Source organism: Salmo salar, chromosome ssa02, assembly GCF_905237065.1.
Source record: "Salmo salar chromosome ssa02, Ssal_v3.1, whole genome shotgun sequence".
Lineage (NCBI taxonomy): Eukaryota > Metazoa > Chordata > Actinopteri > Salmoniformes > Salmonidae > Salmo > Salmo salar.
Window position 1 is genome coordinate 48,963,821 of NC_059443.1, and position 72,089 is coordinate 49,035,909.

The following is a 72,089-nucleotide window of genomic DNA, read 5'->3' on the forward strand; positions in this document are numbered from 1 at the left end:
GTGGTGAGGGTATGGGGGGGGTGACATCTGCCTATGGCTCTAATAAACCTCTCCTGCTTCTATACATTGTAACATCCAATTTGTTGATACATCAGGATTTCTATCCAGGACTAACCTTAATGAAGTAAATGTGTACTCCAATTCATGACAATTATGCACATTTTTCCTCTTTTTGTTTCACTGTGAAGATCGAAGAAGTGTTTCAGCAGATTGGAGGAGCGGGAATAGTATGTTTTTTTTTGTTTAAAAAAAAAACACGTTTTGATTATCTCCTGGTTTTCCAATGTTGTCTTCTCTCTTCCCTGGTTACTTTACAGCCCTAACTGTACTTGTCCTACTCACTGGTGCACTAACACTCTCCTTTTCCCTTTCGGATAGGGGTGCATGTGTGTGCGTGCTTGCAATCCAATTCCAGAATGGACTGGAATCCAGCCCAGTTGGGGTGTGCTGTGGGTTGGTGTGTGTGAGAAAGGTGTATGTGTATCTATCTTATTAACAAGCAAGATGGTTTGGTGTGAGGGCTCTGTCACTGCTTTTTGCTATGGATTTTATTGGGTGTCGATTCTGACTTTTGTTAACCCACCATAAGTGCCTTGTGTGCTATTAACCATACTGTTGACTTCCACCAGTGTATCTGCCATGGCTTATGATGCTTTGACTGTCACCTAACATATGAATCTTTTGACATGCATGCTTCCTTTTACACGTTTGAATATAACATAGTCGGAGAAGAGAAAGGGGTAACTATGACACACTGAGAGCAAATAATACAAGGTAAAAGGTGCATCAGTGTGAATGTTAACTTCCCTAGGCCCTCTTGCTGTGGTGTCTTTGTGAATCCTCGTGACATTAGCTGTGATGATAGCACCTCCAGAGTGGACCGTTTATTAGACCATAAGAAGCAAAGTTCTCAACAGGCTGGGTTCTCAGTCAAAAAATCACCCCTTCTCCTCAATAAAGGCAGAGGATAGGAGTGTTTTCAGATTGGAATCCAGCTAGAAAGTGGAATGTGGTCTTCTGTCCTGACAGAGAAATGTATACTGCTCCCATATCTGTACATGTTGTCATTGGACTAAGTGTATTGTTGGACTGTGGTAGATCTTCTGTTGTAGGATATAAGGGTGGGAGATTACAATATACACCCAGTGCTGCAGCTAAAACACAATCTATTTGTAGACTTTGGGCCCTATTCAAAATCGCTGACTGGCTTTCCGGAATATGTCAAAACAAATCCTACCCTTCAAGAAATTATGGAGTAATACTGTTGTTGTTGAGGCCAGGCACCACAGTAATAGTGTATTTTTTTCCCCCTTAATCACAATCACCTAGGCTGTAGAACCCCACATTGGAGCTGTCATAATACCCATAAAACCTAGCAGTCAAACAGGGGAAGGTTTCCAATAATTTTTTTCACCGTTCATTTTTCCATTATGGGATTTTAGAAACACTTAAAATAAGGGATGTGTTTCGTATAGGCTTACCCTGGTGTGACGTTTTGATAGCCATGTAAATCTCTCTCGGACAAGGTGACTTATCAATATATTCGGCTCTATTTACTCTGATTCGAAAATGCTAATTAGCATCAGTAGACATCATGCAAAACTACAAATCCCTGCAAGCTCCTGCACGTCATCTCTAGTTGACACCTTTGCTAAAAGGTATTGTGTCAATTTTTAAAACTTGCACAAGACAGTTCACAGAACCAATTTGTTCATTACTATATTTAGCTAACATTAGATGGTTAATCCAGAGATTACCTTTGCCTGGATTCGACAGTCTAGTCCAGATCATCATGGCATTTGTAGTTCTTTATGATAGCCACATTAGCAGCTAATTAGCATTTCATTTTGGGGGGTAATACAAATAAATATATTGATCAAAGTTACCTTGTCATCAAAACTTCACGCCAGGGTAAGCCTACACGAAACACAGCCCTTATCTTAAGTGTTTCTATATCCCCTATGAGAAAAATGATAGGAACCATTTCCCTGTTTGACTTCTAGGTTTTTGGGTATTATGACTCATACTGTGGTACTCTCTCTCTATATATATATATCTATATCTCTATATCTCTCTCTATATATATAAACATTTTTACATTTGCATATGCTGTAAATACATTTTTCTGGAAACTGTCATTGTCAACGTCATTAGCCCGTAGTGCCTGGCCTTGAGTTGCAGTTTTCTTTTTGTTTTACCATGTTTGAGTACATAACTCAAAACAGGCTTTCTTCTAGCGTAAAAAAAGAAGATAATTGAATAGGTTGAAATGAATAGGGCCCTTGGCGTTTAAAGCAAAAGACACTGCCTCTTGTCCTGTCCATTGCTCAGTGGCGCTCTAATCACAAAATGAGATTATACATATCAAAGATGGTACACTACATGACCAAAGTATGTGAACACCTGCTCGTCGAACATCTCATTCCAAAATCATGGGCGTTAATATGGAGTTGGCCCCCCCTTTGCAACTATAACAGCCTCCACTCTTCTGGGAAGGCTTTCCACTATATGTTGGCACATTGCTGCGGGGACTTGGTTCCATTCAGCCTCGAGCATTAGTGAGGTTGGACACTGATGTTGGGCAGTTAGGCCTGGCTTTCAGTCGGTGTTCCAATTCATCCCAAAGGTGTTCGATGGGGTTGAAGTCAGGGCTGTCTGCAGGCCTGTCAAGTTCTTCCACACCGATCTCGACAAACCATTTCTGTATGGACCTCGCTTGTGCACGGGGGCATTGTCATGCTGAAACAGGAAAGGGCCTTCCCCAAACTTTTGCCACAAAGTTGGAAGCACAGAATTGTCTGCAATGTCATTCTATGCTGTAGTGTTAAGACGTCCCTTCACTGGAACTAAGGGGCCTAGCCCGAACGATAAAAAAGCCTCAGACCATTATTCCTCCTTCACCAAACTTTACAGTTGGCACTATATGCATTCGGGCAGGTAGCGTTCTCCTGGCATCCGCCAAACCCAGATTTGTTTGTCCAATGGAGTGGAGCTTTACACCACTCCAGACAATGCTTGGCATTGCACATGGTGATCTTAGTGTGGCTACCCGGCTATGGAAACCCCTTTCATGAAGCTCCCGACAAACAGTTATTGTACTGATGTTGCTTCCAGATGCAGTTTGGAACTCGGTAGTGAGTGTTGCAATTGAGAACAGACGATTTTTAGTGCTTTAGCGATCTTTAGCGATCTTCAGCACTCGGCTGTCCCATTCTGTGAACTTGTGTTGCCTACCACTTCACAGCATGTAGCCTAGTGTAGAGCGTCGGGCCAGTAACCAAAAGGTTGCTAGATCGAATCCCCGAGCTGACAAGGTAAAAATCTTTCGTTCTTTCCCTGAACAAGGCAGTTAACCCACTGTTCCTGGCCATGATTGTAAATAAGAATTTGTTCTTAACTGACTTGCCTAGTTAAATAAGTAAAAATAATCCATGGCTGGGCCGTTGTTGCTCCTAGGCATTTCCACTTCACAATAACAACACTTATAGTTGCCCGGGAAGCTCTAGCAGGGCAGACATTTTATGAACTGAGTTGTTGGAAAGGTGTCATCCTATGACAGTGCCACGTTGAAAGTCACTGTGCTCTTCAGTAAGGCCATTATACTGCCAATGTTTGTCTGGAGAAACGTCACACCAGGGTAAGCCTATACGATACTGCTAAGCACTCTTATGTAATACCCCTGTACTTGCTGCTCCGGATTTTGAAAGACCGTTTAAACTTGAGGTAGATGCTAGTGCCAGAGGTGCTGGTGCTGTTCTACTGCAGCATGACAAGAGTGGAGTGGATCATCATGTTTGTTATTTTTCTCGAAAATGTAACAAATGTCAGGATAACTATGCAACCATCGAACAAGAAGCTCTAGCTTTGTTGTTAGCTCTGCAATACTTTGAAGTATATATTGGTTCCAGTGCCCTACCAGTGATGGAATATACTGACTATAACCCCTTAGTGTTTCTCCACCGTATGTACAAACAGAACCAGCGCCTTATGCGTTGGGCGCTTATTGTGCAGAATTATAATTTGGAGATCCGCCACAAAAAGGGTTCTGATAATGTATTGGCAGATGCTTTGTCTTGTGTTTAAAAATGTAGGATTTTTGTGTATGTCTCGTTAGGTTGCCTTTGCTCGTTGAACTTGTTGGTATTCGTTGTAAATACTTTGGTCACAATCCTTATAGGGTTGCTCTTTTAAGGGTGGGAGTGTTACAGATACAGGTATCCTGTGTGTATTTGTTTTCTCTCCTTCTGCCCTAGTCACAGGTTGGCAGTCGCCAGTCGCCAATCTGAAGACACACATGCTTTTTATCCTTTACCCAATCCCATCCCCTTTCCCTTGGTTTAAAAGAAACCCAATCAGTTGTCTCTGGAGCTATCTCTCTTTTGTTTTTGCGCCTACTTCTCACATTGTCCGTAATTATGTGAGTATGTATTGCTGTGGTGTATGGCTGTTTGTTTGTTGGTGGGAAAAGGGGATACCAAGCAAGTCGCCCTTGGGCATACATTAAACATATGAAAATATTTTCTAAATAACCTAGTTAGAACTGGGCGGACCACCCACTGTATTTTATTGGTTAGTTAGCTAGCTGTTGTTGAAACAGGCAAAACTAGCTTAAGTTTAAAAAAAAAAATCTTAGTTCTTTAGTTATTTCCTTGGGTCCAGCACAGCACATGTAAAGTGTTGGTTTCATGAGCTGAATTAAAATTACTTGGTCTTGTCATGTAGTGCTCCCTTGAAAAATATATTTTTGTTATCAATGGGACTCCCCTGCCTACATAAAGGTTAAATAAAATTAAAATTGAATACTGTAATCTAATAGTTTTATACGTTCCCCACAAACAAGAAATGCTCCTGCACAAATGTAAGAGTGTAAATGACCTTTGTTTAAACAACCCCTTGAATTTTTTTTTGGGGTGTGTCCCCTTTTGTAAGTATCAATGTGCAACTGGCAATTTGGAAGGGGTGGGTTGTTAAACCATGTTTTGAAATTCAAATTATAATGGTGTTTAACAATGCAAGTGTTAATGAATTTACTTGGTCACAGACCTGGGCAGAAAATAGTTGTAATTTGTAGTTTATTTTAAATACCAACTTTTCAAATACTCTAGGTTGTTGAATGTAGAGTTTTAAAAATTGAGTTTTCAAAGGCAATTATTTCCTTTGTTATTCATATACGGGTCACAGAAAAGCAAATTATGTTTGAAAGTATTTTGCATATCTTTCAAAAAACCAAATAATATTGGAAGTGCCTTCAGAATGTTTTCACATCCCGTTTTCCACATTTTGTATTATAAAGTGGGATTAAGATGGATTTAATTGTCATTTTTTTGGTCAACGATCTACACAAAATATTCAAGTCAAATTGGAAGTGGAAGAGAAATTCTAACATTTGTAAAAAAAAAATTAAAAAAATTTAAAAAGAAGAAAAAGAAACACTAATGTATCTTAATTAGGTAAGTATTCAACCCCCTGAGTCGATACATGTTACCTGTGAGTATTTCTGGGTACGTCTCAAAGAGCTTTCCACACCTGAATTGTGCAACATTTAACCATTATTCTTTTCAAAATTCTTCAAGCTCTGTCAAACTGGTTGTTGTTCATTGCTAGACAACCATTTTTTGGTCTTGCCATAGATTGTCAAGCAGTCAACTGTAACATTCGCAGTCTTCTTGGTAAGCAATTCCAGTGTAGTTTTGGCAGTGTCTGTTGGAAAGCAGACTGAACCAGGTTTTCCTCTAGAATTTTGTTTGTGCTTAACTCCATTCAGTAAAAACAATGTATCCTGGAAAAACTCCCCAGTCCATTACGATTACAAGCATACACATAAAATGATGCAGTCATCACTATTCTTGAAAATATAGACAGTGGTACTCAGTAATGTTGTATTGAATTTACCCAAAACATAACATATTCAGGACAGAGTTAATTGCTTTGCCAATTTTTTTTTTCAGTATTACTTTAGTGGCTTGTTGCAAACAGGATGGATGTTTTGCAATATTTGTATTCTGTACAACCTTTTCACTTAGTCAATTAGGTCAGTATTGTGGAGTAACTGCAATCACAGCCATTCAATTTAATCAATTTTAAATTCAGTCTGTAACACAAAAAAAGTGGTAAAAGTCGAGGGAACTGAATACTTTCTGAAGGCACTGTATGCAAGTCATTTGAAAACACCAACATGTTTATTTGATGGCTGCCAAATATTTGAAGAACCAAAAACTACAACAGCTAGTTGAATTAGTATACTAAATATATACTGAACAAAAATATAAACAACATGTAACGTGTTGGTTTCATGAGCTGAATTAAAACATCCAAGAAATGTTCCATAAGCACAAAATACTTATTTCTCTCACATTTTGTGAGTTTATTTCAATTGACTGATTCCCTTATATGAACTGCAACTCTGTAAAATCTTTGAAATTGTTGCATGTTCCATTTATTTTTGTTCAGTGTATGATCATTAGCACATGGTTTGGAGGGCTCTCAGACATTAATTTTAATATATACCCTAGAAACAAATACGTGAGGGACAGAGAATCATCTCAATATTAGAGTAGACCAAGTTTGCCGTTTCTATATGTCTAACACATGTATTTTCATAATGAGTGAGACATAAGGTAATATAATAACACTTGACATCATGTTCTTATACATGTGTAGTTACTGATTATTACAATAGCAACATTGGTGTTACATAGGACTTTGGATTTTTTCAAATAATTGCATAATAGTAATACCATAGTTATAAATACTCAACTCATTGCTATGCAATTATCAAAACGTTATTTAACAACATGCTAATAAAATGTTGCGCCAAAAGTAATTTGTTTTATTACACAGGCATAAGAGAATAGTTCAATGTTAACTAAATATGGTATTAAATGTCGAAAGGAAAAAAACGGAATTAACTACAGTTAAGGTAGGTTGAAAATCATGTTAGTTTGTATTCTGTGTTAACTGTCCCTTTAAAGATGGTATCGTGTGTGTTTGAAACGAGATGAAAAAATATATTATGGATGCTTAGAAAAAACAATTTCATGTTTGCAAATGGCTTTGAATGTCTCTGCAGTATTTTCAGGTATCATAAAATCAATTTCAGCTTTCGACCTTTTCAGTGGCCTGTTGATAGTCATATAGTAGTTGAGTGTCACAACTTGTTTATACTTCTCTGTACAAAATATCATTAGTTAATTGGTTTGACTTGATTTGTTTATCTGCACCTGGGTCAATGGACATTCACGAGAATGGACATTTACAGAATTTTCAGATATAAATGTATTGTATAGATCTAATATGATCTGCTGTCAGATACATTGGAATAGTATAAGAAATTGTGTGTGCGCTATTCATTATATTTCTATCTGCAACATGCAGTTCCAGATACAGCCATGCCATTTATTGTAGTCACCTCCAAACAAACTATTTGTTCCTCACAAAAGATTGTGAGGAACAAAATTAAACTAGTTATCCCAGGCCTGCTGATGACTACGTCTCATGCTGGGCTTTTTGTGGTTAAAATGTAAAAAATGTTACCCCCTACCCATTTCACCAAAAATAAGTTCAAAAAGTTTAAAAAGAAGGTTCTTGTCTCTGTGAAAATGGGGCTCAGCTTATACTCAAAGTGAACCCACTTCTCCTGCCCTCACCCCACCTAGGGACGAGGAGATCCGGGAGAAGTGTGGTGAGGATGCCGTGCACTACCTTTCTTTCCAGCGCCACATCATCGGCCAGCTTGTAGTTGTTGGGGTTCTGTCTGTGGGCATCGTCCTGCCGGTCAACTTTTCTGGAGACCTTTTGGGTGAGTGTGCCAGATTTCCATTAATTTCTATTAATGATATGTACCTCTTGTTTACCTTATAAATCCCTTATTAATGAGATCACCTTAAGCTAAAGACACACTACATTGTTTTTGTTGTCATATGAGACTTTGTATATAAATAATGTGACTTCAACAAAGAAATAAACAATGGAACAAGATGAAGGAAGGCGTATTCCATCAGATTTGCACATAGAAGTAGCATATCTGCTCTCCATTGTACAGTTAAAAGTTTACAAAATCTCCTATGACAACAAAAACACAAATGGACCAATGGGTCCTTGTTTTGGGTTTATGATATGCCAAAACGGCCCATTAAGGCATTTGCAGTGCCTTAAAAAATTATTCAAACCCTTTGACTTATTTCACATTTTGTTGTTACAGCCTGAATTCAGAATGGATCCCATCTACACACAATACACCATAAAGAAAAAGTGAAAACATACTTGTAGAATTTTTTTGCTAATGTATTGAAAATGAAATACAGAAGTATCCACACCCCTCAGTCAATATATGTTAGAATCACGTTGGCAGCCATTACAGCTGTGAGTCTTTCTGGGTATGTCTCTAAGAGCTTTGCACACTTGTATTGTACAATATTTGCACATTCTTTTTTAAAGTTCTTCAAGCACTGCCATAGATTTTTAAGCAATTTAAGTCAAAACTGTAACTACGCCACTCAGGAACATTCAACATCCTCTTGGTAAGCAATTCCATTATATATTTGGCCTTGTATTTTAGGATATTGGCCTACTGTAAGGTGAATTTGTCTTCCAGTGTCTGTTGGAAAGCACTATTACGTTTATTTTTATCCTAAACACTCCCTGCTCCTTGCTGATGAAAAGCATACCCATAACATGATGCAGCTACCACAATGCTTGAAAATATGAAGAGTGGTACTCGGTGATGTGTTGTGTCAAATTTGCCCCAAACATAACACTTTGTATTTAGGACATAAAGTTCTTATATCTTTTTTTACTTTTACCCCTTTTTCTCCCTAATTTCGTGATATCCAATTGGTTGTTAGTCTCGTCTCATCGCTGCAACTCCCCTATGGACTCAGGAGAGGCGAAGGTCGAGAACCATGCATCCTCCGAAACACGACCCTACAAAGCCGCCCTGCTTCTTGACCCACTGCTCGCTTAACATGAAAGCCAGCTGTACCAATGTGTCGTTGGAAACACTGTCCAACTGACAACCGGGGTCAGCTTGCAGGTGCCCGGACCGCCACAAGGAGTCGCTAGAGCCCGATGAGACAAGGAAATCCCGGCTGGCAAAACCAGGATGACGCTGGGCCAATTGTGCGCCGCCTCATGGGTCTCCCGGTCACGGGATCGAACCCGAGGCTGTTGTGACACCTCGGCACTGAGAAAGTTCATTTCTTTGCCACATTTTTTGCCGTTTTACTTTAGTGCCTTATTGCAAACAAGATGCATGTTTTGTAATATTTTTATTCTGTACAGGCTTCCTTCTTGTCATCACTACCGAGTTCCAAACTGCCTCTGGAAGCAACGTCAGTACAATAACTGTTTGCTGGGAGTTTCATGAAATGGGTTTCAATGGCCGAGCAGCCGCACACAAGCCTAAGATCACCATACACAATGCCAAGTGTCGGCTGGAGTGGCGTAAAGCTTGCAGCCATTAGACTCTGGAGCTGTGGAAACGCGTTCTCTGGAGTGATGAATCACACTTTACCATCTGGCAGTCCGATGGACTAATCTGGGTTTGGCGGATGCCAGTAGTACGCTACCTGTCCCAATTCCTAGTGGCAACTGTAAAGTTTGGTGGAGGAGGAATAATGGTCTGGGACGGTTTTTCATTGTTCAGTTTGGGGATGGCCCTTACCTGTTTCAGCATGACAATGCCCCTGTGCGCAAAGCAAGGTCTATACAGAAATGGTTTGTCGAAATCGGTGTGGAAGAACTAGACAGGCCTGCATAGAACCCTGACCTCAACCCCATCAAACACCTTTGGGATGAATTGGAATGCCGACTGCGAGCCAGGCCTAATCATCCAACATCAGTGGCTTAATGGAAGCAAGTACCCGCAGCAGTGTTCCAACATCTAGAGGAAAGCCTTCCCAGAAGAGTGTAGGCTGTTATAGCAGCAAAGAGGGGACCAACTCCATGTTAATGCCCATGATTTTGGAATGAGATATTCGACGAGCAGGTGTCCGCATATTTTTGGTCATGTAGTGTATCTCGGCTGTTAGGTTGTATTCTTTGGCAGACTACTTTATTTAGGTTGACTATCATAACTAAATTGATACAAGAAAGTCTTATTTAAATTGACAAACAGATAACTAACTACAGATAATATAAATACTTAAAGGAAATGTCTCAAGGAAATGTCTATATACATTGTTCTCTTTTTGTCAGCAGAAAATAATGCATACAGCTTTGGGCGGACCACTATAGCAAACCTGAATTCTGGGTTGGTACATTTTTATAACACGCTTTTGTTATTTTGTTGGTTATTTAAAAAATGGCATTATTTGAAAATAAAGAATGATGGGTAGTTACGGACAATCCCAGCAGGCAAAACTGGTTGCAATATTTTGTTACATCATGATCAGATGATTGTATACTGGTTGTAATGTTTTTAGACATATTTTAACCAACACATTTTTAAAACCTCTTCTGCGTTTTCTCAGGACTAACCTCTTGTGGCTCCACACTTCGTTTGCATTCATATACCTGCTTCTGACTGTGTACAGCATGAGACGACACACTTCCAAGATGCATTACAATGAGGACGACCTGGTAAAGTTTTTATTTATTGATTTATTTATCCAGCTTAGTCAAAGTCGGATGAATGCAATGTCCACTTAATCAGTGGGCTAGTATAGGAACATTTGAAATGTAATTGTTCTGATGTACAGTAAATGTCAACATCTGGTTAACAGATGTGTTATTTTCAGCAGTCATAAATCAAGGCATATGCTCTTTTCCAGGTGAAACGCACTTTATTTATCAATGGAATCTCCAAATATGCCGAAGAGGTCCACATAAAACAACACTTTGAGTAAGCCTTTTTCTGATTTAATTTATTGTCAGGCATCAGCAAGGCATTTGCTTGCACCTGCATGTGGCCCGTGTGGCTCAGTTGGTAGAGCATGGTGTTTGCAACGCCAGGGTTGTGGGTTCAATTCCCACGGGGGACCAGTACGGAAAAAGAAAAAAAAAATATATGAAATGTATTCACTACTGTAAGTCGCTCTGGATAAGAGTGTCTGCTAAATGATTAAAATGTAATCCGTGGTACGTTCTACAGTAGGGTCAGAATTTTTTGATATCATTGATAAAGATGAGCAATAATGACTGTGTAAAATAAAAGAGCGGTCTGGGTAGCCCTTTGATTAGCTGTTCAGGAGTCTTATGGCTAGGGAGTAGAAGCTGTTAAGAAGCCTTTTGGATCTCGACTTGGCGCTCCGGTACTGCTGGGGAAGGTGTCGTGGAAATTCACCGTTAAGGACTCAGTCAAAGTTAATGAACAGATTTATTGTCATGGTCAGAGAGGTTACAACAAACTTAATACTCAAAGTACAAGTCTGTCAGAAGCTCTGAAGGGATGCTCTTCCTTCAGCACTCTTTATGCTCGTGCACAGTCGGCGTCTCTGCTCTCAGGGTGCAATAGGCTGATCATGACCTTGCACATGCAGTTTCTAGGCGTGGGGCCAAAGTAACAATGTGTTCCCATCCTAACACAATAACAAGAAACAATATGCTATATGTAGTCACGCGTTTGCAGACACACAGAGGACACTAAACATTTCCACTACAAAGGATAATAAAACAATTTCTAGAGGTGTTGAAAGTTTCCAAGAGCACGATGGTCTCCATCATTGGGAAATTGAAAAAATATGTAACTACCCAGCTGGCTGTCCATAAGCATAAGGCAAAAGATTCTGTGGTCTGATGAGACCAAAACTGAACTCTTTGGCCTCTTTGGCACTATATCTGGAGGAAACCAGGCACAGCTCATCACCTGGCAGCATGCTTTGGGGATGCTTTTCAGTGGCAGGGACTGTGGGACTGGTAAGGATAGAGGGAACAATGAATGGAACCAAATACAGGCAAATCCTTGATGAGAACCTGCTTCACAGTGCAAGTGACCTTAAACCAGTGTAAAGATTTACTTTCCAACAGGACAATGACCCCAAGCATACAGCCAAAGCAATGCTGGAATGGCTTTAGAAGAAGAATGTGAAAGTCCTTCAGTGGCCCAGGAAAAGCCCAACCTGAATACTATTGAAAATCTGTGGAAATACTTTAAGATTACTGTTCAATGCTGCTCCCCATATAATTTAACAGTCCTTGAGAAAATCTGCAAAGAAGAATGGGAGAAAATCCCCAAATCCAGATGTGCAAAACTGATACAAGACGACTCAAAGCTGTAATTTTGGCCAAAGGTGTGAATACTTATGTAAATGAGATATTTCTGCATTTATTTTTCAATACATTTGCAAACATTTCTAAAAACATGTTTTCACTTTGTCGTTGGGTTATTGTGTGTAGATGGGTGATCATTTAAAAAAAAAATCCATTTTGAATTCAGGCTGTCCATTTTGAATACTTTCTGAAGGCACTGTATGTGGGAAGTGGGTGAAGATCAGTGGTGTAAAGTACTTAAGTAAAAATACTTTAAAGTACTACTTTTGGGGGTATATGTACTTAACTATTTATATTTTTTACTCCATTACATTCCTAAAGAAAATAATTTACTTTTCACTCCATACATTTTCCCGGACACCCAAAAGTACTTGTTACAATTTGAATGCTTAGCAAGACAGTTCATTGGTTCTCACTTCTAATATCCTTATTCATGTCACTGAGGGAGAGAGGGGAATGTAGAATGTTTACATTCTGTCAGAATATGTGATTATTAGACATCAGGGATCCTATGGAAAGGAGAAGGGCCACAGTCTGGTACAAGTCAACAGGACAGCTGTGAGTTGGGGAGGAGTGAGGAATTTGGGCTGAGGTCAGGTCAGATGAAGTGAGGAAGAACAGATCCCTAACGTTTTGTCTAGCAACAGAGCTGTATTGGCTGTTCAGATGTGTAAGGAGGACACTCAGCATAGGAGGAAGAGTTAAATTGCTTCTGTGAATGTCTTTGTCTGTTCAGCTGTCTGACCCATTGGATGAATAAACTTGGTTTGAGCTTTTCATAGTTGTCTGTCAGTTTTTACCCTGTTATTTAGAACCTAACACAGGAAAGTTGTATAATTCACACACTTATCAAGTGAACATCCCTGGTCATCGCCACGCCTTTGGTCTGCCAGATTCACTAAACACACATGCTTCATTTGTAAATGATGTCTGAGTGTTGGAGTGTTCCCCTGGCTATCTGTAAATTAAAAAAGCAAAGTCGTGCCATCTGGTTTGCTTAATATAAAAAATGTCACTGCATTTTAAGATCACTGACTTTATCAACTCATTATAGTATGGTAATTGTTCTGTTTTGTTTTCTCTCCATTGTCACACAGACAAGCACTGTTCTGGATGCTCGAATCTGCTATAACGTAGCCAAACTCATGTCCCTGAATGCTGAGAGGTGAGACCTTTACCTGCTGTTCACCAATTGTGTTCATTCTCACTTTCCTTTAGAATGCTTCATCACAATTTCAGCCCCTAACATATCCAACCCTCACTACATAAAATGGCATTGCTTGACAAAATTGTACAGATGTAGGATTATAGGGCGGCCCAGCCCCTGAAGTGACTACACTGTATGCAAAGATTGTATTTGTCTTGTCTTAAGAATTTAGCCTTCTCTGTGTTGCTCACCACATTCCCCATTCTATCACACCTCTGTAAAGCAGAGGTTCCATTGTCTTTATATCCTGCGGGTCTGATATGATTGGAAGTTAACTCAACAGTAATGCTATTGGTCAACAACTCAGATTTTGAATCCAAACAAGTCAGATTCTTATAAGAAGCTCTTAGATTCATTGTCTCTTTCTCTTTGTTCCTGACCTGTGTTGGTGAAATATACATTGTCTTTCTACCTCTCTCTCCCCCAAGAGCTATGGCACAAGCCATGACTTCTCTCTCGTTCCCGCCCTGATCATACCTAGAATAAGGCCTTGTAACTTAAGCTTGTGCCTTGTACAATTTTATCATTTATTTTACAATAATATTACAGCTTTTTGCCTTTGATAGACAACTCAGACCTTTCTTGATAGCCTATTACTGTAAGTCAACTATAGTTTCTTGCATTTTGCTAAATAATCTTTATGGAGTCAGATAAACATTTTAATAGGCTAATTACATAGTCTTATCACAGGTCACGTGAGGTATATTCTATAGCCTATATGATAAATATTACTTCCCTTTTAATTTGATCACTCTTTTGTTGCTGAGATTTTCCTGCGCTGCAATGCAGATGAGTGATTTAACATAATTTCACTGAAACCCGCACTAATTCACTGAAACCCGGATTATTTTCCTCCGACAATACAGGTGTAATTAAGATCCTACGTCTGTAGTTACTGTAGAAGAACTCCAGGTGGAATTTATTCCTGCCTTTTTTGAAGAAGGGAAAAAAAGGGCTCAAAAGCAAAGAAATTGTTGACCAGACATGGAGATATACATTTAATTCATTACTTCCTCACTCTCAACAAATGGGCCAAGGCAAGTGTAATAGTGTTTGAATTATATATGGAGATACAGGGTTGAGGAGTACCTACATGGGAAGTAACTAAACCTTAACTCTTACTTTAACCATTCAGAGTTAATGCTTGTGGTGTAAAAATACTTTAAAGTACTACTAAAGTTGTTTTTTGGTATATCTGTATTTTATTATTTATATTTTTGACAGCTTTTACTTCACTCCATTCCTAAAGAAAATAATGTACTTTTTACACCATACATTTTCCTTGACACCCAAAAGTACTCGCTACATTTTGAATGCTTAACAGGAGAGGAAAATAGTCAAATTTACGCACTTATCAAGAGAACATCCCTGCTCATCCATATTGCCTCTGATCTGGCAGACTCACTAAATACAAATGCTTCATTTGTAAATTATGTCTGAGTGTGCCCCTGGCCTATCCGTAAATAACAAAGAAAATCGCGCCGTCTGGTTTGCCTAATATAAGGAATTTGAAATGATTTATACTTTTACTTGTGATACTTAAGTATATTTAAAATTAAATACATATTTACTTTTACTCAAGTAGTATTTTACTGGGTGACTTTTACTTGAGTAAAAGTAAAGATACCTTAACAGAAAATGACTCAAGTATGACAATTGGGTACTTTTTCCATCACTGGTTAATGCCTAACCTTAAGAATTTGGAGTTAATGCCTAAACTTAGATTACTTTACTGAGTTTGGGTAATCCAAAAATACCATTTATGATTATAATTTTGGATAGGTAACTGTAACAGATTACATTTAGAAAGTAACTGTTACATGTTTACTTCTTGGATTACATTTAAATGCAGAAAGGATGATTGAGAAAAAATACATGAACTCCTTTCTGTTTTCTCAATGACATTTCAATTCAGCATTGGAAAAAGTTTAAGTTTGTTCCAGATGAGCGAGTCTGACCACAAGTCCGAGACCACTATGATGACACACCAAATGTGTTTGATGGATTATTTTTGTCTTCTAATGCCTCTTCAAGGAATAATCCACTCAAAAACTATATTTTTTTCATTAGTTTAGTGTTAATACAGTGATGTGGCAAGTTACACTTTGTTTCTTGAAAATCCTATATCTTGAACACCCATGATACAAGTCAGTATTCAACATTCATCCATCCATGTCTGAGGATGTCGGGAGATAACGTGGAAACCAGCAACTAGGGGCAACAGTGAGCTCTGTTACCATCAAGTAGGCTTTGGTTTTGCTAGGGTGTTATGAACGGAGATGGTGGATGGGCGTCTGCCTCTGGTTCCAAAGGTTGCATGTTTGAATCCACCGATAGAAAGTTGTTTTTTATATTTTTGTTCTAAGCCTATTACAAACCTTAACCATTCGGAGTTAATGCCTAAACTTAGATTACTTTATAGAGTTTGGGTAATCCAAAAGTTACTTTACTGATTATAATTTTGGATAGGTAAGTGTAACTCATTACACTTAGAAAATAACCTACCTAACCCTGTAGACAAACCACTTTAAACAAAGTTAGTCACAGTTATGGACACTGTTGCAAAGACATGTTATCTGTGTGACCTATAAGATATCGGAGGAGAGAGGCCTTACTTTTTAGGTCAGTGAGTTCTGATGACAGAAGTAGCCCTTGATGACTCAGCAGCGGCCATCTTGATCTCCTCCTACTCGCACACTGGTGCTAAACACTATTGATCTCCAGTGGCTGGAGAAATCCTTCATGCTACTGGAATTGATTGCCAAAGTTATGGGTCGGAATGCACTCACCCGAAGTCTTGAGCCTTTCTTTGTCTGTTGTACAGTACCAGTCAAAGGTTTGGACACACTTACTCATTCCAGGGTTTTTCTTTATTTATAATATTTTCTACATTGTAGAATAATAGTGAAGACATCAAAACTATGAAATAACACATATGGAATCTTGTAGTAACCAAAAAAGTGTTAAATCAAAATATATTTGAGTTTCTTCAAAGTCGCCACCCTTTGCACAGTCTTGGCATTCTCTCAACCAGCTTCATGAGGTAGTCACCTGGAATGCATTTCAATTAGCAGGTGTGCCTTGTTAAAAGTGAATTTGTGGAATTTCTTTCCATCTTAACTTCTCTAGGGCCAGTGGGACGATTTCGTCCCACCTACGTAACAGCCAGTGGAGTCCCGTGGCGCGTTATTCAAATACCTTAGAAATGCTATTACTTCAATTTCTCAAACATATGACTATTTTACACCATTTTAAAGACAAGACTCTCGTTAATCTACCACACTGTCCCATTTCAAAAAGGCTTTACAACGAAAGCAAAACATTAGATTATGTCAGCAGAGTACCCAGCCAGAAATAATCAGACACCCATTTTTCAAGCTAGCATAGAATGTCACATAAACCCAAATCACAGCTAAATGCAGCACTAACCTTTGATGATCTTCATCAGATGACAATCTTAGGACATTATGTTATACAATACATGCATGTTTTGTTCAATCAAATTCATATTTATATCAAAAACCAGCTTTTTACATTAGCATGTGACGTTCAGAACTAGCATACCCCCCGCAAACCTCCGGTGAATTTACTAAATTACTCACTATAAACGTTCACAAAAAGCATAACAATTATTTTAAGAATTATAGATACAGAACTCCTCTATGCACTCGCTATGTCCGATTTTAAAATAGCTTTTCGGTGAAAGCACATTTTGCAATATTCTAAGTAGATAGCCCGGCATCACAGCTATTTAGACACCCAGCAAGTTTAGCCCTCACCAAAGTCAGATTTACTATAAGAAAAATGTTATTACCTTTGCTGTTCTTCGTCAGAATGCACACCCAGGACTTCTACTTCAATAACAAATGTTGGTTTGGTTCAAAATAATCCATAGTTATTTCCAAATAGCGGCGTTTTGTTCGTGCGTTCAAGACAATATCCGAAAGGGTAAAGAAGGGTGACGCGCCCGACGCGTTTCGTGACAAAAAAAATCTAAATATTCCATTACCGTACTTCGAAGCATGTCAACCGCTGTTTAAAATCAATTTTTCTGCCATTTTTCTCGTAAAAAAGCGATAATATTCCGACCGGGAAATCGTGTTTTACTACAAAGAGAGAGAAAATAAAAACATGGTATCCCCCCGTGCACGCGCCACAGTCTGATGGTCCTCTGATCGACCACTTACCAAAGGCGCTAAAGTTTTTCAGCCAGCGGCTGGAATTACATCATTCAGCTTTTTCCCGGGTTCTGAGAGCCTATGGGAGCCGTAGGAAGTGTCACGTTACAGCAGAGATCCTAAGTTTTCAATAAACAGAGCCAAGAAGCCTAAGGAATGGTCAGAGAGGGCACTTCCTGTACAGGATCTTCTCAGGTTTTTGCCTGCCATATGAATTCTGTTATACTCACAGACACCATTCAAACAGTTTTAGAAACTTTAGGGTCTTTTCTATCCAAAGCCAATAATTATATGCATATTCTAGTTTCTGGGCAGTAGTAATAACCAGATTAAATCGGGTACGTTTTTTATCCGGCCGTGTAAATACTGCCCCCTACCCCCAACAGGTTAACAACAGCTGGTGCATGAAATCTAAGGAAGTCTCTAGATTTTGCTCGCCTGAAGTAGAGTATCTCATGATAAGCTGTAGACCACACTATTTGCCAAGAGTTTTTTTCGTGGCTGTTTATTTACCACCACAGACGGATGCTGGCACTAAGACCGCACTCAGTCAGCTGTATAAGGAAATAAGCAAACAGGAAACCGCTCACCCAGAGGCAGTGCTCCAAGTGGCCAGGGACTTTAATGCAGCATGTTAAATGCGCAACAAGAGGGAAAATAATTCTAGATCACCTTTACTCCACACACAGAGACGTGTACAAAGCTCTCCCTCCATTTGGCAAATCTGACCATAATTCTATCCTCCTGCTTACAAGCAAAAATTAAAGCAGGAAGCACCAGTGGGTCTATAAAAAAGTGGTCAGATGAAGCAGATGCTAAACTACAGGACTGTTTTGCAAGCACACACTGGAATATGTTCCTGGATTGTTCCGATGAAATTGAGGAGTACACCACATCAGTCATTGGCTTCATAAGTGCATCGATGACGTCATCCCCACAGTTACTGTACGTACATACCGCAACCAGAAGCCACGGATTACAGGCAACATTCGCGCTGAGCTAAAGGCTGGAGCTGCCGCTTTCAAGGAGCGGGACTAACCCGGAAGCTTACAAGAAATCCTGCTATGCCCTCCGACAAACCATCAAACAGGCAACGCGCCAATACAGGACTAAGATTGAATCGTACTACACCGGCTCTGACGCTCGTCGGATGTGGCAGGGCCTGCAAACTATTACAGACTACAAAGGGAAGCACAACCGCGACCTGCCCAGTGACACGAGCCTACCAGATGAGCTAAAACGCTTCTATGCTCACTTCGAGGCAAGCAACACTGAGGCATGCATGAGAGCATCAGCAGTTCCGGACGACTGTGTGATCACGCTCTCCGTACCCAATGTGAATAAGACCTTTTAAACAGGTCAACATTCACAAGGCCGCTGTGCCATACGGATTACCAGGATGTGTGCTCTGGGCATGTGCTGACCAACTGGCAGGTGTCTTCACTGACATTTTCAACATGTTCCTGATTGAGTCTGTAATACCAACATGTTTCAAGCAGACCACCATAGTCCCTGTGCCCAAGAACAGGTAACCTGCCTAAATGACTACAGACCTGTAGCACTCACGTCCGTAGCCATGAAGTGCTTTGAAAGACTGGTAATGGCTCACATTAACACCATTATCCCAGAATCCCTACACCCACTCGAATTTGCATACCGCTCAAACATATCCACAGATGATGCAATCTCTATTGCTATCCACACTGCCCTTTCCCACCTGGACAAAAGGAACACCTATATGAGGATGCTATTCATTGACTACAGCTCAGCGTTCAACACCGTAGTGCCCTCAAAGCTCATCACTAAGCAAAGAATCCTGAGACTAAGCACCTCCCTCTGTAACTGGATGCTGGACTTCCTGACGGGCCACCCTCAGGTGGTGAGGGTAGGTAGCAACACATCTGCCCGCTGATCCTCAACACCGGAGCCCCTCAGGGGTGTGTGCATGCTCAGTCTCCTCCTGTACTCCCTGTTCACCCACGACTGCATGGCCAGGCACGACTCCAACACCATCATTAAGTTTGCAGACGACACAACAGTGGTAGGCCTGATCACCAACAATGATGAGACAGCCTATACGGAGGAGGTCAGAGACCTGGCCGGATGGTGCCAGAATAACAACCTATCCTTCAACGTAATCAAGACAAAGGAGATGATTGTGGACGACAGGAAAAGGAGGACCGTGCACGCCCCCATTCTCATCGACGGGGCTGTAGTGGAGCAGGTTGAGAGCTTCAAGTTCCCTGTTGTCCACATCACCAACTAACTAGAATGGTACAAGCACACCAAGACAGTCCTGAAGAGGGCACAACAAAACCTATTCCCCCTCAGGAGACTGAAAAGATTTGGCATTAGTCCTCAGATCGTCAACAGGTTCTACAGCTACAACATCGAGAACATTCTGACTGGTTGCATCTCTGCCTGGTACAGCAAATGCTCGGCCCGCAGCAGCAAGGCACTACCGAGGGTAGTGCGTATGGCCCAGTACATCACTGGTGCAAAGCTTCCTGCCATCCAGGACCTCTACACCAGGCGGTGTCAGAGGAAGACCTTAAAAATTGTCAAAGCCTCCAGCCACCCTAGTCATAGACTGTTCTCTCTGCTACCTCATGGCAAGCGGTACCAGAGCGCCAAGTCTAGGACCAAAAGGCTTCTCAACAGCTTTTACCTCCAACCCATAAACCTCCTGAACAGATAATCAAATGGCTACCCGGACTATTTGCATTGTGTCCCGCCACCCCCAACCCGCCAACCCCCTCTTACGCTGCTGCTACTCTCTGTTTATCATATATGCATAGTCACTTTAACTGTACCAACATGTGCTTACTACCTCAATTAGCCCAACTAACCGGTGCCCCCGCACATTGACTCTGTACTGGTACCACCTGTATATAGCCTCGCTACTGTTATTTTCATTGTCATTTTACAGGGTTTTTAAAAATGTCTTTACCTGTCTATTGTTTACCTAATACCTATTTTTTACTTAAAAATTGCACTGTTGGTTAGGGCTTGTAAGTAAGCATTTCACTGTAAAGTCTACACATGTTGTATTTGGCTCGTGACATACTTTGATTTGATTTTAAGTTTTTGCTTGTAAGCCGGAATCGGGAGGATAGAGTTATGGTCAGATTTGCCAAATGGATGGTGAGGGAGAGCTTTGTTATGCGTCTCTGTGTGTGGAGTAAAGATGATCTACAGTTTTCTTTCGCCTCTAGTTGCACCGGTGAAATACTGGTAGAAATGAGGTAAGACTGATTTCAATTTTCCTGCATTAAAATCACTGGCCGCTAGAAGCCTTTGCACGTCTGGATAAAAAAAATGTACCCGATTTAATCTGGTTACTAATCCTACCCAGTAACTAGAATATGCATATACTTATTATATATGGATAGAAAACACTCTAAAGTTTCTAAAACTGTTTGAATGGTGTCTGTGAGTATAACAGAACTCATTTGGCAGGCAAAACCCTGAGACATTTTCTGACAGGAAGTGGATACCTGATGTGTTGTATTACCTTTAAACCTATCCCATTGAAAAACACAGGGGCTGAGGAATATTTTGGCACTTCCTATTGCTTCCACTAGATGTCACCAGCCTTTACAAAGTGTTTTGAGTCTTCTGGAGGGAGATCTGACCGAACAAGAGCCATGGAACGATGATGTCCCATTAGACACCTGGCGCGCGAGTTCATGTTGGGTACCCTCGTTCCAATACGTTATAAAAGAGTATGCATTCGTCCACCTTGAATATTATTCATGTTCTGGTTAAAAAGGCCCTAATGATTTATGCTATACAACGTTTGACATGTTTGAACGAACGTAAATATATTTTTTCCCCTCGTTCATGACGAGAAGTCCGGCTGGCTTAGATCATGTGCTAACAAGACGGAGATTTTTGGACATAAATGATGAGCTTTTTTGAACAAAACTACATTCGTTATGGACCTGTGATACCTGGAAGTGACATCTGATGAAGAGAATCAAAGGTAATGGATTATTTACATAGTATTTTCGATTTTAGATCTCCCCAACATGACGTCTAGTCTGTATCGCAACGCGTATTTTTCTGGGCGCAGTGCTCAGATTATTGCAAAGTGTGATTTCCCAGTAAGGTTATTTTTAAATCTGGCAAGTTGATTGCGTTCAAGAGATGTAAATCTATAATTCTTTAAATGACAATATAATATTTTACCAATGTTTTCTAATTTTAATTATTTAATTTGTGACGCTGACTTGACTGCCGGTTATTGGAGGGAAACGATTTCCTCAACATCAATGCCATAGTAAAACGCTGTTTTTGGATATAAATATGAACTTGATAGAACTAAAAATGCATGCATTGTCTAACATAATGTCCTAGGAGTGTCATCTGATGGAGATTGTAAAAGGTTAGTGCATCATTTTAGCTGGTTTTATGGTTTTGGTGACCCTGTCTTTGACTTGACAAAACATTACACACAACTCTTGTAAATGTACTGTCCTAACATACTCTAAATTTATGCTTTCGCCGTAAAACCTTTTTGAAATCGTAAAACGTGGTTAGATTAAGGAGATGTTTATCTTTCAAAGGGTGTAAAATAGTTGTATGTTTGAAAAATTTGAATTTTGACATTTATTTGGATTCAAATTTGCCGCTCTTGAAATGCACCTGCTGTTGATGGAGTGCACCACGGGTGGCACGCTAGCGTCCCACCTAGCCCATAGAGGATAAGTGATATGACATGCTAATTTATAAAATGATTTCGCTGTAATTAATATTACCTGATTAAGCTAATCATGTAAATGTAATTAACTAGAAAGTCGGGGCACCACGGAAGAACGTTTATAGAGCCGTTATCTTCCGAATAAACTCTTAAAATACTTTGTAATATTTTACATCGATAGCAGTCAATATTAACCCTTGTCTTATTTTCAGTCTCATAATGAAAGTTGTAAATTCTTGGCTATCTTCACGAACACTGGCTAACAAGTTGAATCAGCAATAAAAAATTGGGTTTAATTATTTATTTACTAAATACCTAAACTAATAACACAGAATTACATATACACAGAATACAAATGATGTCATACAGAAAACGTCCCGGTAGATGGAACAGATATGACGGCTGGTTACACAAACGAACGGGAGTTGGGCTTGAATGAAAGAGCGGGAAGACTTAGGAATAAAGAAACAGCAGCTATGCTATCGTAAATACATTATCTTATGCATTCTAAATTACCGCCCATTTGGAAAAGGAAAATGCAATAAATATTTACTCTGAGCTGCGCTTCGGTAGATTGGTCATAGATGCTGGCCAACAGATCTTCCTGTTTTCGGAAGAATGTCAATGGTGGTCAATTGGATACGTGGTGGTATCTTCGTCTGGTTGTTAGACTGGATCCGTCGTCCGTCCTTTCCTAGCCCACGTCTACAGCGGCCGCTGCTAACTCAACGGCTAGGAAGTATCACTTCTGTAGTGAATAAGCTCAAAGTTCATACCATTCACCACCAAAGCTCACGCCGAGGTTGGCTTAGTTCTGTACTTGACATGTGTGTCCTTCTAACGTAGAGGCTGCAGACCTCCCGTACTGGAACAACCTGGTTATCTTTCCGTCAAAGGCTTATATAGTGGAGAGGGGGAAGGATGCGTTTCATCGTTTATAACCCCTCCTCTTCACAGGGGTGGGCCACTGATCAAGCAGGGCACTTTCCTTATGAAAACCCAATTCTCTCATTTGGAAGCTAAAATTACATTTAATCTCCTAACAAACAATTTCAATATCAAATATTTCAATTGCATAACAATTGCATGTTACTCTGATAACTAGAGGGTGTATACTTTCTCAGGTACAGTTTATGTCGTCCTGTCATCAGTCATAATGTCTCAGATGACAACCGAACCTGACATACATACTCATTACATTCCCAAGCATATTTCCAACTGGTTTTATTACCAAAATATGGTTCCTTTTCCCCATTTGTTTGATGTTCCCAGACTCTCTATATTTAACACAGGCTATTCAAGTCCTTCAGTAGGGTCAGAGAGGGGAAGGGAGAAAGGTATTTATGGGGGGGGTCATAAACCTTACCCACAGGCCAACGTCATGACACAGCCAACCTAGCTAAGAAATACATTTGACGATAGAATTCTCCCCCTACCCTCCTAGGCAATTCTATTGTCCTGCTAATAGCCCTGCTAATAGCCATAATGGCGCTGTACAACATGACCATATGTGTTTGAAAGAGTATTTTCCAGTAAGCAACAATTTGTTTGCCTTCATTAGCCAACTTTGTTCCAATATTTCTGTCATTCAGTGATATTTATTCCCATAGTAATTCGTTGTGGATCCATAAGGAAATAAACATCTGCATTTTGAAAGTGTTTTTATCATTATTTTATTAACGAAAGCATACCAAGTACAACCCCAAATCCGTAAACACGGGCACCCTCATAGATGTCATCCTACCCAACCTGCCCTCCAAATATCAAATCAAATCAAATTTATTTTTATAGCCCTTCTTACATCAGCTGATATCACAAAGTGCTGTAAAGAAACCCAGCCTAAAACCCCAAACAGCAAGCAATGCAGGTGTAGAAGCACGGTGGTTAGGAAAAACTCCCTAGAAAGGCCAAAACCTAGGAAGAAACCTAGAGAGGAACCAGGCTATGAGGGGTGGCCAGTCCTCTTCTGGCTGTGCCGGGTGGAGATTATAACGGCACATGGCCTAGATGTTCAAATGATCATAAATGACCAGCATTGTCAAATAATAATAATCATAGTAGTTGTCGAGGGTGCAACAAGTCAGTAACACAAGAGTAAGTGTCAGTTGGCTTTTTCATAGCCGATCTTTGAGAGTATCTCTACCGCTCCTGCTGTCTCTAGAGAGTTGAAAACAGCAGGTCTGGGACAGGTAGCACGTCCGGTGAATAGGTCAGGGTTCCAGCAGGTCTGGGACAGGTAGCACGTCTGGTGAACAGGTCAGGGTTCCATAGCTGCAGGCAGAACAGTTGGAACTGGAGCAGCAGCACGGCCAGGTGAACTGGGGACAGCAAGGAGTCATCAAGCCAGGTAGTCCTGAGGCATGGTCCTAGGGCTCAGGTCGTCCAAGAGAAAGAAAGAAAGAGAAAGAGAGAATTAGAAAGAGCATATTTAAATTCACACAGGACACCGGAAAAGACAAGAGAAATACTCCAGATGTGACAGACTGACCCTAGCCCCCCGACACATAAACTACTGCAGCATAAATACTGGAGGCTGAGACAGGAGGGGTCAGGAGACACTGTGGCCCCATCCGATGAAAACCCCGGACAGGGCCAAACAGGTAGGATATAACCCCACCCACTTTGCCAAAGCACAGCCTCCACACCACTGGGGGGATATCTCCAACCACCAACATACCATCCCGGGACAAGGCTGAGTATAGCCCACAAAGATCTCCGCCACGGCACAGCCCAAGGGGGGAGCCAACCCAGACAGGAAGACCACATCAGTGACTCAACCCACTCAAGTGACGCACCCCTCCCAGGGACGGCATGGAAGAACACCAGTAAGCCAATGACTCAGCCCCCGTAATAGGGGTAGAGGCAGAGAATCCCAGTGGAAAGAGGGGAAACCGGCCAGGCAGAGACAGCAAGGGCGGTTCGTTGCTCCAGCCTTTCCGTTCACCTTCACACCCCTGGGCCAGACTACACTTAATCATAGGACCTACTGAAGAGATATGTCTTCAGTAAAGACTTAAACGTTGAGACTGAGTCTGCGTCTCTCACATGGGTAGGCAGACTATTCCATAAAAATTTAGCTCTATAGGAGAACGCCCTGCCTCCAGCTGTTTGCTTAGAAATTCTAGGAACAATTTGGAGGCCCGCGTCTTGTGACCATAGCGTACGTGTAGGTATGTACGGCAGGACCAAATCGGAAAGATGGGTAGGAGCAAGCCCATGTAATGCTTTGTAGGTTAGCAGTAAAACCTTGAAATCAGCCCTTACCTTAACAGGAAGCCAGTGTAGGGAGGCTAGCACTGGAGTAATATGATCAAATGTTTTGGTTCTAGTCAGGATTCTAGCAGCCGTATTTAGCACTAACTGAAGTTTATTTAGTGCTTTATCCAGGTAGCCGGAAAGTAGAGCATTGCAGTAGTCCAACCTAGAAGTAACAAAGGCATGGATTAATTTTTCTGCGTCATTTTTGGACAGAAAGTTTCTGATTTTTGCAATGTTACGTAGATGGAAAAAAGCTGTCCTTGAAACAGTCTTGATATGTTCTTCAAAAGAGAGATCAGGGTCCAGAGTAACGCCGAGGTCCTTCACAGTTTTATTTGAGACGACTGTACAACCATCCAGATTAATTGTCAGATTCAACAGAAGATCTCTTTGTTTCTTGGGACCTAGAACAAGCATCTCTGTTTTGTCCGAGTTTAAGAGTAGAACGTTTGCAGCCATCCACTTCCTTATGTCTGAGACACAGGCTTCTAGCGAGGGCAATTTTGGGGCTTCACCATGTTTCATTGAAATGTAGAGCTGTGTGTCATCCGCATAGCAGTGAAATTTAACATGTTTTCGAATGACATCCCCAAGAGGTAAAATATATAGTGAAAACAATAGTGGTCCTAAAACGGAACCTTGAGGGACACCGAAATTTACAGTTGATTTGTCAGAGGACAAACCATTCACAGAGACAAACTGATATCTTTCCGACAGATAAGACCTAAACCAGGCCAGAACTTGTCCATGTAGACCAATTTGGGTTTCCAATCTCTCCAAAAGAATGTGGTGATCGACGGTATCAAAAGCAGCACTAAGATCTAGGAGCACGAGGACAGACGCAGAACCTCGTTCTGACGTCATTAAAAGGTCATTTACCACCTTCACAAGTGCAGTCTCAGTGCTATGATGGGGTATAAAACCAGACTGAAGCGTTTCGTGTACATTGTTTGTCTTCAGGAAGGCATTGAGTTGCTGCGCAACAGCTTTTTCTAACATTTTTGAGAGGAATGGAAGATTCGATATAGGCTGATTCGTTTTTTATAATTTCTGGGTCAAGATTTGGCTTTTTCAAGAGAGGCTTTATTACTGCCACTTTTAGTGAGTTTGGTACACATCCGGTGGATAGAGAGCCGTTTATTATGTTAAACATAGGAGGGCCAAGCACAGAAAGCAGCTCTTTCAGTAGTTTAGTTGGAATAGGGTCCAGTATGCAGCTTGAAGGTTTAGAGGCCATGATTATTTTCATCATTGTGTCAAGAGATATAGTACTAAAACACTTTAGTGTCTCCCTTGATCCTAGGTCCTGGCAGGGTTGTGCAGACTCAGGACAACGGAGCTTTGGAGGAATACGCAGATTTAAAGAGGAGTCCGTAATTTGCTTTCTAATGATCATGATCTTTTCCTCAAAGAAGTTCATGAATTCATCACTGCTGAAGTGAGAGCCATCCTCTCCTGGGGAATGCTGCTTTTTAGTTAACTTTGCGACAGTATCAAAAAGAAATTTCGGATTGTTCTTATTTTCCTCAATTAAGTTGGAAAAATAGGATGATCGAGCAGCAGTGAGGGCTCTTCGATACTGCACGGTACTGTCTTTCCAAGCTAGTCGGAAGACTTCCAGTTTGGTGTGGGGCCATTTCCATTCCAATTTTCTGGAAGCTTGCTTCAGAGCTCGTGTATTTTCTGTATACCAGGGAGCTAGTTTCTTATAACAAATGTTTTTAGTTTTTAGGGGTGCAACTGCATCTAGGGTATTGCGCAAGGTTAAATTGAGTTCCTCGGTTAGGTGGTTAACTGATTTTTGTCCTCTGACGTCCTTGGGTAGGCAGAGGGAGTCTGGAAGGGCATCAAGGAATCGTTGGGTTGTCTGAGAATTTATAGCACGACTTTTAATGCTTCTTGGTTGGGATCTGAGCAGATTATTTGTTGCGATTGCGAACGTAATAAAATGGTGGTCCGATAGTCCAGGATTATGAGGAAAAACATTAAGATCCACAACATTTATTCCATGGGACAAAACTAGGTCCAGAGTATGACTGTGGCAGTGAGTAGGTCCAGAGACATGTTGGACAAAACCCACTGAGTCGATGATGGCTCCGAAAGCCTTTTGGAGTGGGTCTGTGGACTTTTCCATGTGAATATTAAAGTCACCAAAAATTAGAATATTATCTGCGATGACTACAAGGTCCGATAAGAATTCAGGGAACTCGGTGAGGAACGCTGCATATGGCCCAGGAGGCCTGTAAACAGTAGCTATAAAAAGTGATTAAGTAGGCTGCATAGATTTCATGACTAGAAGCTCAAAAGACGAAAACGTCGTTGTTGTTTTTTTTGGGGTAAATTAAAATTTGCTATCATAAATGTTAGCAACACCTCTGCCTTTGCGGGATGCGCGGGGGATATGGTCACTAGTGTAACCAGCGGGTGAGGCCTCATTTAACACAGTAAATTCATCAGGCTTAAGCCATGTTTCAGTCAGGCCAATCACATCAAGATTATGATCAGTGATTAGTTCATTGACTATAACTGCCTTTGAAGTGAGGGATCTAACATTAAGTAGTCCTATTTTGAGATGTGAGGTATCACAATCTCTTTCAATAATGGCAGGAATGGCCATTACACCTCTGCTGTCTTCAGCCAGGATCTCAGCGATCACTGCCTCATTGCCTGCGTCCGTAATGGGTCTGCTGTCAAACGACCACCCCTCATCACTGTCAAACGCTCCCTAAAACACTTCAGCGAGCAGGCCTTTCTAATCGACCTGACCCGGGTATCCTGGAAGGATATTGACCTCATTCCGTCAGTAGAGGATGCCTGCTAATTCTTTAAAAGTGCTTTCTTCACCATCTTAAATAAGCATGCCCCATTCAAAAAAACTTAGAACTGGAACAGATATAGCCCTTCATTCACTCCAGACCTGACTGCCCTTGACCAGCACAAAAACATCCCCCGCGATATGCAACTTTTCAGGGACGCTAAGAACCAATATACACAGGCAGTTAGTTAGGGAAGCAAAGGCTAGCTTTTTCAAACAGAAATTTGCATCCTGTAGCACAAACTCCCAAAAGATCTGGGACACTGTAAAGTCCATGGAGGATAAGACCACCTCCTCCCAGCTGCCCACTGCACTGAGGCAAGGAAACATGCACGATAAATCCACGATAATTGAGAATTTCAATAAGCATTTTTCTACGGCTGGCCATGCTTTCCACCTGGCTACCCCTACCCCGGTCAACAGCCCTGCACCCCCCACAGCAATTTGCCCAAGCCTCCCCCATTTCTCCTTCACCCAAATCCAGATAGCTGATGTTCTGAAAGAGCTCCAAAATCTGGACCCCTACAAATCAGCTGGGCTAGACAATCTGGACCCTCTCTTTCTAAAATTATCCGCCACAATTGTTGCAACACCTATTACTAGCCTGTTCAACCTCCTTCGTATCGTCTGAGATTCCCGAAGATTGGAAAGCTGCCGCGGTCATCCCCCTCTTTAAAGGGGGAGACACTCTAGACCCAAACTGCTGCAGACCTATATCTTTCCTACCCTGCCTTTCTAAAGTCTTCGAAAGCCAAGTTAACAAACAGATCACCGACCATTTCGAATCCCACCGTACCATCTCCGCTATGCAATCTGGTTTCCGAGCTGGTCATGTGTGCACCTCAGCCACGCTCAAGGTCCTAAACGATATCATAACCACCATCGATAAGAAACAATACTGTGCAGCTATATTCATCGACCTGGCCAAGGCTTTCGACTCTGTCAATCACCACATTCTTCACGGCAGACTCAACAGCCTTGGTTTCTCAAATGACTGCCTCGCCTGGTTCACCAACTACTTCTCAGATAGAGTTCAGTGTGTCAAATCAGAGGGCCTGTTGTCCGGAACTCTGGCAGTCTGTATGGGGGTGCCACAGGGTTCAATTCTCGGGCTGACTCTTTTCTCTGTTTATATCAATGATGTCGCTCTTGCTGCTGGTGATTCTCTGATCCACCTCTACGCAGATGACACCCAATGGTGGAACAAGCTCCCTCACGACGCCAGGACAGCGGAGTCAATCACCACCTTCCGGAGACACCTGAAACCCCACCTCTTTAACCTGTTATGGCTAGGGGGCAGTATTTTCACGGCTGGATAAAAAACGTGCCCGATTTAATCTGGTTACCACTCCTACCCAGTAACTAGAATATGCATATACTTATTACATATGGATAGAAAACACCCTAAAGTTTCTAAAACTGTTTGAATGGTGTCTGTGAGTATAACAGAACTCATTTGGCAGGCAAAAACCTGACAAGGTATCAGGCAGGAAGTGGCCTGTCTGACAAGGTGTCGTTCTTCTTGTCTCTGTTTATTGAAGAGTGAGGATCTTAGCTGTCCCGTGACACTTCCTACGGCTGCCATAGGGTCTCAGAAGGCGGTAAAAAGCTGAATCGTGGCTTTGCAGGCTCTGGCTGAAACAAAGTAGCGTGTTTGGGTAGTGGCTGGTTACAGTACTGTGAGACTCAGGCGCGTGCCCGCGTCGACCGAATGCTTTGTTTTCTTTCCTCTGTTTAGCTAAAAGGAGATTCCCGGTCGGAATATTATCGCTTTTTACGAGAAAAATGGCATAAAAATGGATTTTAAACAGCGGTTGACATGCTTCGAAGTACGGTAATGGAATATTTTGATTTTTTTTGTCACGAATTGCGCCACGCGCGCGACCCTGATTTACCATTTCAGATAGTGTCTGGGACGCACGAACAAAACGCCGCTATTCGGATATAACGATGGATTATTTTGGACCAAACCAACATTTGTTATTGAAGTAGCAGTCCTGGGAGTGCATTCTGACGAAGACAACAAAAGGTAATCAAACTTTTATAATAGTAAACCTGATATTGGTGAGTGCTAAACTTGCCGGGTGTCTAAATAGCTAGCCCGTGATGCCTGGGCTATGTACTTAGAATATTGCAAAATGTGCTTTCACCAAAAAGCTATTTTAAAATCGGACATATCGAGTGCATAGAGGAGTTCTGTATCTATAATTCTTTAAATAATTGTTAGTTTGCGGGGGGTATGCTAGTTCTGAACGTCACATGCTAATGTAAAAAGCTGGTTTTTGATATAAATATGAACTTGATTGAACAAAACATGCATGTATTGTATAACATAATGTCCTAGGGTTGTCATCTGATGAAGATCATAAAAGGTTTGTGCTGCATTTAGCTGTCTTCTGGGTTTTTGTGACATTATATGCTAGCTTGAAAAATGGGTGTCTGATTATTTCTGGCTTGGTACTCTGCTGACATAATCTAATGTTTTGCTTTCATTGTAAAGCCTTTTTGAAATCGGACAGTGTGGTTAGATAAAGGAGAGTCTTATCTTTAAAATGCTGTGAAATAGTCATATGTTTGAAAAATTGAAGTTTTTGTATTTTTGAGGAGTTTGTATTTCGCGCCACGCCCATCATTGGATGTTGGAGCAGGTGTTCCGCTAGCGGAACGTCTAGATGTAAGAGGTTAAGTTTATGTTCTGAGAGATCTTAAATTCCAACAGCTCTTTGTGCAGATGTGATGTTGACAATGGGGAAGAACCAAAATATATGGGAGGGGTTTCTTTCAGTTGACATATCATTTCCATTCAGTTTTTTCTTGATTTGGGGTTTTCTAAAGATCACACAGACTTCAATTAGTATAATTTTAGAGATGAGGACAACTACTCTGATGATTATCGATGGCTTTCTGGCGCCAGCGGCTGCCGGGGCATCATCCAAGTGGGTACTACAAATTAGTAGTGAAGAGGAGTAGCTACCTACAGAGTCCAGGAGAGGCTGAGGACGTCAGGGACAGCGAGGTGTGCGGACCTGTCTCTGACTCTGATATGACCACCAAGCTCCCTGGCTGTGACTGTGACAAAGATCCTCCCTCTACCGCTCAGACCATTCTACCTCCCTTCTTGCCTCAATTCCCAGATGTTTTAATTTTGTTCAATTTGTTTTATCTCATCTTATTAATTAAAATGTGTTTTTTGTGTGTTGCTGAAATTCAGCTTTTAACTGCCATAGTACACATTAAACTAAATGAAATTAACCATTATCATCATATAAGCTCCTTCAGTGATATTGGCCTTTTTCTCAATTTTTTTTTCATGGGCAGGTCGGGGGAGAACCGGACCACCATGCACAAGTGCTACACCTTCCTCATCTTCATGGTCCTCTTGCTGCCTTCACTGGGTCTTAGCAGGTACCTGTTAAACTATCTGTTTTAAGGCGCAAAACATTTCATGCAGGTCATTGGTTATTTCAACTAATGTAAAATACCCCTTCATTTTTTTTTATAATATCCCTTAAAGACATGCTCTGGAACTTTGACATCTGCAAAGTATTTTTTAAACCTACCGCTTTGGGCTGGATGTGTCAATGAGTCGTTCATGCATAATCTATGAGCAGAATTACTGTCTTCCCTTAGTTAACCACGAAATCCTTAGTTTGAAAGCGACTGTTTTTCAGGAAGCTTTGTTGTGCCATTTTCCATACCTTTTCACCCATGTGGGCACCTTAGCAATTTGAGTTTTGCCAATGAGCTTCAGCCCTTAGCCATTTGAGTGAGAGCAAGCAAGATGCTCACACAGCAGAGCTAAAGAGAGCGCATTGACATGGTACACATATCTGCACATGTGACGTAGTATGCAATTTTCAGGGGCCGCTTTTGCCTCATGAACGCTACTTTCAGAACTATTGGCTAAAAAGTCTACAAAAGTCCCGGAGAATCTCATTAATAACCCCAATACCTAAGCTGTTGCTATATTTCTTATGCCATCATAGAATACTTTGAAATATACCTGTACAAGTACAGTGGTTCGTCCTTTAAAAGTTGCAACATTCTGCAGCACAGTTTGCATGGTGCCGCAGAATTCTATGACACGTTATTTAAGTGTCAACCACTATTAACATTAATGCTAGTTAGTGCTGGTTTGAACACCAGAGGGCATCTTTTAGGAGCATTTGATAGCCTTCAATAGTGGCTGTCCTAGAGAATTTAAAACTGTTTTTTTCTAAGAACATAGAAAATGGGACTGATTTTAAGTCATTTTGCTTAATTAATTTGATTAACCTGTTAGGGACAGACGTTCTGCTAGCGGAACGCCTCACCAATATCCCATGGTAGAGTGTGGCGCAAAATACAAAGACCTTAAAAATGCTATAACTTCAATTTCTCAAACATATGACTATTTTACACCATTTTAAAGACAAGACTCTTGTTAACCTGTTTGGGATAGGGGGCAGTATTTTCACGGCCGGATAAAAAAACGTACCCGATTTAACCTGTTGGGGCTAGGGGGCAGTATTTTCACGGCTGGATAAAAAACGTACCCGATTTAATCTGGTTACTAATCCTACCCAGTAACTAGAATATGCATATACTTATTATATATGGATAGAAAACACCCTAAAGTTTCTAAAACTGTTTGAATGGTGTCTGTGAGTAGAACAGAACTCAAATGGCAGGTCAAAACCTGAGAGATTCCTTTACAAGAAGTGGCCTGTCTGACCATTTCTGGAACTTCTTTGCCATCTCTATCTTTTACAAAGGATCTCTGCTCTAACGTGACACTTCCTACGTCGTCCATGGGCGCTCAGAGCCCGGGAAAAAACAGAATGTCGTCATCCCAGCCCCAGGCTGAAACACATTATCGCCTTTCTCAAGTGGCCGATCAAGGGACTGTGGGCTTAGGCGCGTGACCTGGCCGCCCCCGTCTTTGTGATTTTTTTTCCTCTGTTTGCCGAAAAGGAGATTCCCGGTCGGAATATTATGGCTTTTCTACGAGAAAAATGGCATAAAAAAATTATTTTAAACCGCGGTTGACATGCTTTGAAGTACGGTAAAGGAATATTTAGAATTTTTTTGTCACGAATTGCGCCATGCGCACGACCGTTATTTACCATTTCGGATAGTTTCTGGAACGCACGGACAAAACGACGCTATTCGGATATAACGATGGATTATTTGGGACCAAACCAACATTTGTTATTGAAGTAGAAGTCCTGGGAGTGCATTCTGACGAAGAACAGGAAAGGTAAGACCATTTTTCTTATAGTAAATCTGATTATGGTGAATGCTAAACTTGCTGGGTGTCTAAATAGCTAGCCCTGTGATGCCGGGCTATGTACTTAGAATATTGCAAAATGTGCTTCATCCGAAAAGCTATTTTAAAATCGGACATATCGAGTGCATGCATGTATTGTATAACATAATGTCCTAGGGTTGTCATCTGATGAAGATCATCAAAGGTTAGTGCTGCATTTAGCTGTCTTCTGGGTTTTTGTGACATTATATGCTAGCTTGAAAAATGGGTGTCTGATTATTTCTGGCTGGGTAGTCTGCTGACATAATCTAATGTTTTGCTTTCGTTGTAAAGCCTTTTTGAAATCGGACAGTGTGGTTAGATTAACGAGAGTCTTGTCTTTAAATAGCTGTAAAATAGTCATATATTTGAGAAATTGAAGTAATAGCATTTCAAACGTTTTGAAAATCGCGCCACAGGATTCAACTGGCTGTTACGTAGGTGGGACGAATTCGTCCCACCTAGCCCAGAGAGGTTAATCTGGTTACTACTCCTGCCCAGAAACTAGAATATGCATATAATTAGTAGATGTGGATAGAAAACGCTCTAAAGTTTCTGAAACTGTTTGAATGGTGTCTGTGAGTATAACAGAACTCATATGGTAGGCCAAAACCTGAGAAGATTCTGTACAGGAAGTGCCCTGTCTGACAATTTGTTCTCCTTCTAGGGCATCTCTATCAAAAATACAGCATCTCTGCTGTAACGTGACATTTTCTAAGGCTTCCATTGGCTCTAGGAAGGCGCCAGAAAATGGAATGAGAGCACTCCAGTCTCTGGGCGAAAAAAAGCAGGGGGTTTTGTGAGTGGTCCTTCTGAGAACAATGACACTGAGGCGCGCGTGCACGAGACGACTCCATTTTTTTCTTTCATTGTTTGAATGAACACAACGTCGCCCGGTTGGAATATTATCGCTATTTTACGAGAAAAATAGCATAAAAAATGTATTTTAAATAGCGTTTGACATGCTTCGAAGTACGGTACAGGAATATTTTGAATTTTTTTGTCACGATACGCGCCGGCGCGTCACCCTTCGGATAGTGACTTGAACGCACGAACAAAACGGAGCTATTTGGATATAACTATGGATTATTTCGAACCAAAACAACATTTGTTGTTGAAGTAGAAGTCCTGGGAGTGCATTCTGACGAAGAACAGCAAAGGTAATCACATTTTTCTTATAGTAAATCTGAGTTTGGTGACTACCACACTTGGTGGGTGTCAAATTAGCTAGCCGTGATGGCCGGGCTATCTGTCTGAATATTGCAACATGTGCTTTCACCGAAAAGCTATTTTAAAATCTGACACCGCGATTGCATAAAGGAGTTCTGTATTTATAATTCTTAAAATAATTTATGTTTTTTGTGAACATTTATTTGTGAATGCTATCTAATCACACTGGTATTGAAGCCCGTTTAAGGTGTGTCTTCCTCCCTGACAACGGAGCCTTCTTTGTCAACTATGTCATCGCCTCAGCGTTTATCGGTAACGCCATGGACCTGCTGCGGATTCCAGGCTTGCTCATGTATATGATCCGACTGTCCCTGGCCCGCAACGTAAAGAGGGTGAGAGTCATTAAGGAATATATTGCTGGTGCTGTGCTCAAAGTTCAATTTACTTTTCAATGCTGAATGTTTTCGTGTCTACAGCATCAAGCGTTTGAATTCCAGTTTGGAGCGGCCTACACCTGGATGATGTCCGTCTTCACTGTAGTTATGACATTCAGCATCACCTGTCCAATCATCGTCCCCTTTGGTGAGTCAGCCCACCTCTCCCCAGAGAGGAAAGGGGTAAGAGGGGGAGAAAGTGAGAGATGGAGTATGGGGAGAGAGAGGACTACTCTCCCCTCTCTAGGGTCACCTACTGGCAGTTCTTTGTATGAGTCAGAATGAATCACCAAGGAAATTAGGGAAACTAAACTCTGCATTACGCCAAGAACAGGCTTACCCACTCCTGGTGTGTACATACAGTATTTATGTCACTACTGTGCATCTCTATGTTAAAGCACTTTATAGGTACAATATGCAATGTGTGTTTACTAAGACATACAGTGCAGAAAGTATTCATACCCCTTAACTTATTCCACATTTTGTTGTTACAGCCTGAATTCAAAATTGTTTACATTTCTCACCCATCTACACATAATACACCATAATGACAAAGTGAAAACATGTTTTCAAAAATGTTAGCAAATGTATGGAAAATGAAATGGATGATAAAATAAAGTATTCCCACCCGAGTCAATACTTTGTAGAAGCACCTTTGCCAGCGATTACAGCTGTGAGTCTTTCTGGGTGGCTCTAAGAGCTTTCAACACCTGGATTGCCCATTTTATTATTTTAAAAATTCTTCAAGCTCTGTCAAATTGGTTGTTGATCATTGCTAGACAACCATTTTCAGGTCTTGCCATAGATTTTCAAGCAGATTTAAGTCACTGTAACTCGGCCACTCAGGAACATTCAGTGTCTTTTTGGTAAACAACTCCAGTGTAGATTTGGCCTTGTGTTTTAGGTTATTGTCCTGCTGAACGTTAATTCATCTCCTACTGTCTGGTGGAAAGCAGACTGAATCATCTTTTCCTCTTGGATTTTGCCTGTACTTAGCTCCATTCCGTTTCTTGTTTATCCAGAAAAACTCCCCAGTCCTTAATGATTACAAGCATAAGCAATGTGTTGTATTGGATTTGCCCCGAACATGACACTGTATTCAGGACAAAAAGTTAATTGCTTTGCAACATTTTTTGCAGTATTACTTTAGTATCTTGTTGAAAATAAGATCCATGTTTTGGAATATTTGTATTATGTACAGGCTCCTTCTTTACACTCTGTCAATTAGGTTAGTATTGTGGAGTAACTACACTGTTGTTGATCCTTCCTCTATTTTCTCCTATCACAGCAATTAAACTCAGTAACTCTTTTAAAGTTACCGTTAGCCTCATGGTGAAATCTCGGAGCGGTTTCCTTCCTCTCCAGCAACTGAGTTTGTAAGGATACAACATCCAAAGTGTAATTAATAACTTTACAATGCTCAAAGGTATATTCAAAGTCTGCTTTTTGGGGGGTTTTACCCAGCTACCAATAGGTGCCCTTCTTCTTTGCGAGGCATTGGAAAACCTCCATGATCTTTGTGGTTGAATCTGTGTATGAAATTCACTGCTTGACTGAGGGACCTTACAGATAATTGTATGTGTGGGGTACAGAGATCAGATGGTCATAAAAAGTCAGGTTAAGCACTATTATTGCACAGAGTGTGTCCATGCAATTTATTATGTGACTTGTTAAGCAAATATTTATTCCATAACTTATTTAAGCTTGCCATAACAAAAGGCTTGAATACTTATTGACTCGAGACTTTTCAGATTTTCATTTGTTATTCATTTGTAAAAAAAAATGTCAAACATCCACTTTGATATTATGGGGTATTGTGTGTAGGCCAGTGACACAAAATCTAAGTATTTTATAAATGTTATATTCTGTCTGTAACACAACAAATTAATGTGACCCCACTGTGAAAAGGGGAGATTCCCACGACCCCCACAAGTGTCATGGGTCTGAAGGTAACCGGATTTTTGGTATGACCAGTGACATAGCATCTCAATTTAATGAATTTTATGTTCAGGCTGTAACACAACAAAATGTGGAAAAAGTCAAGGGGTATGAATCGTTTCTGAAGGCACTGTACTTGGATAGACAGGCCAACACCAGCGAAGATGAGAGTGTCCATAGTGAAAAGAATTGTATTTTGTGTTTTGTATATTCAAACATTCAGCATTTGACAATGTATTGTTGGTTTGGATGTGGAGGCCTTAAGTCTGCTTCTCCTCTGATAACCTCTCTGGGCTAGGCGGGACGAATTCGTCCCACCTACGTAACAGCCACTTTAAGCCTGTGGCGCGATTTTCAAAACCTTCAAAATCCTATTACTTCAATTTCTCAAACATATGACTATTTTACAGCTATTTAAAGACAAGACTCTCGTTAATCTAACCACACTATCCGATTTCAAAAAGGCTTTACAACGAAAGCAAAACATTAGATTATGTCAGCAGAGTACCAAGCCAGAAATAATCAGACACCCATTTTTCAAGCCAGCATATAATGTCACCAAAACCCAGAAGACAGCTAAATGCAGCACTCACCTTTGATGATCTTCATCAGATGACAACCCTAGGACATTATGTTATACAATACATGCATGTTTTGTTCAATCAAGTTCATATTTATATCAAAAACCAGCTTTTTACATTAGCATGTGACGTTCAGAACTAGCATACCAGCAAACTTCCGGGGAATTCGCTAACATTTTACTAAATTACTCACGATAAACGTTCACAAAAAGCATAACAATTATTTTAAGAATTATAGATACAGACCTCCTCTATGCACTCGATATGTCCGATTTTAAAATAGCTTTTTGGTGAAAGCACATTTTGCAATATTCTAAGTACATAGCCCAGGCATCACGGGCTAGCTATTTAGACACCCGGCAAGTTTAGCACTCACCATAATCATATTTACTATTATAAAAGTTTGATTACCTTTTGTTGTCTTCGTCAGAATGCACTCCCAGGACTGCTACTTCAATAACAAATGTTGGTTTGGTCCAAAATAATCCATCGTTATATCCGAATAGCGGCGTTTTGTTCGTGCGTCCCAGACACTATCCGAAATGGTAAAGAAGGGTCGTGCGCATGGCGCAATTCGTGACAAAGAAATTCTAAATATTCCATTACCGTACTTCGAAGCATGTCAACCGCTGTTTAAAATCAATTTTTACGCCATTTTTCTCGTAGAAAAGCGATAATATTCCGACAGGGAATCTCCTTTTCGGCAAACAGAGGAAAAAATCACAAAGGCGGGGACGGTCGGGTCATGCGCATAAGCCCAGAGTCCCTTGATCGGCCACTTGAGAAAGGCGATAATGTGTTTCAGCCTGGGGCTGGAATGACGACATTCTGTTTTTTCCCGGGCTCTGAGAGCCTATGGAAGACGTGGGAAGTGTCACGTTAGAGCAGAGATCCTTAGTAAAAGATAGAGATGGAAAAGAAGTTCAAGAAATGGTCAGACAGGCCACTTCCTGTAAAGGAATCTCTCAGGTTTTGACCTGCCATTTGAGTTCTGTTATACTCACAGACACCATTCAAACAGTTTTAGAAACTTTAGGGTGTTTTCTATCCATATGTAATAAGTATATGCATATTCTAGTTACTGGGTAGGAGTGGTAACCAGATTAAATCGGGTATGTTTTTTATCCAGCCGTGTCAATACTGCCCCCTAGCCCTAACAGGATAAAATGCCTCCTCCTACTGTCTGCTTGGTAGTATTGAATGACTCCTTGTCAGGTCATGAGTTGCAGAGGAGCAACAGGAAGGGAGAGTTTGCTAGAATAGTGCCAGCAAGGCACCCATTCACATTGCCTGTTCAGAAGATAACCATCTCGCAGTGTTGCCCTGCAAGGTCACTGCTACTTTATGAGAAATGTGGTGTTGTCTGATTTAGTCCCAGAGGGTGATACAATACTACTGTTGTTTCCACATATTGAATTTGGACCGTGATTGTGCTGTATTACTCCTGCTTTGGCAGCATTTGATGTCCTCCAGGAAGATAATTTGTTTTGATATTGTATTTGACGCTTCCAGAATTTGACATCTAATTTTGAAATCTGTTCACTCATGGTCATCTATCTTGTATCATTGATCCATACCGAAGCCTAATATATTGACATGTATTTCAAATACATAAATCTAATATACACTGAATGTACAAAACTTTAGGAACAGCTTAAATTCGCCAGGGCTTGGACTCTACAAGTTGACTCCAATGCTTCCCACAGCTGTATCAAGTTGGCTGGATATCCTTTGGGTGGGGGACCATTCTTGAAAGACATAGGAAACCATTGAGTGTGAAAAGCCGGTATGCCTGGCACCTACTACCATACCCCGTTCAAAGGCACTTAAATATTTTGTCTTGCCCATTCACCCTCTGAATGGCACACACACACAATCCTTGTCTCGATTTTTAAGCCTTGAGAAAACTGTTTTCCCTGTCTCCTCCCCTTCATCTACACTGATTGAAGTTGACCTCAATAAGGGATGATAGCCTTCACCTGCATTCACCTGGTTAGTCCATGTCATGGAAAGTGCAGGTGTTTCTAATGTTTTTGTACACTCAGAAATATGTTTACATATTCGATTTTGGCTGTTTTTTTACATTTAAATATTTTTTACATACAGTACCAGTCAAATGTTTGGACACCTATTCATTCAAGGGTTTTTCTTTATTTTTACTACATTCTAGAATAATAGTGAAGACAAACTATGAAATAACACATGGAATCAAGTAGTAACCAAAAAAGTGTTAAACAAATCAAAATATATTTGAGATTCTTCAAAGTAGCCACCCTTTGCCTTGATGACAGCTTTGCACACTCTTTGAAATCTCTCAACCAGTTTCATGAGGTAGTCACCTGGAATGCATTTCAATTAAAGGTGTGCTTTATTAAAAGTTAATTTGTGTAATTTCTTTCCTCTTAATGAGCCAATCAGTTGTGTTGTGACAAGGTAGAAGTGGTATACAGAAGATAGCCCTATTGGTAAAAGGCCAAGTCCATATTATGGCAAGAACAGCTCAAATAAGCAAAGACAAACGACAGTCCATTAATTTAAGACATGAAGGTCAGTCAATCTGGAAAATGTCAAGAACTTTGAACGTTTCTTCAAGTGCAGTTGCAAAAAACATCAAGCACTATGATGAAACTGGCTCTCATGAGGACCCCCACAGGAAAGGAAGACCCAGAGTTACAGCTCTGCTGTAGAGGATAAGTTCGTTAGTTACTAGCCTCAGATTGCAGCCCAAATAAATGCTTCACAGAGTTCAAGTAACAGACACATCTCAACATCAACTGTTCAGAGGAGACTGCGTGAATCAGGCCTTCATGGTCGAATTGCTGCAAAGAAACCACTATTAAAGGACACCAATAAGAAGAGACTTACTTGGGCCAAGAAACATGAGCAATGGACATTAGACTGGTGGAAATCTGTCCTTTGGTCTGATGAGTCCAAATTTGATTTTTGGTTCCAACCACCGTGTCTTTGTGAGACGCAGAGTAGGTGAACAGATCTCTGCATGTGTGGTTCCTACTGTGAAGCATGGTGGAGCTTTGGCTGGTGACACTGTCAGTGATTTATTTAGAATTCAAGGCACACTTAACCAGCATGGCTACCACAGCATTCTACAGCAATACGTCATCCCATCTGGTTTGCGCTTAGTGGGACTATCATTTGTTTTTCAACAGGACAATGACCCAAAACACACCTCCAGGCTGTGCAAGGGCTATTTGACCAAGAAGGAGAGTGATTGAGTGCTACATCAGATGACCTGGCCTCCACAATCCCCTGACCTCAACCCAATTGAGATGGTTTGGGATGAGTTGGACTCCAGAGTGAAGGAAGATTTTCTACATTGTGGAATCATGTAGTAACCAAAAGTGTGAAACAAATCAAAATATATTTTAGATTCTTCAAAGTAGTCACCCTTTTAGGGTTATGAGAATTAGGTTAAGAGAATTAAGGTTAGGAAGAGGGTTAGTGTAACACTTAGCTACAATGTACCCAGACCAAATCAGGTAACCTGACCAAATCACATTGTGACAAATGTTAATGAACATAAAATTGTATATTCCCGTACCTCCCGTATATTCCCGTACCTTCCCGTCCATTTTCAGACTCACAAGGTGACAATTATCCTGTGGATAATTCAGAGACAGTCAGTGAAACAATTCTGCACAAGATGAAGAATAAAGGTTTACTGTTCAGGAACTAAATGATACAGAAGAATAGCTTACATTGGCTGGGGTCTGTCCAAGGCAGTTGAGGCTCCAGACCAGAAAGAACCACTGCTGGGAAAAATGATTATTTTTAGCTAGAAATAATCTAACTAGCTAGCCATTTCTTGATATATTGCTGTCAGATTTTTCTTTATATTTTTTATTTCACCTTTATTTAACCAGGTAGGCCAGTTGAGAACAAGTTCTCATTTACAACTGCGACCTGGCCAAGATAAAGCAAAGCAGTGCGACACAAAGAACAGAGTTACACATGGGATAAACAAACGTACAGTCAATAACACAATAGAAAAATCTATATACAGTGTGTGACAATGTAATAAGATTAGGGAGGTAAATAAATAGGCCCTAGTGGCAAAATAATTACAATTTCACATTAACACTCCTAGATGTGCAGAAGATGAATGTGCAAGTAGAGATACTGGGGTGCAAAGGAGTAAAAAAATAAATAACTGTGGGGATGAGGTAGTTGGTTGGGCTATTTACAGCTGGGCTTTGTACAGGTGCAATGATCTGTAAGCTGCTCTGACAGCTGATGCTTAAAGTTAGTGAGGGAGAAATGAGTCTCCAGCTTCAGTGATTTTTGCAATTTGTTCCAGTCATTGGCAGCAGAGAACTGGAAGGAAAGGCGGCCAAAGTAGGAGTTGGCTTTGGGGATGGCCAGTGAAATATACCTGCTGGAGCGCGTGCTACGGATGGGTGCTGCTATGGTGACAAGTGAGCTGAGATAATGCGCAGCTTTACCTAGCAAAGACTTATAGATGACCTGGAGCCAGTGGGTTTGGCGACAAATATGAAGCGAGGGCCAGCCAACGAGAGCATACAGGTCGCAGTGGTGGATAGTAATAGGGGCTTTGGTGACAAAACGGATGGCACTGTGATAGAATGCATCCAATTTGCTGAGTAGTTTTGGAGGCTATTTTCTAAATGACATCGAAGTCAAGGATCGGTAGGATAGTTAGTTTTATGAGGGTAAGTTTGGCAGCATGAGTGAAGGATGCTTTGTTCCAAATTAAGAAGCCGATTTATAGATTTCATTTTTGATTGGAGATGCTTAATGTGGGTCTGGAAGGAGAGTTTACAGTCTAACCAGACACCTAGGTATTTGTAGTTGTGCACATATTCTAAGTCCGAACTGTCCAGAGTAGTGATGCTAGACGGGCAGGTGTGGGCAGCGGTCGGTTGAAGAGCATTCATTTAGTTTTACTTGTATTTAAGAGCAGTTGGAGGCCACAGAAGGAGAGTTGTATGGCATTGATGCTCGTCTGGAGGTTAGTTAACACAGTGTCCAAAGAGGGGCCAGAAATATACAGAATGGTGTCATCTGTGTAGAGGTGGATCAGAGAATCACCAGCAGCAAGAGCAACATCATTGATGTATACAGAGAAAAGAGTCAGCCCGAGAATTGAACCCTGTGGCACACCCATAGAGACTGACAGAGGTCCGGACAACAGGCCCTCCGATTTGACACACAGACCTCTATCAGAGAAGTAGTTGTAAACCAGGCGAGGCAATAATTTGAGAAACCAAGGCTGTCGAGTCTGCCAATAAGAATGTGATGATTGACAGAGTCGAAAGCCTTAGCCAGGTTGATGAATACGGCTGCACAGTAATGTCTCTTATCGATGGCAGTTATGATGTCGTTTAGGACCTTGAGCGTGGCTGAGGTGCACCCATGACCAGCTCTGAAACCAGATTGCATAGCGGAGAAGGTACGGTGGGATTCGAAATGGTCGGTGATCTGTTTGTTAATTTGGCTTTCGAAGACCTTAGAAAGGCAGGGTAGGATAGATATAGGTCTGTAACAGTTTGGGTCTAGAGTGTCTCCCCCTTTAAAGAGGGGAATGACCTCAGCAGCTTTCCAATCTTTAGGAATCTCAGACGATACGAAAGAGAGGTTGAACAGGCTAGTAATAGGGGTTGCAACAATTGCGGTGGATAATTTTAGAAAGAGGGTCCAGATTGTTTAGCCAAGCTGATTTGTAGGGGTCCAGATTTTGGAGCTCTTTCAGAACATCAGCTATTTGGATTTGGGTGAAGGAGAAATGGGGGAGGCTTGGGCAAGTTGCTGTGGGGGGTGCAGAGCTGTTGACCGGGGTCGGGGTAGCCTGGTGGAAAGCATGGCCAGCCGTAGAAAAATGCTTATTGAAATTCTCAATTATCGGTGGTGACAGTGTTTACCAACCTCAGTGCAGTGGGCAGCTGGGAGGATGTGCTCTTATTCTTCATGGACTCTACTGTGTCCCAGAACTTTCTGGTGTTTGTGCTACAGGATGCTATTTTCTGTTTGAAAAAGCTAGCCTTTGCTTTCCGAACTGCCTGTGTATATTGGTTCCTAACTTCCCTGAAAAGTTGCATATCGCGGGGGCTATTCGATGCTAATGCAGTACGCCACAGGATGTTTTTGTGCTGGTCAAGGGCAGTCATGTCTGGAGTGAACCAAGGGCTATATCTGTTCTTAGTTCTACATTTTTTTTAATGGGCATGCTTATTTAAGATGATGAGGAAAGCACTTTTAAAGAATAACCTGGCATCCTCTACTGCCTGAATTAGGTGAATATCCTTCCAGTATACCTGGGCCAGGTCGATTAGAAAGGCCTGCTGGCTGAAGTGTTTTAGGGAGCGTTTGACAGTGATGAGTGGTGGTCATTTGACCACGTACCCATTACGGACGCAGGCAATGATGCAGTCATCGCTGAGATCCTGGTTGAAGACAGCAGAGGTGTATTTGGAGGGCAGGTTGGTCAGGATGATATCTATGAGGGTGACCGTGTTTACGGATTTAGGGTTGTACCTGGTAGGTTCCTTGATCATTTGTGTGAGATTAAAGGGCATCTAGCTTAAATTGTAGGACGGCCGGGGTGTTAAGCATATCCCAGTTTAGGTCACCTAATAGTATGAACTCTGAAGATAAATGGGAGCAATTAATTCACATATGGTGTCCAGGGCACAGCTGAGGGGGGTCTATAACAAGTGGCAACAGTGAGAGACTTATTTCTGGAAAGGTGGATTTTAAAAAGGAGAAGCTCGAACTGGATAACCCAGCACTCACTACAAAGCTAGCTATCAAGGAACACATTGCTTGACAAGCCACATTTAACATTAACTAACTACATTTGGCAATGAAATTGTAACACATAAATGACATTAACTCAGAGCTTTACTATCCAACTAATTATTCACTTGGTTAGTCACACTGCATGTTGTGTTGTCTAGCTTGGTGAAAACTCTTGTATGCAGGCAGTTTAAGAAAATATGTTCTTCCTCTGTAACCCGCCAGGTGAAAAACATATTTTAAATCAATGTTATGATTATACTATATAATCAAATAAAATGCCATTATCCACGAGAAAGATTTTTGGTGCTGACAGCTGCTCTTCTCCTTCATCTGAAGATTTTTTTTTAATTGCAATGGCTGCGCTGTCAGTTGCTGGGGACGGGGATCGGGAATGTTTCAAATTGTGATTGGCAGCTCAGGATAAATAGGTTCTAGATTCATGTCTCTTTTCAAAATAAAATAGCTAATTTACAATGTTTCATAAGTGACAGGTAGCCTCAATAGCTGCATAATTTATTTTCAACTTTTGCATGCAAACACTTTGGGACCCTAATGTCAAGGTACCAGAGGTACCGCATGATACATGTGGCTAGGGTTGCACATTTTGGGGAATATTCAGAGGTGGAAACTAACGGGAATATATGGGAATTAACGGAAATATATGCAAATTAATATTAATACCATTTAAATGTAGATGTTTTTTGCATTGGATATATTTACCATATATGGAGACAGAAACATCAACTTTTTACCTTATTATAAGTAGACGTAATTGCAAATGTTTAAATCCTTCCAATAGAAATAAAACAAATGTTTTGTTATGAATTTAACTTTAATTAAATGAGTTGACTCTTCACATGAGATGATTTCACTGAACAACAAAAGAAAGGGAATAGTGAATGATCCCCGATGATCCGTCGTATCTCCCAGAAATGTTTTCAACATACATCTGTAAAATGATAGTCTAGAAACTCAAGCTTTGGTTGTCTTTTTCTCAGGCTTCCATGTCTTCTCCCTGGGCCTCCTCAATGTCCACATCTTGAACATCAGACTCTGAGGCCTCATCTTCACTGTCACTTTCCAATATTGTTGAGGATGGCTAGTTGTCAAACTCAAAAATCCTCACATTTTCCTGGATGGCCACCAATTGTTCAACCCTTCTATTGGTCAGCCTGTTGAGTGCTTTGGTGTGTGTGTGTTCCCAAACAAGGACCAGTTGCGCTCTGAGGCGGCGAGATTTGGAGGATGATGGAGGCAACAGGGGGTCCACAAAGTCTCTTCCACCAGGTGGCTGATGAGATATGTTGGCACAACTGCCATCTTGTGTCTCTATCCCAAAGCCCTTACTTGGAAGTGTACTTCACCAGACTGCCAAGAACCTTGCCCTCATCCAGGCCAAGGTGGTGAGACATGGTAGTGATGACACCATAGGCCTTATTGATCTCTGCACCAGACAGGATGCTCTTGCCAGCATTCTTGGGGTCCAACAAGTACACTGCGTCATGTATGGGCTTCAGGCAGAAGTCATCACGCTTTTTGATGGATTTCAGAACTGCAGTTTCCTCTGCTTGGAGCAACAGTGAAGTGGGCAGGATGCAAGCAGTCTGAACATCAGACAGGATGGCATTGTCTCCCTCAATCCGTGCAATGGCTACTGCTATAGGTTTCAGGAGCTTCAGGCTGCTTACCACTCTCTCCCAAAATGCATCATCCAGGAGGATCCTCTTGATGGGGCTGTCCATATCATCAGACTGTGGCCATTTCTTGGAGAGACTTCTTCCCCTCCAGGAGACTGTCAAACATGATGACAACACCCCAACGGGTGGTGCTCTTATTCTTCTCACTTTGCTTGGTGAGGTAGATTGCTGCTATAGCTTGATGACCCTTCACATACCTAACCATTTACTTGGGTCTGTAGAGTGTATCCATTGTTTTCAGTGCCATGATGTCCTTGAGGAGCAGATTCAATGCATGAGCAGCACAGCCAATGGGTGTGATGTGAGGGTCACCAGTAGCCTTCATGTTCTCAGCATTGTCTGTCACCAGTGCAAATACCTTTTGTGGTCCAAGGTCATTGACTGCCTTCAGCTCATCTGCAATATAGAGACCGGTGTGTCTGTTGTCCCTTGTGTCTGTGCTCTTGTAGAATACTGGTTGAAGGTTGGAGATGATGTAGTTAATTATTCCTTGCCCACGAACATTCGACCACCCATCAGAGATGATTGTAATACATTCTGCTTTCTCTATGATTTTCTTGACCTTCACTAGAACTCTGAACTCTGCATCCAGCAAATGAGTAGATAAAGCATATCTGGTTGGAGGGGTGTATGCTGGGCGAAGAACATTCAGAAATCTCTTCCAATACACATTGCCTGTGAGCATCAGAGGTGAACCAGTTGCATACTGAGCTTGAGCAAGACATTCATTTGCATTTCTCTGACTACATTCCTCTATTGAGTCAAAATAACTTCTGATTCCAGGAGGACCATGAGCTGTTGCTGTCGATAAGGTGTCTGTGATTCATCATTTTCACCTCAAATAGAAGTAGAGGGATTTTTGTCAGAGGTTGCTTGTTTTGAGCGCTGAGGGAACTTTATTCATTTGGCCAGATAATTTAGCATCTTTGTTATATTCTTCACATTTGTTGCATTCTTCACATTTGGCACAGTATATGCAAATGTAAACAGCTTTTCCTTCTACATTAGCTGTAGTGAAATGTCTCCACACATCAGATAGTGCCTGTGGCATTATCCTGTAAAGATTAGAAGAAAAAAAATGTTTAAAAAAAAAATACACAATTCCATGTACAGATAAATTGTTAAACAGTTAGATTAAACAACTCCTCTGTAAGATACAAGTTTTAAAATGAAACATGTATGGAAACAGGTGAATTAACACTCCTCAGTTAACAGGCTCAAGCAAGCCAAAACCCACGTGGTAGCAAAAACTAACGAGCAGAAATTGTTAACAATTTAGAAATGATTTAAACACACTTTGCTGTAGGCTACTATTTACTAGTTAACAAAAAAGAATGTATGTCATGAAAAATGTATTCACCCCACCCAGTATTGTAATCAAAACGTACCAGAAAGCATGTGGTCCTTGGCTCAGACAGTGTAGTAGTGTGGTCTCAATAGCATCTCATTAGTGTGCAAGATCTTAAGAATCAGCTGTACATGTGATGGAAGAGTGCACTGCACATTTGATGGAAGAATGCACTGTGCATGCAGAGGGTTGCAATTCCATTGAATTGGGGATAGTTTAACCAAAATATGCCACAAGTATGCCACCTAGAATTGCCTTATATGTATCCCATAAAATTCCGGAAGTTTCCGACCCTTTGCAACCCTACATGTGGCACAAAAATATACACTGATCAAAAAAATAAAGGGAACACTTAAACAACACATCCTAGATCTGAATGAATGAAATAATCTTATTAAATACTTTTTTCTTTACATAGTTGAATGTGCTGACAACAAAATCACACAAAAATAATCAATGGAAATCCAATTTATCAACCCATGGAGGTCTGGATTTGGAGTCACACTTAAAATTAAAGTGGAAAACCACACTACAGGCTGATCCAACTTTGATGTAATGTCCTTAAAACAAGTCAAAATGAGGGTCAGTAGTGTGTGTGGCCTCCACTTGCCTGTATGACCTCCCTACAACGCCTGGGCATGCTCCTGATGAGGTGGCGGATGGTCTCTTGAGGGATCTCCTCCCAGACCTGGACTAAAGCATCCGCCAACTCCTGGACAGTCTCTGGTGCAACGTTGCGTTGGTGGATGGAGCGAGACATGATGTCCCAGATGTGCTCAATTGGATTCAGGTCTGGGGAACGGGCGGGCCAGTCCATAGCATCAATGCCTTCCTCTTGCAGGAACTGCTGACACACTCCAGCCACATGAGGTCTAGCATTGTCTTGCATTAGGAGGAACCCAGGGCCAACCGCACCAGCATATGGTCTCACAAGGGGTCTGAGGATCTCATCTCGGTACCTAATGGCAGTCAGGCTACCTCTGGCGAGCACATGGAGGGCTGTGCGGCCCCCCAAAGAAATGCCACCCCACACCATGACTGACCCACCGCCAAACCGGTCATGCTGGAGGATGTTGCAGGCAGCAGAACGTTCTCCACGGCGTCTCCAGACTCTGTCACGTCTGTCACATGTGCTCAGTGTGAACCTGCTTTCATCTGTGAAGAGCACAGGGCGCCAGTGGCGAATTTGCCAATCTTGGTGTTCTTTGGCAAATGCCAAACGTCCTGCACGGTGTTGGGCTGTAAGCACAACCCCCACCTGTGGACGTCGGGCCCTCATACCACCCTCATGGAGTCTGTTTCTGACCGTTTGAGCAGACACATGCACATTTGTGGCCTGTTGGAGGTCATTTTGCAGGGCTCTGGCAGTGCTCCTCCTTGCACAAAGGCAGAGGTAGCGGTCCTGCTGCTGGGTTGTTGCCCTCCTACGGCCTCCTCCACGTCTCCTGATGTACTGGCCTGTCTCCTGGTAGCGCCTCCATGCTCTGGACACTACGCTGACAGACACAGCAAACCTTCTTGCCACAGCTCGCATTGATGTGCCATCCTGGATGAGCTGCACTACCTGAGCCACTTGTGTGGGTTGTAGACTCCGTCTCATGCTACCACTAGAGTGAAAGCACCGCCAGCATTCAAAAGTGACCAAAACATCAGCCAGGAAGCATAGGAACTGAGAAGTGGTCTGTGGTCTCCACCTGCAGAACCACTCCTTTATTGGGGGTGTCTTGCTTATTGCCTATAATTTCCACCTGTTGTCTATTCCATTTGCACAACAGCATGTGAAATTTATTGTCAATCAGTGTTGCTTCCTAGGTGGACAGTTTGATTTCATAGAAGTGTGATTGACTTGGAGTTACATTGAGTTGTTTAAGTGTTCCCTTTATTTTTTGGAGCAGTATATTTCATTGACATATAGTTAAAAATATATTTACATACACTATATCTATAAAAGTATTTGGACACCACTTCAAATGATTGGATTTGGCTATTTCAGCCACACCCGTTGCCAACAGGTGTATAAAATCGAGCATACAGCCATGCAATCTCCATAGACAAACATTGTCAGTGGAATGGCCTTACTGAAGAGCTTGGTGACTTTCAACGTGACACTGCCATGGGATGCCACCTTTCCAACAAAACAGTTAGTCAAATTCCTGCCCTGCTAGAGCTGCCCTGGTCAACTGTAAATGCTGTTATTGTGAAGTGGAAACGTCTAGGAGCAACAACGGCTGAGCCGTGAAGTGGTAGGCCACACAAGCTCACAGAACGGGTCTGCTGAGTGCTGAAGAGTGTAGGGCGTAAAAATTGTCTGTCCTCGGTTGCAACACTTACTACCGAGTTCGAAACTGACTCTGGAAGCAACGTCAGCACAAGAACTGTTCGTCGGAAGCTTCATGAAATGGGTTTCCATGTCGGAGCAGCCACACAAGATCACCATGCGTAATGCCAAGCGACAGCAGGAGTGGTGTAAAGCTCGCCGCCATTGCACTCTGGAGCAGTGGAAACACATTCTCTGCAGTGATGAATTGCGCTTCACCATCTGGCAGTCCGACCAACGAATCTGGGTTAGGCACATGCCAGAAGAATGCTACCTGCCCCAATGCATAGTGCCAACTGTAAAGTTTAGTGGAGGAGGAATAATGGTCTGGGCTGTTTTTCATGGTCCGGGCTAGGCCCCTTAATTCCAGTGAAGGGACATTTTAACACTACAGCATTCAATGACATTCTAGACGATTCTGTGCTTCCAACTTTGGCAACAGATTGGGGAAGGCCCTTTCCTGTTTCAGCATGACAATGTCCTGTACACAAAGCGAGGTTCATACGAAAAGGGTTTGTTGAGATCAGTTTGGAAGAACATGACTGGCCTGCACAGAACCCTGACCTCAACCCCATCGAACACCTTTGGGATGAATTGGAACGCCGACTGCAAGCCAGGCCTAATCGCCCAACATCAGTGCCCAACCTCACGAATGCTCTTGTGGGTGAATGGAAGCAAGTCCCTGCAGCAATGTTCCAACATCTAGTGGAAAGCCTTCCCAGAAGAGTGGAGGCTGTTATAGCAGCAAAGGGGGGACCAACTCCATATTAATGCCCGTGATTTTTGAGTGAGATGTTCAATGAGCAGCTCTCCACATACTTTTTTTTGGTGGCACAAAAATGTTAGCAAATATATTTACATGCATATTCTATGATGTGCTATATGTTATGTGTCATAAATATTTTCTGGACATACAGTACCAGTCAAAAGTGTGGACACACCTACTTATTCAAGGGTTTTTCTTTATTTTTACTATTTTCTACATTGTAGAATAATAGTGGAGACTTCAAAAATATGAAATGGTACATATTTTATATTTGAAATTCTTCAAAGTAGCCACCCTTTGCCTTGATGACACCTTTGCATTTTCGGTTACTGGCCCAACACTCTAACCACTAGGCTACCTGCCGCAGCAAGATAGCACACTGAGATTGGCCCAACGTTATCGCAATGCACAATATGCGTAATTTTGTCCAGTGTTCCAACAATGTGTGTTTGTTTGCTCCCTTGACAAACAAACTGACTGGCCCAAATCTGTGATTCAAAAAACAACAAAGTGGTCACCCTGCCATTTTGGAAAATGAAAAAAAGATGAGGCTGGAGAAATGTAACCACTCTCAAATTCATAGACCACCCTATCGGTGCAAGGACTGTGAGATCAAAATGATAGCTTTAATATTTTTTGAAGCTATACAGTACTTCAACATTGCAGCCGACTTTGAAAGCAAATCGAGAATGACAGATCTACAAATCACCTTGCGTCATAAGTAACTACTCAATATTATTTGTAGATCAGTCAGTCACAATGATAAATTACCCATGATGCATCATTGTTTTGATGCTCCCGAACACGGCCATTGTCAAGTGTTTTCGGATCATGTCATCGGAAATACTTTTTATTTTTGAGTACAAAACATAGAAACGCACCATTTTCATGTGGTTCTCTGTGGCTCAGTTGGTAAAGCATGGCGTTTGCAACGCCAGGAAAATGGGTTTCTTTCCCAAGAGCACCCAAACGTAAAATGTATGCACACATGACTAAGTCGCTTTGGATAATAGCGTCTGCTAAATGGAATATATACTGCTCAAAAAAAAGGGAACACTTAAACAACACAATGTAACTCCAAGTCAATCACACTTCTGTGAAATCAAACTGTCCACTTAGGAAGCAACACTGATTGACAATAAATTTCACATGCTGTTGTGCAAATGGAATAGACAACAGGTGGAAATTATAGGCAATAAGCAAGACACCCCCAATAAAGGAGTGGTTCTGCAGGTGGAGACCACAGACCACTTCTCAGTTCCTATGCTTCCTGGCTGACGTTTTGGTCACTTTTGAATGCTGGCGGTGCTTTCACTCTAGTGGCAGCATGAGACGGAGTCTACAACCCACACAAGTGGCTCCGGTAGTGCAGCTCATCCAGGATGGCACATCAATGCGAGCTGTGGCAAGAAGGTTTGCTGTGTCTGTCAGCGTAGTGTCCAGAGCATGGAGGCGCTACCAGGAGACAGGCCAGTACATCAGGAGACGTGGAGGAGGGCAACAACCCAGCAGCAGGACCGCTACAGCAGCAGGACCGCAGGACGTTTGGCATTGGCCAGAGAACACCAAGATTGGCAAATTCACCACTGGCGCCCTGTGCTCTTCACAGATGAAAGCAGGTTCACACTGAGCACGTGACAGACGTGGAGAACGTTCTGCTGCCTGCAACATCCTCCAGCATGACCGGTTTGGCGGTGGGTCAGTCATGGTGTGGGGTGGCATTTCTTTGGGGGGCCGCACAGCCCTCCATGTGCTCGCCAGAGGTAGCCTGACTGCCATTAGGTACCGAGATGAGATCCTCAGACCCCTTGTGAGACCATATGCTGGTGCGGTTGGCCCTGGGTTCCTCCTAATGCAAGACAATGCTAGACCTCATGTGGCTGGAGTGTGTCAGCAGTTCCTGCAAGAGGAAGGCATTGATGCTATGGACTGGCCCGCCCGTTCCCCAGACCTGAATCCAATTGAGCACATCTGGGACATCATGTCTCGCTCCATCCACCAACGCAACGTTGCACCACAGACTGTCCAGGAGTTGGCGGATGCTTTAGTCCAGGTCTGGGAGGAGATCCCTCAGGAGACCAACCGCCACCTCATCAGGAGCATGCCCAGGCGTTGTAGGGAGGTCATACAGGCACATGGAGGCCACACACACTACTGAGCCTCATTTTGACTTGTTTTAAGGACATTACATCAAAGTTGGATCAGCCTGTAGTGTGGTTTTCCACTTTAATTTTGAGTGTGACTCCAAATCCAGACCTTCATGGGTTGATAAATTGGATTTCCATTGATTATTTTTGTGTGATTTTGTTGTCAGCACATTCAACTATGTAAAGAAAAAAGTATTTAATAAGATTATTTCTTTCATTCAGATCTAGGATGTGTTGTTTAAGTGTTCCCTTTATTTTTTTGAGCAGTGTATTTACATATTATATACTTGGTGGATCGAGCCCTGAATGCTGATTGGCTGACAGCCGTGGTGTATTAGACCGTGTACCATAAAACATTTATTTTTACTGCTCTAATTACGTTGGTAACCAGTTAATAATAGCAATAAGGCACCTCAGGGGTTTGTGATATATAGCCAATATTCCACAGCTAAGGTCTGTGTCCAGGCACTCTGCGTTGTACATAAGAACAGCCCTTATTGGCCATATATCACTCCTTCTCGGCCTTATTGCTTAATTATTATATATGCTGATGTTGGAGTGGTGCTGAAGATGATGAATATGAAATGTTCATTTTAATTTTAAATTATATAAAAATTGCTGAATTTGGTTATATTTCCAGCTCTACCTGCTATCACTCTGTTTGCCAGCGCTAAATTGATAGTGTTATAGTGGAAATTCAGACGACTCGGGTTCTGATGCCCGACTAGGCTGTATATAAATGTTTGTCTCCCCGTCAATGCAACTACGTTCCATTTCCCTGTCAACTTTTCACCAGCATGGATGGGAGACCAGATGCTGCTGGAAGAGGTGTTGGAGGGCCAGTATGGGACACTCTTCACCTCTGGTCTTAAGATTGAATGCCAGTACCCCAGGGCAGTGAAGGGGACATTGCCTTGCTTAGGCTCACATCTTTCAGATGGGACATTAAATGGGTGTCTTAAATCGGTGGTTAAATTCCCAACCTGGCCCTATTTCCATCATGGCCACCTAATCATCCCCTCATTGGCATGTATCATTCCTCATCTCTCCACCATGCTAGCTGATGTGTGGTGAGCATTCTGGCACAAAATACATTACCCAGGTGAGTGCCACACATTGCTAGTGGAAGAGGTGAGTTTCCCCCTTTATTATGTAAAGCACTTTGAGTACCGAAGTTGGTTGAAAGGCGCTCTACAAATCCAATCCATTATTATAAACTTTAGACAATATGCTCCCTGGGTATTCCCTGTCCCAGTGGTTGTTTGGAGTTAGCAGAACTTTTAAATAGGGCTTAATGTAAATTATAATATCTGTTATAGTAAAGGAATTAAATTAAACTCTAAAGTTGCTCGTTCACCGGCCATTCTGATCATCTTCAATGTAAACAAACAGCAGTGTCTTGCTGATTTACTATTGGTTCACATTTTTGGCATTTGAACATGTGAACAATATAAAAAAATTATTTTTCTCGCATAGAATGGGCGAGTTCCTGCCCGACTAGATGCACAGGCGTTGTATTGCATCAACCAATGGTTGCGCCGACTGTGCAGTCAGGCATCATTTTGCTATATCATATGATGCGGTTAACTGATATATTAAATACCTATCCAGGGCTTTGTAAGAGCTGGCTTTGGTCTGCAATGTAGTCGGGCAGGAACTCAACCATTGTGTGTTTGGGTTATGATGAAGTATGAAGCAATACAAAGCTAAGTAGTATGTCAAACACCTTTAACTTCTCAAGATGCCATTTATAAGCATATGAATGGTGAGGTGCAGGATCCTTCATAACATTGAATGTTTGTTTTCTCCTTAGCAACCAACGTACATTGCCCAGGTCTTACAGGACCCAATCATGGATGACGCTTGCACAGGTAGTGGGGAGGAAGATCGGGGGTCCTCACAGGATGAGGAGATGATCAACACTGGAAATAATCTCAATGAAGCTGATTTCCAGTCTGGTGAAGACAGCCTCATAGCCAACGAGGTCCACCAGTAACACTACCAGCTGAGAAGGGGAAAGAGAGAATGGTGAGAGAGGGATTTCAGAGAGGATGAATGCCAGATAAACAAACCACCATCTTCACTTTGGATTCTAAAACAATCTGCAGTCATTCCTCCCCCATGCTCACCCACTCTGTCACTGTTTTTCAGTTGTGCCTCTGCACATTGGCATTACCAGAAAATGCCAGACACACACACACACACACACACACACACACACACACACACACACACACACACACACACACACACACACACACACACACACACGGTGTAATTGTGAATGGTTTTGTTAAATCTAATTTGATGCTTGTCTGTGAGGAAGTCCCCCCTCAGTGTATTTTGAACACCTATCCGCGCGATATGAATCTGGGCGTTGACGCCCTTTGTTTTATTTATTTATCTACTGGAGTCCTACACTTTTATGGAACTTCTATGGAGCACAAGTCCAACACTCAGCACAAGTCCAACACTGGTTTTCATCAAACCCAAAAAGATGAGCTAATTTCATAATATAAAGATACAATGTACATTTGAGAAACATACAAAACACACAAGTTTCTCCATGTACAATTTGACAGCTCAGCTCAACCTGGATGACCATCATCACCTTTTTTTGGAGTAGGCTATTGTATGGTTTCTTTCCTGGGACTCCAGGAATAAACCAACCCATTTTTGTCTCTCTTATTGGGAAGAGGGGGGTCAAAATCGTGCCTGGTTTGGGTTTCTTTTCATCCATGTTTCCTTACTTGTGTGTCTAACTACTAAATCCCCATCAGGGTGGCTCAGGACTGGTGGAGAGGTCATGAAAGTTAGGCTACAAAGTCTCCAATGAAATCCTGCTCCAAGCACAGGGCCCATTAACTTTTATGGGTCTACAGACTCATATCCAAACAAAACTTGGTTCATTCTTGTCAACGTGCAAAGCACCCTGCATTAGGTCTTCTTTCTCATAGTTTATGAACAAAATTACTTGCTTACCCCTTTTTTCATTGATGTCTTCTGTATGTCATAAGATATTCACTCTGCCACTGAACATCCTAGCCGGTGGTTGGAGACACCATCTTAACATGACATATAAAAACATGATGCAGTCACTCAAGTTTGCGTATTTTATATATTGTTTTACTTCATGTGTCTCACGTCACTGAATGGGCACTGTTGGAGGATATCAGGGCCATGACATCGGCCCTCTATCGTGTCATAAACATTCCAAAGACGGCAGTGGGCATGGCATGCCAAACAGCCAACAGACCAGGCTCCGCTCAGCTGGATTGTGGTGTTTCTGGTGTGACTTATTCTCATGACATTTGTCTACAGTGGTGCCCTGTCAGTCACCTGGTCTCTCTGCTCCCTTCCATCCTGTCCGTCTCAGTTTCCAAAGGGTCAGTCGTGGATGGCTTGGTGACTCTTGCAGCCACTGACATTGTACAGTTTTTTTATTTTTTATTTTGTCTTTAGTTTTTTATTTTACCTCTACTACCTTAAACAAACATATGAACATCTATACCTGAAATAGGAAGCTAATTTTCTTGTCAGCGCTACTACTGTGAGTTCTGTTCACCTTGATCTTGAACATTTGCGCAATCTTTCAATAGTTTAGCTTATGTTGTAGATCCACGGAAAAGCGGTGCTTTTGCACTTGATGATCTACCTTTTAAGCCTGGAGTTTTCAGCAGTCCTGTAAGAAGGTATCTGTATGGGTTCTGTCTGTGTTTAAGTGTGCACTAACAGTAGATCAATACATGAGAATGCCAAACAAAGTTGCTAAGGATTTAAACATTAACAATAGTTACTTACACTTGAAATTTGGAGAGGGGTCAACTACAGATTTAATCTATAGGTAGGAAAAAAAATGGTTTACAATGACTTTCATGCTCGTGAGCATTAAAGTATTTGTTTATTTTTTGTAGTCAAGCCTTGTCTTTCGTCCCACAGGGAACACAAAACAAAAAAAGGTTTAAATTGTGAGTACCCACTTTGTGTTTGTTGACTATGGTCATCTACTGGTGCCTGTTCTTTTCAGTCAAGAAGTGTTTCAAAGAGAAACTAGACCCAAGGGTGGGGGGCACTGGGAGACATAAAGAAACTGTTCTTGCCTCAAGTTGTACTCTACCCTTAATCTTCCAGTCAGAAATACGCTGAGGTGAGCTAGATGCATCTCTGGAGGAGCCAAGTCCCAATGAATTAGCTGTTTTTCTATGCTTCCTCTCAGAGGGAACAGTAATGAAGTGTAGATGAACAAAATGTAGCCTTAGTAAAGTATTTTGCTCCTCAGGAGTCATACTTATGTAAGATCATTTTTCAGATATACAGCACCAATGAATAGCGATGCTTCCATTTATTTTTGTCACATACGTTTGGGTGCAGTGCGTTTTCATGCACTTCGTGCAATCAGTCAAATGTCTGGTTGAGAACATGACATCATGGGCTGGCCCTTCTGGCTTAGATGTCGGCCATCTTTGTTTTGCACTTTCTGGAACAGAACTGTGGTATTAAGACCAGAGTCTATTTTGGCCCTCAGCCTCTTTTCTCAGCCTGCATAGCAACTACCCCATTTGGTGTTCACAGTTATATTCTGGGAAATTGTGATGACATTTCAAAGCCAGTGTGCACTATCTTTTCTAAATGGACTTCAAGCACAAAACACATGAAAACACAATCGAATACTTCCATAAAAGGCATTGGGTAGAAATAAATTAATGCACAACTATGTATATAATTTCATATATGTCTTAAATTACCACAATTTCATGAATTTGATTATATAATTCAATCCAAAACAGAAAAAAGTGGATAACAGAACAACGGCAGAAATAAATGTGACTTTTCAAGAGTATTAAATCACTGTGTAAGTATAATCAATATACAGTAGTGATGGCTCATTCGCCCTAGCACCTCCCTAATACTGTTAAGTGGAGCATTCTAAGTATTTCTTTATAAACCTAGCCAGTCCTTTCAGATATGTGAACACCATAGGGATAGGGCCAAATGAAAGGGACTAGGGACCAAAAATTGACCGGGCCAAAGAGTGGCTCCACTGACTAGTCCAACAGATGAGGTGCACTAATAGTGAAGGTCTGCTAGAGGTCACTGTATAGCTGTGTTTTTGTAATACATCTCTGTGCGAAATGATTTGTAACAAAAAAAAGGATGTTTTACCATTTTGCATCAGGAACATGCAATAGCAAGTGCGACGTTCAGCAAAGAAATAGAACTAGAGCAATGACTTAATGAAAAGTTTAAGTCTCAGGTGTACTTGTTTTTAAGAAAAAATTAAATTTTTTTTTTTACATTGTATTAGTTGTTTTCAACTTTGAGCGTTTCGATCTGTTGACAAAGCTAATCTATGAAAGCTATGACTATTGGTAAGAATCTATCAGAGGAAAATGAAAACATTTACCATGGTTGTCTTGTTATTAGCAACACATGTTCCTCTGTAGACACACTGAAATTATCATTGTATTGTGTTTTGTCCCTGTTTGAAAACCATAGCTACATGCTGGATATATTGTAGCTTTTCTGTGTCTACTCTGGTCTGTATCTTCTGTTTCCCTTTAAGTGAGTGTGCACTAACACTGTTCATGATTGTATGCACGCTAACACAAGACTAACAACTATCCAGTGAAAGTACATTTTCCTGACACAATAAGAAATATTTTAAGAGACTTGCTTGCTAATAGACAGTCTATTTCTCAATGGAAATTAAGTTATTTTACAGTAACACTATTCTATAGTGACAAAAAAGGTTTTTAGATTCAGGTAAATCACAAAAGGAACTGTGCTCAGTGACACTGCCTATTCCAGATTTGATACCGATGTATGTATTATATTGATAGCTGTGACAATGCTGTTACATTTATTGGGATTTTTTTTATTTATCATGATCTGACTTTTTATTTAATTTTATATTTGTTGCTTAGGATTTAAGTTGTGAAAAGAAGAATGTGATCTAAAAAATAAACATGTCAAATGCTCAGATAGAAGGCTTGGGAATTGTTTGCTAAAAGTTTATGATTAGATTTCAATATATATATATTTTTGTAAATAGCCATCAAAATTCACTATTAAGTTATGGTAGTGTTATAAAGTACATCATCTACAGTTTCTATGAAACATGAATATGAGTAGGGCTACATATAAATACAGCAAATGGTCACACGTTTGTTTTTCAGTCTCTGCTAACATTCATGCTGGTTCCCTTCACTAAGACAACTAAGGAAAGTTTTTAATTTGATGCTGTAGATTTGTCAGGTTGTGTATACTATTTATTTTTACTATTGTCCAAAGGTCTGTATGGTGAGGCATTTGTCATTATCTGTTCCTTGATCAATAAAATCGGCATTCATCCTTCATGTTGAGGAGCGATCCCTGTGGTGGCAGAGATTTCATGTCTTTTGACATAATGCTATTCCAGTTAGACAGTGGTTTTGTAAGAGATTGGATTCCCAATCCCTTACATATGTTACTGTTTTTGTGATAGAACAGTAGGGGAGAGAGATGGAAGGGCACCTAAGGTAAAGTGGCCGAGACGTTTGTTTGGTCAGGAGCGGTACCGCTACACCAGACTCTGGCACTAATTTACAATCCGATCACACTTTGTAGACACTTTTAACCTCTATGGGCTAGGTGGGACGCTTGCGTCCCACCTACTCAACAGCCAGTGGAATCCCGTGGCGCGATATTCAAATACCTTAGAAATGCTATTACTTCAATTTCTCAAACATATGACTATTTTACACCATTTTAAAGACAAGACTCTCGTTAATCTAACCACACTGTCCGATTTCAAAAAGGCTTTACAACGAAAACAAAACATTAGATTATGATAGCAGAGTACCCAGCCAGAAATAATCAGACACCCATTTTTCAAGCTAGCATATAATGTCACAAAAAACAAAACCACAGCTAAATGCAGCACTAACCTTTGATGATCTTCATCAGATGACACTCCTAGGACATTATGTTATACAATACATGCATGTTTTGTTCAATCAAGTTCATATATCAAAAACCAGCTTTTTACATTAGCATGTGACTAGCATTCCCACCGAACACTTCCGGTGAATTTACTAAATTACTCACGATAAACGTTCATAAAAAACATAACAATTATTTGAAGAATTATAGATACAGAACTCCTTTATGCAATCGTGGTGTCCGATTTTAAAATAGCTTTTCGGTGAAAGCACATTTTGCAATATTCTGAGTAGATAGCCCGGCCATCACGGGCTAGCTATTTTGACACCCACCAAGTGTGGTATTCACCAAACTCAGATTTACTATAAGAAAAATTGGATTACCTTTGCTGTTCTTTGTCAGAATGCACTCCCAGGACTTCTACTTCAATAACAAATGTTGGTTTGGTTCCAAATAATCCATAGTTATATCCAAATAGTGGCGTTTTGTTCGTGCGTTCAAGACACTATCCGAAGGGTGGCGCGCCCGGCGCTTTTCGTGACAAAAAAAAACAAAATATTCCATTACCGTACTTCGAAGCATGTCAAACACTGTTTAACCTGTTAGGGCTAGGGGGCAGCATTGACACGGCTGGATAAAAAACATACCCGATTTAATCTGGTTACCACTCCTACCCAGTAACTAGAATATGCATATACTTATTACATATGGATAGAAAACACCCTAAATTTTCTAAAACTGTTTGAATGGTGTCTGTGAGTATAACAGAACTCAAATGGCAGGTCAAAACCTGAGAGATTCCTTTACAGGAAGTGGCCTGTCTGACCATTTGTTGAACTTCTTTTCCATCTCTATCATTTACTAAGGATCTCTGCTCTAACGTGACACTTCCCACGTCGTCCATAGGCTCTCAGAGCCCGGGAAAAAACAGAATGTCGTCATTCCAGCCCCAGGCTGAAACACATTATCGCCTTTCTCAAGTGGCCGATCAAGAGACACTGGCTTATGCGTGTGACCCCGACCACCCCCGCCTTTGGGATTTTTTCCTCTGTTTGCCGAAAAGGAGATTCCCTGTCGGAATATTATCGCTTTTCTACGAGAAAAGTGTCGTAAAAATTGATTTTAAACAGCGGTTGACATGCTTCGAAGTACGGTAATGGAATACTTAGAATTTTATTGTCACGAATTGCGCCAAGCGCGTGACACTTCTTTACTATTTCGGATAGTGTCTGGAACGCACGAACAAAACGCCGCTATTCGGATATAACGATGGATTATTTTGGACCAAACCAACATTTGTTATTGAAGTAGCAGTCCTGGCTGTGTATTCTGACGAAGACAACAAAAGGTAATGAAACTTTTATAATAGTAAATATGATTATGGTGAGTGCTAAACTTGCCGGGTGTCTAAATAGCGAGCCCGTGATGCCTGGGCTATGTACTTAGAATATTGCAAAATGTGCTTTCACCAAAAAGCTATTTTAAAATCGGACATATCGAGTGCATAGAGGAGGTCTGTATCTATAATTCTTAAAATAATTGTTATGCTTTTTGTGAACGTTTATCGTGAGTAATTTAGTAAAATGTTAGCGAATTCCCCGGAAGTTTGCGGGGGGTATGCTAGTTCTGAACGTCACATGCTAATGTAAAAAGCTGGTTTTTGATATAAATATGAACTTGATTGAACAAAACATGCATGTATTGTATAACATAATGTCCTAGGGTTGTCATCTGATGAAGATCATCAAAGGTGAGTGCTGCATTTAGCTGTCTTCTGGGTTTTGGTGACATTATATGCTGGCTTGAAAAATGGGTGTCTGATTATTTCTGGCTTGGTACTCTGCTGACATAATCTAATGTTTTGCTTTCGTTGTAAAGCCTTTTTGAAATCGGACAGTGTGGTTAGATTAACGAGAGTCTTGTCTTTAAATGGCTGTAAAATAGTCATATGTTTGAGAAATTGAAGTAATAGGATTTTTAAGGTTTTGAAAATCGCGCCACAGGATAGCAGTGGCTGTTACGTAGGTGGGATGAATTCGGCCCGCCTAGCCTAGAGAGGTTAAAATAAATTTTTATGCGATTTTTCTCGTAAAAAAGCGATAATATTCCGACCGGGAAACCCTGTTTTCATTCAAAGACGAAAAAAAAACATGGTGTCGGCTCGTGCATGCGCCCCCAGTCTCATTGTTCTCAGATCGACCACTATCCAAATGCGCTACTGTTTTTCAGCCTAGGCCTGCAAAGTCACCATTCAACGTTCTGGCGCCTTCTGAGAGCCTATGGGAGCGTTAGAAAATGTCACGTTATGCCAGAGATCCCCTGTTTTGGATAGAGATGATCAAGAAGGCCAAGAAATAGTCAGAGAGAGCGCTTCCTGTTTGAAATCTCAGGTTTTGGCCTGCCAATTGAGTTCTGTTATACTCACAGACACCATTCAAACAGTTTTAGAAATTTTAGGGTGCTTTCTATCCAAATCAAACAATTATATGCATATTCTAGTTACTGGGCAGGAATAGTAACCAGATTAAATCGGGTACGTTTTTTATCCGGCCGTGCAAATACTGCCCCCTATCCCCAACAGGTTTTAAAGGTAATTTCCAATTGAGCGGAATTATCACGTGTTAACCATAAATGCAGTCTCAGCTCTCACGCAATTACACCTCTGACACGCCTAAACGAAAGCAATGAAAATCAATAATTTTCCTGCTAAAGTAGGTTACCGCTGATCTCATTGGTTCCATACTTGTGAACATTAGAACAAGTTTAAGGGCTCTATTCAATTGTCATCACAGAAGTTCACGGCTACGTGATTGAAATTTAAAGGAAATGTTCCCGCGTTAGCGAATAATGCATTCACAGTAAACGCTGCATATGTCAGCTCAATCGGAATTAGCTTTACGTTTCTATCACTTCAGTGATCGATTTGAATAGAGCCCCCTGTTGAATATTTTTCTCTGTCTTAAAATCCACATCAGACATTTAAAAATCAGACGTAGTGGCACTATGTATAACACTACATGGGTGATTCTGCAACTACGGGCGCTTCTATGTCCTCGGGTCAAATTTGGGGATTTTATTAAAAAAAATATATATATATTTGTACGTTAAGTTCGCACTGGAATCACCCCATACTTTTTTTTTTAAAACACCAAGTATTTTAGCTACTTTTCAGATGCATTTTATATCTCAATTGCACTGTTTTGTCCTTGTCCCTGACCGACTTTTAAGCTTCTACTATGTTTTTCTATGAGAAAACATTCATAATTACACATATAATGTTATGTACTACAGAAAGAGTCAATAAAATAAAATCTATATCAATATGTATTGTGAGTATTTATTTTGTATTTGTTGTTTTTTACACAAAATATACCTGTCCTTTGGGAGTGTTGTCATTTCCACCACTGAGGACAAATTCCTCATTAATAACGTTTTTTTCAAAAGAATGTTAATTTAGTTACCATGGAAACATTGTGACACTGAAGCACATGGCTGCAGTGGACAGTTGTTCCAGATGTGATGTCCAAAAGTTGAAGGTAAATGTTGCTTGTGTAGAGAATATTTTTCTCAGTCATTTCCAAACAGGCTATAATTTCTTTAATTTGAATTTTTGTTGATATTTTATGTATTTAGTGTAAATGAAATGCTAGCTGTAATACTAACCAAAGCATACTAAGCAGTCTGTCAATTTTCTCCAGAAACTGTAGAAGTGTCATTTCCATCAGTCATTTCCATCACAAACTTAAGTGTGGTGGAAATGACAGAAAGTGGTGGAAATGACACAAATCCATTATCTTATTCGTTTTTACTTTTACTTTTTTTAAACTTAATTTTTTTTTATTCAATCATGTTTTAAATAAATGTAATCTAGAAAATGCTCCAACTTTAAAACTAAGTAGTATTTGTCTTTATTTTTAGAAGATGCCACATAAAACAGCACATAGGACACAGAAACAAAATAAAAAATGATCCTATATGATACCAGGAACATCTGCAAAAAGACAAGGAGAGATACTGGAAGAAAAAAGAGAAGGGAGAAGTGAAATCTATTTTGTGCACCAGTCCATCCTGCAGCAAAATACCCCCACAACATGCTGCTGCCACCGCCGTGATTCATGGTTGGGATGGTATTCTTCGGCTTGCAAGCCTCCCCCTTATTCCTCCAAACATAACGATGGTCATTATGGCTGAACAGTTCTATTTTTGTTTCATCAGACCAGAGGACATTTCTCCAAAAAGTATGATCTTTGTCCCCATGTGCAGTTGCAAACCATAGTCCGGCTTTTTTATGGTGGTTTTGGAGCAGTGGCTTCTTCCTTGCTGAGCGGCCTTTCAGGTTATGTCAATATAGGACTTGTTTTACTGTGGATATAGATACTTTTGCACCTGTTTCCTCCAGCATCTTCACAAGGTCCTTTGCTGTTGTTCTGGGATTGATTTGCACTTTTTGCACCAAAGTACGTTCATCTCTAGGAGACAGAACGCGTCTCCTTCTTGAGGAAGAAGCCGTTATGACGGCTGTGTGGTCCCATGGTGTTCATACTTGCGTACCGTTGTTTTTACAGATGAACGTGGTACTTTCAGGCGTTTGGAAATTGCTCCCAAGGATGAACCAGACTTGCGGAGGTCTTGGCTGATTTCTTTTGATTTTTCCATGATGTCAAGCAAAGAGGCACTGAGCTGGAAGGTACACCTCCAATTGACTCATTATTTCAAATGATGAGACAAATTATTTCAATTAGCCTATCAGAAGCTTCTAAAGCCATGACATCATTTTCTGGAATTTTCCAAGCGGTTTAAAGGCACAGTCATCTTAGTGTATGTAAACTTCTCACCCACTGGAATTGTGATACAGTGAATTATAAGTGAAATAATCTGTCTGTAAACAATTGTTGGAAAAATGACTTGTGTCATGCACAAAGTAGATGTCCTAACCGACTTGCCAAAACTACAGTTTGTTAACAAGAAATCTGTGGAGTGGTTGAAAAACGTGTTTTAATGACTCCAACCTAAGTGTAGGTAAACTTCCGACTTCAACTGTATTTGCAAATAAATGGCAGTAAATTGTGTTGACTTGCTTCGTATTGAGCTCATGGCTTCATAATATTTCAGCTTCATAAGGATTCAAATTGGAATACTACAGAATCAAAAGGGAAGCACATTCTATGCAATTCAGCGATCTCCAATGGATAGTAGGAACCTGTAGATGCCTAATTTCACAAACGCTCTACTTAGTTCAGTTTTGGTTAGTTTGGTAGCGTTCAAACGAAAGAATCCTCACACTATCGTCTGTTAAAGGTAATGTTCCTGCGTTCACGGAGACCACATTCACGGTAAACACTGTATATGGTCGGTACAATTGGAAAATTACCTTTTAAATAGCGCATAAACAACAAAGTGCTATCGGATTGAATCCTGGCCTTAATCTGCTTGCCACCTTCCGTTCTTTGGAAGACCAGATTTGAGGCAAATCAGTATCGCTTGTTAAAAAAAGAAACATACATTTGAGACAGATTTGTTACAATGCAAGTGTTATGGGTTGTGTTTGGGTTAGGGTTATGTTCTCTACAGGGTGCCATTTTAGACCAGGGCTCTGAAGAGGAATGAGAGGGATGCTCCCAGAGCCAAACCCAGGGACAAGAAGAAGGCCATAATGGCTCCAGCTGTCTCCGCCTCATGAGGAGCAACTTTTCTGTGGCGAGAGAGAGAATGACAGCCTATCAGTTGTGGTAAGATTTTAGGTGCAATCTCATTTCGGTCAACCTGGGAGACATTTTCTTCACGTAATGACCCTTGCAACGTGAGTAAACTTACCATAACATTTTATATAGACAGGAGCTCCAAAAACTGCACCTCACAATTGCTTTGCGTTTACAATGTGTCGTGCCTCGTCCTAACAGACATTGTGACATTAATAATTATCACCCTATTTCTAAACTTTCTTGCCTGGCTAAAATGTTTGAATCCTTGATTAATGCCCAGCTAAGATCTTTCTTAACTTCAAAATCTATTCTAAATGTGCATCAGTTGGGCTTCAGACCAGGGCATAGCACCATCTCGGAAGCATCACTGGTTTTAAATTATGTAGTCAATTGTTTGGATAGGAAGAAACAGTGTGCTGTTCTATTTATTGACTTGTCTAAAGCGTTCAACACTGTCGACCGATCATTACTAATTCAAAAAGGTTGTCTGAAATTGGCCTGGATCAAGTGTAATTAGTTTATGGTGCCCACATTGATTGTGTCCTTGCTTATAAATATCTGGGCATCTGGATTAACGAAAAGTTATCTTTTAAAAAGCATACGGATAAGTTATTTAAGAAGTTGAGAATAAAAATAGGCTTCTTCTTTAGAAATAAATCATGCCTCTCCTTGAACAACAGAAAGCAGATAATTCAGTCAACTTTCCTGCAATTGCTAGACTACAGTGACACCATTTATATGACTGCAGGTGCCACTTCGCTGAAACCATTAGATGCAGTTTACCACACCACACTTTATTACAGGCGACAGGTTCAGTACACATCATTGCATCCTATATCAGAAAGTAGGCTGGCCGTCTCGTAGATCGATACACTGCTCTCTTTTTGTTTATAAAGCCTTCTTGCACAAACTTCCACCGTACCATACTTCACTTAAATTATACGAGTCGCCAGACCTGATCACAGGGATGGCTAACTCTCGAGGTCCCGTTGATCTCTACAGAATTAGGGAAATCAGCATTCAGTTATTTTGAACCCAATGTATGGAATGATCTGCAGACCTCCACACCTTGGTGCTCCATTACCTCTAGGGCATTTCAAGTTAATACGATTTTTTTATTTTCACATACACCAGATGGGTGCAGTGAATGTGGTGTTTTACAGGATCAGCCATAGTAGTACAGCACCCCTGCTCAAGGGAATATTGACATATTTTTGACCTTGTCGGCTCGGATATTCAAACCAGCAACCTTTCGGTTTCTGGCCCAATGCTCTAACCGCTAGGCTACCTACATTCTCCTTGTTGAGGAATGTGATTGCTTTTCTTAAATTGCTTGTAAATATGTTTTTATTACATTGTATTTGTAATATTTTGTATAATTTGTGAACTTGCAAAAGAGGCCTAGGTCTCAATGGGATTTCCCTGTTTAAGAAAAGTTATATTTTTACTAATCCCGTCTATGTCAAATTTTTGTTAGCAAATGGTTAGTTTGCTCACAGCGTGTGTCATTGCGATAGTAAAATGTTGCTCTGTACCTTGAATATGTATCTATTTGGGTTTGTGCACAGGCGAAGGCAAGAGGTCTTACTTGGGCCCAAAGCACATGCAAAGGCTGTCCAGGTATCCATTGGAAAAGGCAAAGAGGATCATGAAGACGATGAACCAGGCGTCATATTCAAAGGAGACAGGCAGGTTGTAGTGGGGCTGAACATTACACAGCATGAAGAGCAGCACGAAGATCACATGGGCCACCAGATAAATGGGCACCAGTTTGCTATCCTTCCCAGGCTGAAAGTGGATAGCAGAGGGATGTCAACACTACTGTACCTTAGCCAGACACACCACATTCAATGAAATGCACTCAAGTACATGCCACAAAGAGGTGTAGACATTGTATGTTCAATAAAACATTACTGCCGTGTTTGTCTTAAGCCAATCACCACAAGACAAGTTAGTTGATAAGATATTTATTTATACCTATCTAATAAGGTAAGATAAGGTATGTATTTATTTATCTGAAATTCAGGGTAATTCAGTGTTGACCTGTATTTGTTTCTCTTCTAAAAAAACATGGTAAATTTAGCACGTCAGTAAAGGCTTATGGTTTACCACAGATTTTGTTACCAAGATCAAGTATGCAGTATATTTGAAATAAATCTTCAAGGAATTTCTTAATTTTGGGGGGGGGGCACAGTTTGCTGGCCCTTGACTTCATCTTGGGCCTAACAACACCGGTGACTGGTTACAGGATCCAGGCGTTTGACGCTAGTTCCTAATACACTGTAGGTCCGTTTGAAAAACAATTGAGGATTTGGACATGTCGAGAGATGAGTCCTTATTGGTCTGTTACGTCACATGCTTCTGTCTATAACAGAATGGGTGCTTTTCCATTATATACAGTTGAAGTCGGAAGTTTACATGCACCTTAGCCAAATCCATTTTAAACTCCGTTTTTCACAATTCCTGACATTTGATCCTAGTAAAAATTCCCTGTCTTAGGTCAGTTAGGATCACCACTTTATTTTAAGAATGTGAAATAGTAGAGAGAGTGATTTATTTCAGCTTTTATTTCTTTCCTTACATTCCCAGTGGGTCAGAAGTTTACATACACTCAATTAGTATTTGGTAGCATTACCTTTAAATTGTTTAACTTGGGTCAAACGTTTCAGGTAGCCTTCCACATTTTCTGAGCAAAACATATATAAATAAATTATCATTTTGTGTGGAATTTTCTTTTTTGGACATAAAAGACTGAAAAAAAAAACAGGAAATCAGCTCCAAGTGATTTTAAAACAAGAAATCTGTTCCCAACTGTACAAATGTCAGCAAGGTTTGAAATTATTACGCTTTAGTCAAGCATATATGTTTGGGCTTCTTGCAGTCAATTTGCAGTCTACAAATGATTTATATTATTTATATTTATAAGTATGTTCCAGCCCTTCGACTATCTGCTCAAGAAAAAAACAATGTGTCACTGCTGAATCTAGTTGATGATCACTTCTTTAGAATATCAACAGTGTGATTGAAGGTGATCTTTGGTTTAGGGATCTACTTTCGTAGTCTTAGAAAAACTAGTATTTAAAAAGTCTTTGCTACGGTATGTTAATCCATTTTAAGGACTTGCATAAAGTATCTTGGTTTTCATGATTTTCCAATTCATAAAGTGAATTGAAATTCATGAAATCCATAAGAAAAAATACAAAACTCAGATACTATGAAAGTGACTGGTCATTCGACATGCTAAAGACAGCTGAATAAACCGTCATTTTATTTATAATTGGGCCGTTCCATGAAATGAATCCCCTTTTATTTTGTATGTAGAAATTGTGCACCAATATTGAATTTTAAGACCGTGTTATATTCAATGAAGTTCCTTTTAATATATACAGTGCCTTCGGAAAATATTCAGACGCCTTGAATTTTTCCACATTTTGTTACGTTACAGCCTAATTCTGAAATGGATTAAATTAAAGAAAAAATATTCAGCAATGTACACAAAATACTCCATAATGACAAAGAGAAAACAGGTTTTTAGAAATGTTTGCAAATGTATTAAATATAAAAATACAGAAATACCTTATGTACCTAAGTATTCAGACTTTTTTCTATGAGACTTGAAATTCAGATCAAGTACATCTTGTTTCCATTGATCATCCTTGAGATGTTTGTAGAACTTGATTGGAGACCACCTGTGGTAAATTCGATTGATTAGACATGATTTGGAAAGGCACACGCCTGTCTATATAAGGTCCCACAGTTGACAGTGCATGTCAGAGCAAAGAACAAGCCATGAGGTTGAAGGAATTTTCTGTAGAGCTCCAAGACAGGATTGCGTCGAGGCACAGATCTGGGGAAGTGTGCCAAAAAAATTCTGCAGCATTGAAGGTCCCCAAGAAAACAGTAGCCTCCATCATTCTTAACCGGAAGAAGTTTGGAACCACCAAGACTCTTCCTAGAGCTGGCTGCCCGGCCAAACTGAGCAATCGGGGGAGAAGGGCCTTGGTCAACAACCAGGAACCCGATGGTCACTCTGAAAGAGCTCCAGATTTCCTCTATGGAGATGGGAGAACATTCCAGAAGGACAACCATTTCTGCAGCACTCCACCAATCAGGCCTTTATGGTAGAGTGGCCAGAGGAAGCCAGTCCTCAGTAAAAGGCACATGACCGCCCGCTTGGAGTTTGCAAAAAGGCACCTAAAGAACTCTGACCATGAGAAATACATTTCTCTGGTCTGATGAAACCAAGATTGAACTCTTTGGCCTGAATGCCAAGCATCACGTCTGGAGGAAACCTGGCACCATCCCTACGATGAAGCATGGTGGTGGCAGCATCATGCTTTGGGGATGTTTTCAGCGGCAGGGACTGGGAGACTAGTCAGGATTGAGGGAAAGATGAAGAGTGGGAAGTACAGAGAGATCCTTAATGAAACCCTGCTCCAGAGTAATCAGGACCTCAGACTGGGGCAAAGGTTCACCTTCCAACAGGACAGTGACCCTAAGCACACAGCCAAGACAATGCAAGAGTGGCTTCGGGACAAGTCTCTGAATGTCCTTGAGTGGACCTGCCAGAGCCTGGACTTGAACCCGATCGAACATCTCTAGAGAGACCTGAAAATAGCTGTGCAATGACATGCCCCATCCAACCTGACAGAGCTTGAGAGGATCTGCAGAGAAGAATGGGAGGAACTCTCCAAATACAGGTGTGCCAAGCTTGTAGTGTCATACCCAAGAGGGCTCAAGGCTGTAATCGCTGCCAAAGGTGCTTCAACAAAGTACTGAGTAAAGGGTCTGAATACTTATGTAAATGTAATAATTACATTTTTTTTATATACATTTGCAAAAATGTATAAAAAAATGTTTTGGTTTTGTCATTATGGGGTATTGTGTGTAGATTGATAAGGGGGAAAAACGATTTAATCCATTTTAGAATAAGGCTGTAATGTAACAAAATGTAGAAAAAGTCAAGGGGTCTGAATACTTTCCGAATGCACTGTAGACCACATGGAGAAGTCAATAAATCATATTCTTTATATGAAGACTTGATTCTGAGTTTTGAAATATTGCTCTGTGCACCCTCTGTTACTTCCAGGAAGATTTTAACCTACTTAAACACCAAGATCTTTCCATGTTTTCACCATGATTGTAAAGCCCTAGTTATTTTGTTGCTTCAACAGTCATTTCTGAAGATTATTTATTTCATGTGATTCCTTTTAAGGTAAAAAAAAACAACCTCTCACATTTTAAGGTCAACCCTGTTATGTAAACTGAACTCTCATTGTAATATGGTGAAACTTACGCTTTTAAATATTTTTTTCAAAAGAAACATCGAACATATTATAGTGAACTCTCTTAAAAAATATATGAAATTGATTGTGAAACCCAGCCAAAGAGTTGATTGTGAAACCCACTTATAGATGATTTGAACATGCTGTGCAAAAAATGCTAATATCGGTCCCATAAATTGAATGGGATTTGTGCCACAAACGCTAAAACACTAGCATATGGAAATAGTGCCAGGTAAACTAAACCAAAGCATGGATTGTTGCCATACCTTGTTCATAGACGGCTTACAGGGTAAGGAAACCAATATGTCATTTGGAAATGTTGCATGGGAAAAATATTTCCTCTGTTTCAGAGTAATTGCGTTTTCTCCCCGTTCCCTAAACTTCCTTGCTCCGTGGGAGAAGCAGAAATGAAAGAGAACTTTACCAATGTCAATTAGATCCTACTGATGCACATAATTTTCGCATTATTTAGGTGAGAACCTCTTTTTATTTAGTCTTCTAGCTCAACAATGTATGACAGAAGAGATGCTGCATGTACAGTATTTTTTTTATTGACAAGTTGACTAAGAAATAGTCTACCAAATGTCAGAAATTATAAGCAGAAAAACATCTAAATTACCCCCTGTGAAAAAATTGTTCCACTATCCCTGGTACTGCACAAACAGCAACTACTCTTCCTGTGGTACACAAAAAACGCACAAATACATGACAAAGTACAGAACAGTTATAGACAAGAACAACACAAGATATTACCTTAAATACAAAATTTATAAATAAAGAGTTAAATATTGGAAAGACAAAAATGCTACTTACACACTATTCATATTCTTATATACAATACAGTTAAATTAGATTTTTAGAAAGAGGAGAGGAGCTGTGATATATATTTTTTATCTGTTTTTGAAGCTAAACTTTCTTTTTGCTTGAGCAACCTCTGATGGCAGTTATAGTGCGCCGCCACCACAGATTGAATCCCTGCCTCGGTCCCTAAAAATAATTGAGCGCAACTCTGGCACCAACTCTGGCATACCTCTACAGTCCTCACTTGTTCTCTTTTACTGTTTGAACTCCAATGGCTGTTTATACACTACTGTTCAAAAGTTTGTGGTCACTTAGAAATGTCCTTGTTTTTGAAAGAAAAGCAAATTTTTTGTCCATTAAAATAACATCAAATTGATCAGAAATACAGTGTAGACATTGTTAATGTTGCAAATGACTATTGTAGCTGGAAATGTTTTTTTTATGGAATATCTACATAGGCATACAGAGGCCCATTATCAGCAACCATCATTCCTGTGTTCCAATGTCACGTTGTGTTAGCTAATCCAAGTTCATCATTTTAAAAGGCTAATTGA

At 40.8% G+C, this 72,089-nt stretch overlaps 1 pseudogene; it reads left to right on the forward strand.

The window, feature by feature from the left end:
* Window positions 1–3,727: 3,727 nt before the first annotated feature.
* Window positions 3,728–35,613, forward strand: LOC106584945 (CSC1-like protein 2; annotated as a pseudogene).
* The last annotated feature ends 36,476 nt before the right edge of the window (window positions 35,614–72,089 follow it).